This window comes from Arachis hypogaea, chromosome 12 (genome assembly GCF_003086295.3).
Source record: "Arachis hypogaea cultivar Tifrunner chromosome 12, arahy.Tifrunner.gnm2.J5K5, whole genome shotgun sequence".
Lineage (NCBI taxonomy): Eukaryota > Viridiplantae > Streptophyta > Magnoliopsida > Fabales > Fabaceae > Arachis > Arachis hypogaea.
Genome location: NC_092047.1, coordinates 19,706,352 through 19,777,309, shown reverse-complemented (window position 1 = coordinate 19,777,309; position 70,958 = coordinate 19,706,352). Strand labels below are relative to the sequence as shown.

At 36.0% G+C, this 70,958-nt stretch overlaps 6 protein-coding genes across 12 annotated transcripts; 2 read left to right on the top strand and 4 right to left on the bottom strand.

Annotated features, from left to right (window-relative positions):
* Nucleotides 1-14,782: 14,782 nt before the first annotated feature.
* LOC112727075 (uncharacterized) lies at nt 14,783-19,111 on the bottom strand. 2 transcript variants are annotated; one of them, XM_025776686.3, is made up of 7 exons: nt 18,521-19,111; nt 17,043-17,100; nt 16,817-16,897; nt 16,681-16,716; nt 16,300-16,539; nt 16,059-16,200; nt 14,783-15,981 (listed from the first exon to the last, which is right to left on the bottom strand). In XM_025776686.3, exons 1-7 carry the CDS (start codon nt 18,733-18,735, stop codon nt 15,491-15,493), a joined length of 1,263 nt encoding a protein of 420 aa, XP_025632471.1. In that variant the 5' UTR covers nt 18,736-19,111; the 3' UTR covers nt 14,783-15,490. The 2 variants fall into 2 exon arrangements, with proteins under 2 accessions (XP_025632471.1, XP_025632472.1); XM_025776687.3 differs by having other exon boundaries at nt 16,300-16,527.
* A 9,620-nt stretch (nt 19,112-28,731) lies between these two features.
* Nucleotides 28,732-34,989, top strand: LOC112727073 (protein CHROMATIN REMODELING 8). Its single transcript, XM_025776683.2, has 7 exons — nt 28,732-29,093; nt 29,513-30,052; nt 30,477-30,870; nt 31,232-32,102; nt 32,434-33,043; nt 33,351-33,818; nt 33,978-34,989. The coding sequence occupies exons 1-7, from the start codon at nt 29,004-29,006 to the stop codon at nt 34,656-34,658; spliced, it is 3,654 nt and encodes a 1,217-aa protein (XP_025632468.1). The 5' UTR covers nt 28,732-29,003; the 3' UTR covers nt 34,659-34,989.
* A 2,356-nt stretch (nt 34,990-37,345) lies between these two features.
* Nucleotides 37,346-40,968, bottom strand: LOC112727074 (uncharacterized protein At1g03900). Its single transcript, XM_025776684.2, has 3 exons — nt 39,888-40,968; nt 38,306-38,599; nt 37,346-37,817 (listed from the first exon to the last, which is right to left on the bottom strand). The coding sequence occupies exons 1-3, from the start codon at nt 40,374-40,376 to the stop codon at nt 37,755-37,757; spliced, it is 846 nt and encodes a 281-aa protein (XP_025632469.1). The 5' UTR covers nt 40,377-40,968; the 3' UTR covers nt 37,346-37,754.
* A 5,354-nt stretch (nt 40,969-46,322) lies between these two features.
* Nucleotides 46,323-46,997, bottom strand: LOC112729804 (protein MAIN-LIKE 1-like). The gene has a single exon (XM_025779952.1). The coding sequence runs from the start codon at nt 46,995-46,997 to the stop codon at nt 46,323-46,325; it is 675 nt and encodes a 224-aa protein (XP_025635737.1).
* A 3,373-nt stretch (nt 46,998-50,370) lies between these two features.
* Nucleotides 50,371-55,737, top strand: LOC112727072 (uncharacterized). 5 transcript variants are annotated; one of them, XM_029290655.2, is made up of 9 exons: nt 50,371-50,503; nt 51,344-51,492; nt 52,362-52,523; nt 52,759-52,851; nt 53,149-53,293; nt 53,412-53,522; nt 53,601-53,683; nt 54,017-54,074; nt 55,469-55,737. In XM_029290655.2, exons 2-9 carry the CDS (start codon nt 51,346-51,348, stop codon nt 55,546-55,548), a joined length of 879 nt encoding a protein of 292 aa, XP_029146488.1. In that variant the 5' UTR covers nt 50,371-50,503; nt 51,344-51,345; the 3' UTR covers nt 55,549-55,737. The 5 variants fall into 5 exon arrangements, 3 of the variants coding, with proteins under 3 accessions (XP_029146488.1, XP_025632466.1, XP_029146489.1); XM_025776681.3 differs by having other exon boundaries at nt 50,377-50,503; nt 51,369-51,492; XR_011868362.1 differs by lacking the exon at nt 53,601-53,683 and having other exon boundaries at nt 53,722-54,074.
* Nucleotides 55,738-66,511: 10,774 nt separating this feature from the next.
* LOC112729174 (uncharacterized) lies at nt 66,512-68,485 on the bottom strand. 2 transcript variants are annotated; one of them, XR_011869114.1, is made up of 4 exons: nt 68,353-68,485; nt 68,174-68,256; nt 68,034-68,091; nt 66,512-66,811 (listed from the first exon to the last, which is right to left on the bottom strand). XR_011869114.1 is itself a non-coding variant. In XM_072210442.1 (3 exons), the coding sequence occupies exons 1-3, from the start codon at nt 68,267-68,269 to the stop codon at nt 66,732-66,734; spliced, it is 234 nt and encodes a 77-aa protein (XP_072066543.1). In that variant the 5' UTR covers nt 68,270-68,307; the 3' UTR covers nt 66,512-66,731. The 2 variants fall into 2 exon arrangements, 1 of the variants encoding a protein (XP_072066543.1); XM_072210442.1 differs by lacking the exon at nt 68,353-68,485 and having other exon boundaries at nt 68,174-68,307.
* Between the last annotated feature and the right edge of the window lie 2,473 nt (nt 68,486-70,958).

The following is a 70,958-nucleotide window of genomic DNA, read 5'->3' as shown; positions in this document are numbered from 1 at the left end:
AATAATAAATTTATAAAAATAAATTATTGTATTTCCACTCTTTTCAAAAATAACAATTATACTTTTCTTTTGAAGTTTTAAGCATAACTTAAAGATTTTATTTTATTAAAAACATAAAAAATTTAAATTTTTAATATATTTATTTTATATTTATTAAATAAAAATATTGCTAATATGTCTTCTAAAGACATAAATTAAAATATTTTTAAACATAAAAAATTTAAATTTTTAATATATTTATTTTATGTTTATTAAATAAAAATATTTAAAAATGTTTATTAATAATAAATTTATAAAAATAAATTATTGTATTTCCATTCTTTTCAAAAATAACAATTATACTTTTCTACCAATGAATTATAGCTTAAATGGCATAGTCTCCCCATACTCAATTAAAAAATTGCGGGTTCGAGTCTCCTATCTTTTGGTAAAAAAAAAAAAAAAAAAACAATTATACTTTTCCTTTAAAGTTTTAGGCATCGAATAGATTTTATTTTATTAAAAACATAAAAAATTTAAATTTTTAATATATTTATTTTATATTTATTAAATAAAAATATTGCTAATATGTCTTCTAAAGACATAAATTAAATTTCTTTTTAAACATAAAAAATTTAAATTTTTAATATATTTATTTTATGTTTATTAAATAAAAATATTTAAAATTATTTATTAATAATAAATTTATAAAAATAAATTATTGTATTTTTACTCTTTTCAAAAATAATAATTATACTTTTCTTTTAAAGTTTTAGGCATCGAATAAATGAACTTAAAGATCTTATTTTATTAAAAAACATAAAAAATTTAAATTTTTAATATATTTATTTTATATTTATTAAATAAAAATATTTTAAATTTTTTATTAGGGTTAACCACCAAAAACGTCCCCGAATTATTCAAACGCTAACAAAAATGCACTCGAATTTTATTATCGACAAAAATGCCTTCAAATAATTTAAAAACACAACAATACCCAACCGTAAATATATATTTTCAAAAAATATCTTAGAGATTTAATTTTGATGTAATTTTTTGCAAGCATGATTATAAAAATAAGATATTATTATTCATAAAAATTGGTGATTTTTCAGTAAGTATATATTTTTTTTATAATTTTTTTGTTAACAATCAATAATACTTTTAAAAAATCACAAAATAATATATACATAACAAAAAATTACCAAATTTTAAGAATAATAATATCTCATTTTTATAATCATGTTTGTAAAAAATTATATCAAAATTCAATCTCTAATGTATTTTTTGAGAAAACATATTTAATGTTAGTTTTTTTGTAAGATTATCTAACATTAAATATGTATTTCTCAAAAAATACATTAGAAATTAAATTTTGATGCAATTTTTTGCAAGCATGATTAAAAAAATAATATATTATTATCCTTAAAATTTAGTAATTTTTTGTTGAGTATATATTTTTTTTGTAATTTTTTTGTTAACAACTAATAATACTTTTAAAAAATCACAAAAAAATATATACTTAAAAAAAATTACCAAATTTTAAAAATAATAATATCTCATTTTTTTAATTATTCTTGTAAAAAATCACATCAAAATTCAATCTCTAAAATATTTTTTGAAAATATATGTTTACTGTTAAGTATTGTTGTATTTTTAAATTATTTAAAGGTATTTTTGTCGATAATAAAATTCAAGTGCTTTTTTGTTAGTGATTGAATAATTTAAGGGCGTTTTTGGTAGTTCACTTTTTTTATTAATAATAAACTTATCATAAATAGATGTTAGCCAAATTTTTTAAATAATTATTGTATTTTCACGTTTTTCAAAAATAACAATTGTACTTTTCTTTTGAGATTTTAGACATCGAATAGATGAACGTGCGGATATTATCTTTGACGGATAATGATGACTCGGATGAATACGTAGAAGAATTGAAACATGAAAAGACTAACAAGACTACAAGATGAGTGGCACACAATACAAGTCACAACATATTGTAGAATATTAGGTTGTCCATTGGGCCTCACTTCAATGACTATGTCCAAACAAGAATAATTCTTCCTCGTCTGTTTGCAAATTGTGGCTTTTTACTTTTTGTAGTGTAGTGCAAGTAATATTTTTTGATAATATAAAAATTTAATTTATTTTTATTTTACATAAATATTATAAATATGAAGATTAGATTTGTATTTTTTATTTCTTTGAAGATTAAATTTGTAATTTTTATTTTTATTTTTAAAAAAATTACAAATCTTAAGATCAAATTTATATTTTAATACTAAATTTGAACAAACAAATTGGACCCTCCGATTTGGGGTTTCTAAATTTTTTATTTGTCTTTTTACCCAAAAACGACCTTCAATTTTTTACCCTAATCTAAAACTAATACTCAGTTTTTTACCTCCACCCATTTTTTAATCTTCGGTTTTCTACTCCTGCTCAAATCTGAATTTTTGATTTGTAGTTTTTAATTAAAAAAATGAGTAAACTATCATTTCTATCCATAAAGTTGAAACGCTTACATATCTATCCATAAAAATGACTTTTACAAGCAAAATTATCCAAATCCTAAAAAATTAAATAAAATTTTCAAATTATCATTCATTCTACCACTACTACCATTTCTCTCTCTTTCTCTCTTTCTCTCTATCTCTCTCAATGTTCTCAGCTACTCCAGTCCCAAATTCTACCACCACTCTTTTCTCCAACTACCAACTATCATTACTGCCATTACCATCACCACCACCACCATCACCACCTTTCTCCTTCCTTCCACCTCTTCGACTCTGATCTCAACCACAGGCTCCACTTCCCCCTCACCTTCCACCTCTTCCAAAACTTCAACCCTGTCTCCTCCCCTACCAACACGAATGGATGCACTATATAAGTTGTAGGGGCAAGTGCCCCCACTAACATTTTGAAAAACTATACCAAAGTATATGTATAAATATATATATATATATATCCTCATTAAAAAATTATACTTGCCCCCACATTAAAAAAAATTACCTATTAAATTTTGTGTTAAAATATTTTAAGAATTTTGTTAACCTATAGCATAAGAGCCAATTTTAAAAATACCATAAAAAAATATTTGACAAAAAATTATTGATTTTGTTTTATTTTTAATATACTAATTATATTAAAATTTAAAAAATTTTTATTATTATACTCTAAACATGTTCTCTTAGGATACAAGTTAGCTAACTCTTTCTATATATATATATATATATATATATATATATATATATATATATATATATATATATATATATATGTTCATACCCTGACCCAATGATAAGGCCCAGGTACAAACGAAAGGCCCAATCCAAAGGATTAAGCCTCGCTCTATACCGACCTTCACCCCACGAAGTCGGTTCCTACCTCGACTTGCTCTAAAGAAGTCGGGACGAAGATTAGCTGGCAGATAAACACCCATTCAAATGAGTAACTGCCCCTAAAATCTCTCTACCCACTTCCTGGAGCCATATCTCAACCTCCCTAAGATAAAGGGACGGTTATTCCCCATGAATAACGGAACTACACCAACGGTGGTTATGGGTTCACCACTATAAATACACTGACACTTCTCAAGTATCACTAAGCCCAATACTCTCTAGACTTGTTTTGCCCCCTTTGCTGACTTTGGCATCGAAGTGTCTTTGTAGGTACCACCCCCCATTCTCTCATACCGAAGTCGAACGAGGACCTTAGAGCATCAATCCGCTTGGATACTCCCTCATTCTAACGATTGGGCCAGCCAAACGAATCCAACCCAATAATCTCCGGTTACCCATCGTAACATTGGCGCCGTTGCCGGGGACCCGAGAGATCAACCAGTAAAGGCGGACATGTCACAGGAAGACGGTCATGTGGCATCAGATTCCGAACAAGAGAATCTGGATACCAGAAACCACGACGCAGACCTGACCCTTCACCAGGAAACCAACGACCAACACAGGGAAGGAACCTCCGGATTTAAAAATCCGAAGACAAATTCCTCGGAGGGGCGTAAGTCAGAAAAGGATGAACCTTCCCACGCAACTGAACTAATGGGGCTAGTCCATGTCCACCAAAGTCGCTTGGAACAGCTGGAACAGGAATGGGAGCGACAAAGGGAGATAGAAAGCACCTAAGAGAGGAGATGGATCGACGAAAAGAGTTAGAAAAAAAACTCTTAAAATTAGAATCCTCCCTCAGAGGTTGGAACTCCCGTGAAGATCGAGAAGAGTCGCCCCCGGGAGGGGAGGACCCTTTCAGTGAGGACATAATGAGGGCAAAAGTTCCAAAAAACTTTAAAAACCCCAATATGGACCTCTATGACGGAACTACCGATCCGAAGCATCATCTAAGCAACTTTAAAAGTCGGATGTATCTGGCTGATGCTTCTGATGCAACGCGCTACAAAGCTTTTCCGACCACCTTATCGAAAGCAGCGATGAAGTGGTTCGATAGTCTCTCTCCAAGGTCGGTCACCAGCTTCGAGGACCTCTCGAGGAAGTTTCTGATGAGGTTCTCCATTCAGAAAGATAAAGTAAAGCATGCACCGAGCCTCCTGGGAATAAAACAGGAGGTCGGAGAACCTCTACGAGATTATATGGAAAGGTTCAACAAAGCATGCTTAGAGATTCAAGACCTGCCCACCGAGGCAGTCATTATAGGGCTAGTAAATGGACTTAGGGAAGGTTCCTTCTCACAGTCCTATCAAAAAGGCACCCCACCTCCCTGAGTGATGCACAAGAAAGAGCTGAAAAATACATCAACATGGAGGAAAATGCCAGGCTGAGAGAGTCGAACTGGCGACCTGGGCACCTTCCCTCAATAAAAGAGAGAGAAAGGGAGCCCAAGAAGAAAGAAGACCTCGGTCCTGACAGGCCCAGGAAATATCACTCTTATACTCCTCTAAAGGTTTCTATAGTGGACGTATACAGAGAAATTTGCAATACTGAAAGGCTGCCACCTCCCAAGCCCATTAAAAATAAAAAAGGGGTGAGTCGCAGCGACTACTGTGAGTACCATAAAATATATGGTCACTCGACAAATGACTGTTACGACCTTAAAAATGTGATAGAAAAGCTGGCCAGAGAAGGCCGACTTGACAGATATCTCATAAAAAGGTCGAACAATCATGGGAAGAGAAAGCGAGACGATGCGGATAAAAGAGACCCACCACCGCAGACTCCGGAGAGACATATACATATGATCTCAGGCGGATTTACGGGAGGGGGACTCACCAAGTCCGCTCGCAAAAGACACCTCAAGCGAGTCTACCAGGTCGGAAATGAATCATCCGACCTCCCCACTATCTCATTTACAAAAGAGGACGGGCAAGGAGTAATCCCTGGACACGACGATCCAGTGGTAATAACTATGATCCTAGCTAATGCCCATCTCCACAGAACCCTAGTAGATCAAGGAAGCTCGGCGGATATCCTTTTCAAGCCCGCGTTTGACAAACTGGGGCTGGATGAAAAGGAGTTAAGAGCCTATCCCAACACCTTGTACGGGCTAGGCGATACGCCGATAAAACCACTAGGATTTATACCCCTCCACACTACCTTCGGAAAGGGGGAAAAATCCAAAACTTTGAGTATAGACTTTATAGTCATCGACGTAGGGTCAGCATACAATGCCCTAATCGGCAGAACTACCCTAAATCGACTCGGAGCGGTGGTGTCTACCCCCCATCTTTGCATGAAATTTCCGACACCTGCGGGAATAGCAACAGTGCAGGGAGACCAGAAGTTGGCAAGAAAGTGTTACAATGAAAGCCTGAACCTGAGGGGAAAAGGCAAAGAGGTTCACACCATAGAGCTCGGTGGTGTAAGGGCCAAAGAAGAGCTACGACCACAGCCAGGAGGAAAAAATGAAGAAATACAGGTCGGCGAAGAGGAATGGAAGAATACCAGCATAGGAGCCGACCTAGGGGAAACCCTGAAGCAAGGGTTGACTAAGCTCCTAAGAGACAATTCCGACCTCTTCGCCTGGAAGGCTTCCGACATGCCCGGGATAGACCCCGAGCTCATGTCCCACAAGCTCTCGGTACATCCGGGATCCTGACCTGTACAACAGAAAAGGCACAAGCTTGGCCTGGAACGAGCTCTAGTGGTGGAAGAGCAAGTTCAGGCACTCCTAGAAGCCGGCTTCATTAGAGAAGTTAAATATCCAATATGGCTAGCAAATGTAGTTCTAGTCAAGAAGCAAAACGGCAATTGGAGGATGTGTGTTGACTACACCGACTTAAATAAAGCATGTCCCAAAGACCCTTATCCACTCCCGAGTATTGATACCCTAGTAGACTCTAGCTCGAGATATCAATACTTGTCGTTCATGGACGCCTACTCGGGATATAACCAAATCCCGATGTATAAGCCAGACCAGGAGAAAACATCATTCATCACGCCCAGAGCTAATTTTTGCTACGTGGTCATGCCATTTGGATTAAAAAATGCAGGTGCCACATACCAAAGGCTGATGAATAAGGTGTTCGCCCCTCACCTTGGGAGCTTAATGGAAGTCTACGTCGACGACATGCTAGTAAAAACCAAGGAAGAAGTCGACCTCTTATCAGACCTCTCGCAAGTCTTCGACACCATAAGGCTACACGGGATGAGGCTAAATCCCGCAAAGTGTGCCTCCGCGGTGGAGGCTGGAAAATTCCTAGGTTTTATGCTAACACAGAGAGGGATTGAAGCAAATTCCGATAAGTGTAAAGCTATCCTGGAAATGAAGAACCCGACTTGCTTAAGAGAGGTTCAGCAATTGAATGGCCGACTTGCAGCCCTCTCCAGGTTCTTGGCAGGATCAGCACTCAAATCCCTTCCGATATTTTCTTTATTAAGAAAGGGATGCCAGTTCAAATGGACTCCGGAATGCGAAGAAGCATTCCAGGAGTTTAAAAGGTTCTTGAGTCAACCACCAATCCTAACCCGACCTCTAGCCGGGGAAGATCTCGTCCTTTATTTGTCTGTAGCAGACAAAGCTGTCGCATCAGCCCTGATAAAGGAGGACGAGGTCGGACAGCATCCAGTCTACTTCATCAGCAAAGTTCTACAAGGCCCCGAGCTAAGGTACCACAAACTTGAGAAGTTTGCCTACTCCTTAGTAATAGCCTCACGAAGGCTACGGCCTTACTTTCAAGCACACACAATAAGAGTCCGAACGAACCAACCCATGAATCAAATCCTCCAGAAGACGGATGTTGCGGGAAAAATGGTTCAATGGGCAATAGAACTCTCCGAGTTCGATTTAAATTATGAAACTCGGACAGCAATCAAAGCCCAATGCCTTACCGACTTCATAGCTGAGTACACAGGAGACCAAGAGGAAAAGCCAACTACATGGGAACTCTATGTAGATGGATCCTCAAATAAAACAGGAAGCGGTACAGGCATAATACTGGCGGATGAAAGGGGAACTCAAATAGAGGTATCCCTCAAATTCGAATTCCCAGCTTCAAATAATCAGGCAGAATATGAAGCCCTGATTGCAGGATTGAAGCTGGCAGAAGAGGTCAGTGCGACAAAAGTGATGATATACAGTGACTCTCAAGTGGTGACCTCCCAGATAAATGGAGAGTATCAGGCCAAAGACCCAAACATGAAGAGATACCTGGAAAAAACTCTGGAATATCTCGGACGCTTTGCCGAAACCGAAGTTAAGCATATAACTCGGGATCTCAATAGCAGAGCAGACGCCCTCTCCAAGTTAGCGAGTACTAAGCCAGGAGGGAATAATAGAGGCCTGATCCAGGAAACTCTCCAAGAGCCCTCTGTAGTAAAAGCAGAGGGCAAACAAGATGTCCTTGAGGTATCCGGGCTAAATCTCGGATGGATGAATCCTCTGGTCGAATACCTAAAATTCGACATCCTCCCCAAAGAGGAAAAAGAGGCCAAGAAAATCCGGAGGGAAGCACAATATTACACTCTGGTGAAAAATACCCTTTATAAAAGAGGAATATCAACGCCATTGTTGAAGTGCGTACCGACCTCAAGGACCACTGAAGTGCTAGAGCAGGTCCACAATGGGATCTGCGGAAACCATCTCAGAGCCAGGTCGCTAGCCAGAAAAGTAATCCGAGCTGGATTCTACTGGCCGACCTTGCAGAAAGATGCCACAGAATTTGTGAAAAAATGCCAACCTTGCCAAATGCATGCAAATTTCCACGTAGCTCCCCCCGAGGAGCTCATTAGTATAACTTCTCCATGGCCCTTCGCAAAATGGGGAATGGATTTGTTAGGTCCTTTTCCCCAAGCGCCAGGGCAAGTCAAATACTTAATTGTGCGAATAGACTACTTCACAAAGTGGATAGAAGCAGAACCATTGGCCACCATCACCGCCCAGAGAAGTCGGAGGTTCCTCTACAAGAATATCATTATAAGGTATGGGATACCTCACTCCATTACCACAGATAATGGAACCCAGTTCACCGATTCCACCTTCAGAAGCCTAGTGGCCAGTATGAAAATCAAACACCAGTTCACCTCGGTGGAACACCCACAAGCAAATGGACAAGCCGAGGCAGCCAACAAAGTCATATTGGCAGGGCTAAAGAAAAGACTACAAGATGCAAAAGGAGCCTGGACAGAAGAGCTCCCCCAAGTGCTGTGGGATTATCGGACGACACCCTAATCTGCAATTGGAGAAACACCCTTCCGACTTGTCTATGGGGTAGAAGCTATGATACCAGTAGAAATCAGTGAGCAAAGCCCAAGAGTGATTCTCTATGATGAAATCCGAAACATACAGGGGGCACAAAGAGGAGCTAGAGTTGCTCCCCGAAGTCCGAGAACAAGCCCAGATAAGAGAAGCAGCGCTGAAGCAAAGGATGGCTACCAGATACAACAAGAAAGTCATTCGAAGAAATTTTGCACTAAGCGATCTGGTCTTAATCAGAAACGACATAGGAGTCAACAAATCGGGGGAAGGAAAACTCGCTGCCAATTGGAAAGGACCCTACAAAGTTAGCGAGGTCTTAGGAAAAGGTTATTATAAGGTGACCGACCTAAACGGCGCCGAGTTACCAAGATCGTGGCATGCTTGTAATATGAAAAGGTACTATAGTTAAAAGCAAACTCTACTCCCTGATGTACTCTTTTCCCAACTTCACGATTTTTTCCCAAACATTAAAGGGTTTTTTCTGAAGAAGGGTTTTTAATGAGGCATCATAGTAGAGGCTAAGGGGAAAAAGATTATTAAAAACCCTTAGTAGCAGTAAAGTACCTTCCCAAATTAATAAAGATCTTTTACAATATCTCTTATAAATTCTTTCTCGTTTATTTTTCTTCCTACGAAACGCGCCGACTTAAGCTCCACAAAACGTGAAAATCCCATGAACTGACCTAGATGGTCGTCAGGATAAAACGACGAGGTACAAGTCGGTGTAAAGAGGTTATCAAAGTTGATCGTGAGAAACTCAGAGACATTCCGACTCATAAGTCGAAATGAAAAACCAAGTAGAAAAGAAAACGCATCGCAAAAATAACCTAAGTCATAGAACTCAATAAAACAAAGTTGAGTATAAGGAATAACAAAAAAGAGATCGAAAAACCTAGGAAAAAGCTTAAAGGCTGTCCTAAAGTCCTTAAAGCGAAAAGGCTTAGAAAGACAGACAAGCAAAAGGTTTTCAGAAAAGATTAAAGGGACTTCGAAAAATCAAAATCAGAAAAGCATGCACACAAAAAGGTAGCTGAAACCCTTATACCAAAAAGGGTATTTTTTGTTAAATAAAACCCTTATCCAAAAAAGGGCAATTATAAATATTTTTGTTTACGGCCATAAAAGGCCAAGGCAAATGTCAACATACCACCACCACAAATATAAAGAGTTAAAAAAGAGGGGACCCACAGGCCGGGCCCCCATATAGCCAACAAATTTTTAAAGAGCATCACCACCAGGACCGAAGGGAGTAGTCGGATCACCACCAGAGTCGGGAAGAGGAGTCGGAGCGCCATCAGAACCAAGGAGAGAAGTGCCCATAGGAGTCGGAGAAGAGGCGCCGTGAGGTCTTGAGGAGCTCGGAACATCCTTTTGACGAGGAGGGGACTCAATGATTCTCTGCCCGCGAGTCTTCAAATCTGACTCGGTGACGACCTCGGGAGCTGGGGGATAAACTATGGCACCATCAATAACGACCTTGTCAGGATCCAAAGGAGAGAGATCCAGGTCGGGAGCAAGAACTCCGACCTGCTCCTTAAAAATCCTCCAGGCCTCCTCGGCCCCCTCAGCAATAGAGTCCTCCAACTCGGCATAGGTAGTCCGAGAGTTCAACAAGTCCCTCCTTACAGCCACAAGGTCCTCAAATAAACTCTGATAACTCTCCTGCGCCTTCTTTCTCAAGCCCTCCTCCATGTTACATAGGGCTTGTAACTTGCTCTCCTTCTCTCGGAGGCCATCCCTCTCCTCCTTCAATTTGGCAACCTTCTTCTTCAACTCCTTCTCATGTTCCTGATATATGAGAAGCCTTCCCTCCAACTCTTCAACCTTAGAGGTTGAACCTAGAGAGCTAAGAGGAGTCTTCTCAAAAATATCAAGAAACTTGGCACAAATCCCCGCCGCCCTGATGCTCTCCTCAGCCAGAATAGTGAGGTGGTTCCGAATAGAAACATCATCCATACCTATATGGGTATGGGGATAGATGAACTTTCGGATAAATGCAGGAGCATCCACCTTAGCCTCACCTTCAAAAGAAGAGCCAGACTCTAAAGCCTTGCGCTTCTTCCTCTCTAGCTCAGGAGAAGATCGGGGAGGAGGGGACGGCTGAGAAGAAGCCGAAGCAGGAATAACAATGGGTTGAGAAGGAGTCCCCAAATTTCGGGAAGAAGGGGGAGGAAGAGGAAGAGAAGAGCTAGTTACCCTGGCACCACCGGTTCTGGCGTGAGACCTCGCCTTGGCCTCCTGGACTCTCTGGTAAGACTCATTGGAATTCTTCCTCGCCATCTCTGCAAAAGAAAACGATTAGTAAAACAAGTCGGTAAAGTCGGTAGAAACAAGTCGGAAACAAAGTAGATAAAAGCTACCTAGTTGTGTCTGGACAAAAGACGACGACCCCTGGAGAAATTTTTTGGTATCCAGATATGGGGCCCTCCCCCATACTTCTCGGAGGAACCCTACAATGGCTGCCTCCACCTCATCCAGATCCTCCAAACCATATTTCTCACAGGGGGAAGCCTCTAACCAGTACAAGGGAAAGCGAGGGGAAGAATTCTCATCCAAGAAAAAGGGGTGGTGACCCTCTACGCCTTGAACTTTGAAAAAATAATTTTTGAAGTCATGAAAGGATTCATCAAAAAGGGTGAAAACTCTTCGACCTTGTATAGCTCGGAAAGACACCCATTGTTGCTTATTATTTTGCCCACTGAAGGGCTTGGTCATGTGGAAGAGATGAAAGAAAATTCTCAAAGAAGTCGGAAAGTCTAAAGCATGGCTGATAAACTGGTAGATTTTCAAAAAACCCCAGGAATTGGGGTGAAGCTGGGTAGGTGCAACATAGCAGCGACGTAAAATAGCAATCTCGAAATCAGAAAATGGAAGGAAAACACCCAAACGGGTAATCATGCTCTCATACATAAAGAAGAAATGAGGGGCCGTCTCAGTAGCCCTCCCAAAACAAACCCGGTCTTCCGGACCCGGGGCAAGCAGTTCATACTTTGGCTCATCCTTATCAGAGGTGCAGAGCCGGTGACGAGTGCGAAGGTCAGTAATAAAATCAGTGTCAACCAGAGGTTCCTCTCCTAAGACTGTGACATCAACCCACTGAGCAAGAATTTCTACGGAAGACATTTCTTTTCCTAAAAAGGTGAGTGAAACCTACAAAGGAAAAAGAAAAGAAAATAAAAAACATGGTCTCTAAGGGGAATACGGAATCATAGCCTACGAATCAACTTCTCTCTATCTAAAGAATAAAGACATGCAAACAGAAGCATTTCATAAAAGAGAAGAGGAGAAAAGGGCTAACCTTTGCCTGGAAACAAGGTAGAGGAATATACAAGCCTTCAAACAAAGAATGCCCCACGTACAGAAGAAAAGAAAATTTGAAAAATGCAGAAACGAAACAACGAAAGAGAGGGAAGGCATTTATAGGCACGTTAGGGGTACAATGGTAAAAACGGAAAGTGGTCATTAATGGGCGCACCATTACCAAGGTAATTAAAACCTACGCGAACCCCTAACGGACGCGACGTTTGATTAGACGTAACTGTGAAAACCAAAAGTCACGAAAGTCACGTCGGTTCCGAACGATCACGTCGGTTCCCTCCCAAGTCGGCTACGACCCCGAGTAGAATACTCGAACCCAAATCTTAAAAGAAATTGGGCTCGAGTAGGGGCACTGTTCATACTCTGGCCCAATGATAAGGCCCAGGTATAAACGAAAGGCCCAATCCAAAGGATTAAGCCTCGCTCTATACCGACCTTCACCCCACGAAGTCGGTTCCTACCTCGACTTGCTCTAAAGAAGTCGGGACGAAGATTAGCTGGCAGATAAACACCCATTCAAATGAGTAACTACCCCTAAAATCTCTCTACCCACTTCCTGGAGCCATATCTCAACCTCCCTAAGATAAACGGACGGTTATTCCCCATGAATAACGGAACTACACCAACGGTGGTTATGGGTTCACCACTATAAATACACTGACACTTCTCAGGTATCACTAAGCCTAATACTCTCTAGACCTGTTTTGCCCCCTTTGCTGACTTTGGCATCGGAGTGTCTTTGCAGGTACCACCCCCATTCTCTCATATCGAAGTCGAACGAGGGCCTTGGAGCATCAATCCGCTTGGATACTCCCTCATTCTAACGATTGGGCCAGCCAAATGAATCCAACCCAATAATCTCTGGTTACCCATCGTAACAATATATATATAATTTTTAGAATTAAATTTTGATATGTTATTAATATAAAATAAATTTACACGTGTATCCAATTATGTAATGTCATGTCATAAAAAAAAATTATTTTTTACATTAATCGTGTAAATAATTATCTAAAAGAATATACGCAATTAAACAACCATATAAAATATTTTATATCGTCAGTACATCAAAATTAAACTCTAATTTTTATTTAAAATTATAAAATAAAAATATTCATTAAATCAATTTAATAAAAATAAAACATTACTAGCTATAGCATTATAAATTAAGAATTTATTTAATTGAAATTTATATTCTTAAATTTTTTACTTAAATTTTTTATTATTATTGATGTAGTTAATTTATAAAAAATTGAATTAATAACTATGTTATTAGTTATTAATATATCAATATTGATAATTAATAAATAAAAAATTATTTAATATTCTCATGTTATTTATTTTTATATGTTTTGATATGTTTATACGATTTTTTTTGTTATTTTTATGTGCTATATATTTGCCCCCACGACCTAAAATTTCTGGATCCGTCACTGCCTACCAGCGTTTAAAGGAGTTGGGAGAGCTTGAAGGAAACCATTAACCAGCAAAGACCACAAACTTCAAGCAATTGGTGCAAGAAGAAGATCCGTCTCCCTTCTTATCCACCTCATCGCCATTCACATTCACATCCCATTATCACTCACTGAGTTCTGTGAGAAAATACCTCAAAAAAGCCTTCAAGAGAATCTTCATTGACAACCCTCTCTTCTTCGTCACATCACAGATCTAAAATTCGCCACCTTGCTTCACTTGGACAATCAAACAAATACCTTTTGTGCCCTTATTCTTGTGCCCTGACAGGAAGCAGTACTCAAGATCCTTTGCCGCTTTTCGAATACCCACTTCTAAAGGTGACAGCGATCCCTTCACAACTTGAATGGAATTGAAAAAGGACTCAACTGGGTCGTTCTCAGACACCATTTTTCAATCAACTCTTGAAAAAAGTCACAGCCTTTGAGTGTGTGTGCAAAAAAAAAAACCAATCCAGTTCTCTGAAATCCGATCCGAATCGTCAAATGGTAGAAGCAAAGATGCATAATGCAGAAGCCTCTTCACGCGCTCTATGAATTCCGTTGGGGTGTTAAATTCCGAGGCCAGACAGTTAAGCTTGACGGTGATGGAAGATGGCGAGGATGATGAAAACGGATCGCTCACACTGCTCGCTGAGTTTGCGATAGATGATTATGCTAGTGTTGTTGAGTCGCGACCGACATCGATAGGAGAGTGTACGGCAAAAGGATTAGGGTGACGGTTGAGAAGGAAGGTGAGGCGGTGATAGTGAACGGCGATGTGGTCGATATTAGGATTAGATTGCTAAGAACATTGAGAGAGAGAGAGAGAGAGGGGAGAGGAGACGATGATAGTAGTGGAGGAGAGAATAGTAGTTTAAGAATTTTACTTAATTTTTTAAGATTTGAATAATTTTACTTGCAAAAACCATTTTTATGGGTACAAATGATAATTTCCGTCTTCTATAAGTAGATATGTCAGCGTATTTAACTTTCTTGAATAGAAATGATGGTTTACTCACAAAAATTATCTCTATATTCCACCAAAAACACACCAATTTTTTATAACTATGCATAACACACTCCTTGAATCCATTACCAAAAAAATTAGCCGCAAATTGCAACACTTTTTATACATTTTCCTAATGTTCCTTTGGCATTGTATTTATATAATTTTAATATTTAAAAAAATATTACGAAAATATAAAAAAAAAATCAACTTTAATTTTAACACCACCTTAAAATATTGTTAAAATTTTGTAACTATTATAATCATCATAATCATGGACACCATATACTCTATTTTTCTAAATTCATACATTGATCAAGAGATTAGTAAAAATAAATGAGTGACAAATAAAATAGAGTAGCTATTAGGCTGGAAAACCATTAAAATTAAAATGAAAACTTGAATTATCATTACAAGAGAGATTAATATTAAGGGTAGCAATTGAATCAATTCAACAATTAATTGATCTCAATTCAACAATCACTGCCCAACCCACACATATTTAACATATGTAAGATTAGGGGATGCCAAATTAACAAATAGAAACAATACATCAGAAGGGGAATTATATGTATCCCTTTTACTTACCTTCGTTTTTTCCTTGTTAGGCAAGTTAATTTGCAAGTTCCAAGACTCATGCAAGTTACACCATAACTTTATATTCCCTCAAAACTATATATTACATAAATAATAATAATAATAATAATAATAATAATAATAATAATATGTAGTTATGTACAGATATTTTCATCATAGGGAACCAACTTGAACTCAAACTACAAATGCCACATTACAGTTTGAGATTACCCCCATGAAATTACCTTGTGAGTCAAACTATTTGAACCATCAAAACCTCTTCTTTCAAGGTTACACACCCTTCTGTTTCTAAGGGTAACCAGGAATTAATAGTCAAAGCCATTTCAACCATTAAATTTCCATTGTCCCTTAAAATGCATGATCCATTTGTCGTAGCGAAACTCCATAATATCTTCTAATTATGTCTAGGAAAATTGGTTATGGTTCAGTCAAGCTTATATAACAGTATTTCCTCAATCGGACGCAAGAAACAACTTCATAACCTTGAGCGACGGATGCGTTTAATACCACTGAAAGGTGAATGCCTAGGAGCTGAAGAACACAACCTTCCGTTTGGAGTTCCGGAAAATTTAACATCCCAACCTTCGACATTCTTCGGAACGCAAACGTCAAAAAGAAATTGACCAAGGACACTATGAGCACTGATGCTTGGAGAGCTGGGCAGAAAAACAGGTTTTTCTTTCTGTTCGTCTTGCACAGTCCCAGAGTCCCTATCATTGTAATGTCCGGCAGCACTAGGCATAAAGAAATGGTCGCTTGGCCCAACTGCGACTCTTCTAAGGCTCTTATTTGAATTGATAGCCACCTTCTGAAGGTCGCAGATTAACTCGGATATCTCATCTTGTGCACCTTCCATATGAGTTCTTTCTCGTTCGAGGATCAGTTTTTGCGAATATATTGAAGCAGCCTTCTCAAATAAATTGCTCACAGCAGCCCTATATTGGATCGGATGCTGCTTGTAGTGTCCTGAAACAAGTAACAGCATTTGTGTTATACAGGTCCAAATTAGAAATGGCATAGGGGAAATTGGGCCTCAGACAAACCTACGTGAGACGAGCCACTCAAATTTAAAAGGTTGACATCTCCACCAAGATTGCACAGCCGTTGGGCAAAGTCGTAGATGCTTTGGTACCGCACATGGTCATCATTCTCAGAACATACAACGAGAAACGGGGCACCAAATTTCTAAAAACAAAAATGATAATTAAAGCCAATTTATTTTAAAATAGAAATATCTAAAGATACCGGCTGCTCGACTTAGTTAGGGCTTCTAACAACACTTACCACAGAAGAATATAAAGCTTGCCAATGTTCAGAAGCTAGGACTTCCAACCTAGTTATATATAGAGCATCTAAACCAGAAACAACAGATTTCGCTACCCAGGTAGCAAGCTTTGATGGTCCGGGCACTTTTGCAATGGAAGGGTGTAGAGAGAAGCGGAAGCCGAAATCACTCGTAACATCTAGCGGGCCAGAATCGTAGATGTGCCCGGAAACACATCTCTTAAGCAACTGATAGTTATGCTTCACAAAATAAACTAATAATTAGTAAGTTTAAAAAAAATCTGCATTAAAAGATTTCATCAATCAAAGATGAAAGCACGGAGTGAACAAAGGCAAAATTCATAGTTAGCCTAAAATAAAAATAAAATAAAAGGTGATTACCATGTGGATTCGAGCTTCACATCCTCCTTCAATAAGCTGCATTTATATGAAAACTGTTACAATGGGAATCTCTATTTTAATAGGACATACATTAATTCTCTATATGCCAAAGATAGATCAGATGAATAAAACTTACCTGAAATACCTTGTACAGACAGGCTTTTGACCCAGCAGAAAACGCAGCAAATACAACAGGACATGGCCTAATCCGCAGTTCCTGCAAAATGCAAAATTGTTTCTAGCATAATCCAAGAATGTAGAACATAGACAAGATATACAGATAAAGAGGATGGTGCCTAGTGACCACAGCTTCTTAAAAGGATATATATAGATATTTCCATGTTTTCAAATTTCCAACAGACCTCAATAAGCTCCTCAAGAACACTAAATGCCAGTGACATGGCATTTTCATCATGGAATCTGCATGAGAGAAGAAATTTGTAATATAAACATTTCTGTCAGTATCAAACACCAATCCAATAAACCCAAATAAGTATAGATCAAATAAGGCAGTGATCGGAGACAAAATGCGAATACGAGATAGTATGCTTTCAACAGTAATGTAGTTGGCTATCACTTATCATGTCTCAAAGTGCTTTGCCAGAAGTAATTTAGGATCATACAACATCTAACAACTCAAGCCTACTTAATATGTAGTAGAGTACCAGATATTATTAATATTTTATGCTCTAATCTCCTTTCAACATATTCTTTTTACAGTCACAGACTCACAGCAACATTTCCATTCTAAATCACATCTGTATAGCTGGAAGTGAAGCTGGGTTCCATATCTTTTCTGCGTCTGAAGTCAAACTATTTGAACTTCATTGTACAAAAAAACTTCCCAAACCATGTAAGATATAGACACATGTACATGTGGGCAGGTCTCAAATATTTGCATATGCAACAAAGCAGAGCACAAACCTCTGTAAAGAGTTGCAGCTAAAACTATTGCTGTCTTATAATACGTAACTAAAATTATGGAGAAAATTTAATGACTCAAGAATAATTACACCTCTACAACCCACCCATATTCCTGATTTTATGTGTGAACTCTGTAACATGTATCTGATGCAACAATAAGAGTAACTTTTCTAGTTTATCACCGGTAAATTTTCATCTATTTTAATTCTACTTGATAAAACAGGTCCACATCTACTTCCCATCAACTATCTACGAACTTAATGTTTTTCATCAATATCATGGTGAAAACCTAATTCTATGAAAGGCGCTTATACAAGCCAAACTTTTCTGTTCCATTTTGTTTCAACATGGTTTGGCCAACATGATAATGCAAGTTCCAACTCACTAAAGCTGCCATCCCATGATAAAGTTCACTAAACGGGCCAGAAAAAGACCCACAAGTAGGTCGTTGCTTGTTTGCTTGAACACTGGAAATTAGGAAAATAAAGAATCACACAAAAGAAGAGATGCAAAAACCGGAATATTAGCTAGAAGGCTAGAACAAAGTGATGCCAAGATTCTAAAGCCAAAAAACTTTAGCTAGAATTGAGATTGCCACTTTAGCTAGAATTAATAACCAACTGACTTCCTAAAAAGCAAAGATTCTATTTGACAATTGACAATTTTACTCTCCAAGACAAGGATATACCATGCAACAGCCTAATTTTTTAAGTTCAAACTAATTTGGGTATACGACCTATTCCTCTCATCTAACACTAAGCCCACAAATTTCATCATCTTCTTATTCAATTAACTCCATTTGATAATCAAATCAGTTATTAAATAACAAACAACTACATGCTAATGCAGAAAAAATTGACCTAAAAGAAATACAAATTAACCCAAACAAATCTAAAAATTAGAAAGAAAAACTTACGCAGAAAGATAATGAGCATAACAAACAAGGGAATTCCATCCCAAAGAAGAGTACAAATCAACGAATTCCCGAAGCAAGTTGTGTGGAACAGAAACCCAAGCAAAGATCACAACGATTCCTCTAAAATCAGTGCCCCCTTTCCTTCCCCAGTAGATGTTGCCACCTCTGACAGCGACACCACCACCACCGCCGCCGTCGCCGCCAGCTCCGCGCATATCTCGAAGACAACCCAACAAGCGGAGCGAGAAAACCCCAGCTTCAAAGCTCAAAAGTTTGAAACTTTTCCAACGGAGTATGAGGGATCTTGAGAGAAACAGTGGCGGGTTGGAATCAAAATTAGAGAAGCGAAGGATAATAGTGGTAGCGCTGTTGAGTTTCAAGTTTCAATTCATAATTATTATTCATGGGAGGTTTGGGTAATGGGTATGGATCACGATGGGTGATGCTCAATTCATACGAGATATCCCTCTAATTATTCTCATTTTTCATTTTAATTTATAATTTATAATAATATAATACAATATGATATGGTAACGAGCTATAGTTTAAATATATAGTTTTCTCGTTCTTACCTAAAAATCACGAGTTAGAGTCATGAGTAGATTTTGAAGTGCTGTGTAATTGAGTACCTTTTATATTTTATTTAGCACTCGAAATAAGCTGAGCTAAATTAGACCAAACTCAAATTCAGCTCACGAAAATTAAATTTAGTTTACATTTCGATTCATTAATAATTGAATCTATTTCGTAAACTTAAGTTTGACTAAATAAAAACTTACGAGTTGGCTCAAATAATAGAAATATAATCTATAATTTTATATTAATAAATTATAATTTATATATTAAAAATATTTAAAAAAATAAATTTAATATATTATCTATCTATCCATTATAAATTTTTTATTTATATCCTACATCAAAATTATATATAAAAAATGACTATAAAACTTTAAATAATTAAGAACATTAATATATATGTAAAATTATATATTACTATTATATATATATTAAATTATTAATACACATATCCTATATACATTTAATATATACTTTTAATATTATATATATAATCGAGTCAGTTCACGAGTTAATGAGCTGAGCTTATCCAAACTCAAGTTCAGCTCATTTAATTTATGAGCTCAAATCCAAGCTCAAATTTGGCTCACCAACTCACGAGTTCAGTTTATCGAGCTATTAATGAGTCGAACTCAAACTGACTCATGAGCTAGTTTGACTCACTTTCAATCTTATTTTTACTTACATATTTTAGACATATTTGATTATTCAAAATCTACTCTTTTTTAACAATACCCTTAATATTGGAGATGTGATGTATTATGCATTTATGTAATTATGTTGGATTTTATGCATTTTTTGTAAATTTTTTATTTATTTAATCTAAATAAAAAAATTCCCCATATTACATTTATTATTATTAGTATTTAGTAAGTAGCCCATTGATTTTGTAGGCGTGTGGGTAAAATAAAAAAAAAAAAGTTGTTTCCAATTCTGAGTTAAAAAAAAAAGTTGTTTTCAATTCTGAGTTGATGGTCACGTACCCAAGATATGTAGGGGACCATGGTCACACTCCATTTTCATGATAGAACCTAAAACTTTCTTTAATTCGTTCCCATTAATTGAGTTTAAGATTGCATATAATATAAAACTTGCTCAATTTTAAAATCAAAATAATATATCTTTTTGGATTTTGTTCGTTTAGGTTCATAAAATGGATTTGATCCGTTAGCTATAACTCGGCTTAAAACTTACCTATAAATTAAAATTTGAATAAAATAAATAAAATATGCCTATTTCATTTAGAGAGAATCTCAGCTATAACAGAACCATTTGAACACGTGCAGAAGTGATTACTAAAATACTAGAACTACGAAATAATCACCTATAACATAACAAGTCTATAAATACAAAACTCTAAGCATGTAAAAGGTACGTTATTCATTCTCAATAACATGTATCCCATCTTATACTTTTTTTACTTAAGCATTGAAGTCTCTTTACAGATCCTAACCCCATTTGGTGTTTCTCAACGACTGAAATTTAGCTCGGCGTCTGTGCTCTTAGCACAGAAAACTCCATATAAACGGAAGAAGGAGTTATACCTTGGTACTAGAAGGAGTTATATCTCGACTCAAATTACTGTGTAGGAACATTTGGCTTTCACCAAGGGGCAGGAGTTTAAATCTAACTCTACTGTTATCTTCTTTGTTCGATTTTCTGCCCTTTTTTGTAGGTTATAATCAATGGCGAAAGAGTAAAAAAATCCACCTCCTCCTCCTCCTACTAAGGCCGAACTATTGGTTATCAATGAGTCGCTGAGAGCAGAAGTTCAGCGGATGACCGAGTTATTAAACCAGAAACAGAAAAATTTTGGTAATAGCGATGATGATGATGATGATGATGACCATATCTCAGAAGTCAAGGTCGCGATGCTAGTCACTCCAAAGTCGTCAGTAAAAAAAAACCAACCCTTTTTCAAAAGAGATAATGAGATTTCAAACGCCAAAAACTTCACTCTGCTGACAATGCTGAAACCCTATGAGGGAATCGGCGACCCCAACATCCATGTCACAAAATTCTATTCGATGATGTTCATGAACGGTGCATTTGATCCAATACTTTATCGTATTTTTTTCCACTTTTTAGATGGTGTTGCTTTGATCTGATATTTTGGTTTACCTGTACGTTCTATATCAAGTTTCGATGAGCTGGCCAACCTATTTGTTAATAACTTCGCAGCTTCGAAGATCTATGTGCACGACCTGGACTATCTTAGTACCACACGGCAAGGATAACATGAGAGTCTCAAGGACTACATGACGAGATTCACTAAAGTGGCTATGGTGATCCCAAACCTCAATCTAGAGGTCCACCTGCATGCACTGAAAAGTGGACTTCGCCTTGAAAAATTTCAAGAGACTATAGCAGTGACGAAGCCAAAAATGCTGACCGAGTTTCAAGAGAAAGAAGCGGGCTAGATTGAAATAGAAGAACTCCGACAACTTCGAAGGACAGAAAGACCTACTTCTGGCCGAGAAGAAGATAAAGGCAGTAAACATCAGAACAATAGGGAGGACCATTCTGAGTAGCTAAGATCATTGGACGAGGTACAACCCTTGCACCTTCAACTATGAAGGTTTCACGTTAACCACATTTGAACCCAATTTAAATCCGAACAGATTAACACATACGAACTAATAATTTATTTTTTTATACTATATTTTAGAATTCTCTTATCCACTATGATTATCAACGCATACAACAGCTCTCAAACAAAGCATAATAAACTAATATCATACAAATAATTAAATTCAACTCATATATCAATCCCGTTAATATACTTAAAAGTAGCATCCACAAATTAAAAGAATCATTTTGTATGAATGTCAAACCCTATGACATGTACCCAAAACAAACCAGCAACAATCTCTATTTATCAAACCGTGAATTACCACTAACCTGTTATTGCAACGATGGCGATGGAAGAGGGACACCCTGCGCAACGCGTCTCAAAATATGATGAGGTATACCAAATTTGCATATAATGTGCTTCCAAACAAAGAAAATTATTTGTTGTGATATGATTTTAGCCAGTGGTTGCACCTGAAACCACTTGGAAAAATAGTCAATAGCCATAACTAAAAATTTTACCTGTCCTAGGGCAATAGGAAATGGACCAAGGATGTCGATTCTCCACTAATAGAATGGCCAACTTACTTCGGAGTGATGCAATAACTCCGCTGGTACATGTATTATTGGAGCATGTTTTTGACAATTTGTACAGATTTTTACCTTTTGATGACAATTTTTCTGTAAGCTCGGCCAGAAAAATTCATCCCAGAGAATTTTGGATGATAAGCTCCGAGCTCCAATATGCGTGCCACATATTCCTTCATGGACCTTGGCTAAGGCAAGGTTGGCTTCTGACCTATTTAGACACTTTAATAAAGGATGAGTATATCCTCTCCTATACAAGTTATTATTTAATAATGTAAAGAAGAAGCTTGTCTCCTGGATTTTTTCAAATTATTAATTTTAGCAGAAATATTTCCAGTTTTCAGATAATGAATATAAGGCAATCGCCAATCATCTTCATTAGAAATGTTGCAGGTATTAATGAAATGAATGCTTGGTGTAATTAAAGTAGATTGTAAGAGAGTAGCAGCTCAGTGATTATGTTCCCTGGGAATATGATGAATTTCAAATTTTGAGAAGTGAGATATGATTGTTTTGACAACATCTAAATATTTTTTTAAGAGAGGATCTTTTACCTGAAAAGATTGATTTACTTGTTGTATTACCAGTAAAGAGTTACAATGTACCTTTATTGCAGAAATATTTAATTCGATGGCCAATCTTAAGCCGACAATGAGTGCTTCATATTCGGCTTGATTATAGCTGGCCTTAAATGAGAAGCGTAGAGAATGGTCCAAAACAGTTCCATTGGTGTCTTTAAGAGGAATTTCGGCTCTTCACCCTTGGGAGTTAGAAGTGCCATTGACGTATAGTGTCCATTCCGCGGGCATATCGTTGGAGGTGGGAACAGTAAACTTGGCAAAAAAGTCGGCACGGTAATGTGATTTGATTGATCATCGTGATTGATATCTGATATCAAACTTGGATAATTCGATAGACCACTTTATTAATTGCCCAGCTAGTTCTGGTTTGGTGAGCACTTGTCGTAGCAGTTGCTCAGTTCGTACATTGATGGTATGGCTCTAGAAATAAGGTCGGAAACGCCTAGCTGAGAATACTAAGGCGAGAGCGAGCTTTTCTATCTTTGGGTAACGAAGCTCGCATTTTGCAGCGATTTGCTAATGAAGTAAATATGTTGTTGCATCTTGTCCCTTTCTATAACAAGAACAAAACTAATTTCCTAGTCCGTAATGGATAGATAAATATAAATCTCTTCTCCAAGTTCAGGTGTTTGCAAAGTGAGAGGTTTTGAAAGAATAGTTTTTAAATTTGAAAAAGCAGTTTCACATTCATCGTGCCATTTGAAGTTATTTTTCTTTTTGAGTGATTGAAAAAAGTGAAAAGATTTGGAAGCTAGACAAGGTAAGAATCTTGATAAAGCAGCAAGTCTCCCTATTAATTGTTGGACCTCCTTAACTATTTGAGAACTTTGCATTTCTAGAACAGCTCGGCATTTTTTAGGGTTTGCCTCTATACCTCGGCTTGTTAGCATAAAGCCGAGGAATTTACCTCCTTGAACACCAAAGGCACATTTCTCAGGGTTTAGTGTCATGTTGAACTTTCTGATTTGTGCGAAAATCTCCACAAGGTCGTTTACGTGAGATTTGCAGCTTTGGTTTTTGTGACCATGTCATCAACATAGACTTCGATATTCCACCCAATTTGCTTAGCAAATATTTTGTCCATGAGTCGTTGGTAAGTAGCCCCTACATTCTTAAGGCCAAAAGGCATAACTTTATAGCAAAAATTATCGTATTCAGTTATGAAAGTAGTTTTATCTTTGTCTGATGGATACATGAGGATCTGGTTATAACCAGAATATGCGTCCATAAAACTTAAAGTGCCAAAGCCAGATAAATTATCAACTAAAGCATCAATGGATGGTAAAGGGTATGCATCATTAGGACATGCTTTGTTTAGATTGGTGAAGTCGACGCACATGTGCCATTTACCGTTATGTTTTTTACCATGACAACATTAGCTAACCATGTTGTGAATTTGAGTTCTCGAATGAAGTTTGCATCAATGAGCTTTTTGGTCTCTTCCAATGACGCTTGTTTCTTCTCGATTCCAAGATTGCATTTTTTCTATGCTATAGGTCGGATTGACAGGTTTATTGCCAGCTTATGAGATATTGCAGAGAGATCAATGCCTGGTATATCTGCGGGTGTCCAAGTAAATAGATTGCATTTTGTTGGAGAAATCGTACGAGTTTCTCCTTTTCGTCACCATGTATGGTTGAACCTACAAAAGTGAACTTGTTTGGATCATTGGTTAAAGGAACTTTTTGTAATTCCTTGTTTAGGGTAAGTCGGTCTTGAAACTCGGCGCGCGGGATCTAACTCGACTAATGAGGGAAGCTCGAGTGAGTTGTGGACGGTATTTATTTGTGCACCTATAGCTCGGTTAGATATAGGCATTTTGAGACTGATGTCATAACAATGCTGAACTTCACGGTGGTCACTGTGAATTGTTGCAACAAAATTGTCCTGCACATGAAACTTAACATAAAGATGAATTGTAGAGACAGTTGCACCAAACTTATTCAAAAAAGGTCGGCCAAGTATTAAGTTATAAGGACTGAAATAATTAACCACAAGGTATTAAACATCTAGAGTTTTGGTTAGAGGACTCTCACCAAGTGTGATTTGTAACCATACTGATCCCGACACAAGTACTCATTCACATGAAAATCCCGCTAGGTCTCCAAAGGATGGCTGCAGTATGTTATCACTCAACTTCATTTTCTAAAATGTGGAGTAAAATAGAACACTGGCGCTGCTTTCTGGGTCCAACAAGACTTTTCGTGGCGTTCCATGATCTTAGCAGTTTGGTGCTATTAATTTGTTCTAACTTGTAGGCTCCCTTCCTGAATAAGGACTTGACTCGGTAGAGTCCCTTCTAGTTGGGAGTTAGTTTCCCTTTTCTCAGGGTGGGGAGGCTGATGTCGTTGCATTGTAAGACCAAATTTTCTTGCTTAAAATCTTGTTTTACGACGTCTTGGTTGTACCTCAGGCTTACCCTTTGTTTTAGGGCAAGTTCTCATAGGTAGGCTATGCTCCTAACCTCATCTACGAAATTCCATTTTGTTGTTTCGTCATGTCCTCCGAGGGCTGGGTTCTCCGATCTCAACAAGAGTAACGGCTTCTAGGCTGTATGTTAGCCTGAAGGGGATCACCATGGTAGAGCTCTGGGCTGACATTCAGTATGACCAGAGTACGGAACCGAGCTCATCAGCCCAAAGTCTTTTGGCTTCGACTAGCCTTTTCTTGAGCCTTTTCAGGATGACCTTGTTGGCCTCCTCTACTTGGCCATTGGTTTGCGGGTGCTCCACTGAGTTGAACTTCAGTGAGATGTCGAGTCCTTTCAAGAATTTCCTGAAGCGCTTATCAGCAAACTTGGTCCCATTATCAGAGATCACAATCTTTAGGATCCTGAATTGGGTTATGATTTATCTCCAGAAGAATTTTTGACATTGAGTGGTCGTGATTATGGCCAGTGCTTCAGCCTCGATCCACTTGGTACTGTAGTAATCAATAGCCATGATAAGGAATTTGAGTTACCCAGGAGCGGTGGGAAAAAGGGCCTACGACGTTGATTTTCAAGATTTTGAAAGGGCATTCTGTCGTTATCGTGTTGACTTAGTATGGGGCCGCTTGGTGGAGGTCCACGTGCATTTGGCATTGTCTGCAACTTTTGACTAGCTGAAGGGCATATCTGATGATGGTAGGCTAGAAGTATCTAGCTCGAATAACTTTCTGGGCTAGGATTTTGCCTCCGATGTGGTGGCCGCAACATCCTTCATGGATTTCATGATGTATGTAGTCTGTCTCGCCGGGTTCTTTGCACTTGAGGAGGGGTTGGGACAATCCTCTTTTATAGAACTGTCCCGCTATTGTGGTGTATTTTGTAATACCCTAAACTTTAGTACCTCATGATCATACCAAAAGCTCAGGCGTTACTTACCTTTAAACCTTTTTATTCTATACTATCTTTATTTAATATTGAACCTTTGAGAATACAAACCGAAACTTTAATTAAGAAAACGAAATAGTTTTTTACTTTTAATCACTCACAAAGATAGATATATATATATATATATATATATATATATATATTCACATAGTATTGTATACATAGACTTATTTTAAGATTCTCAAATACAAGTCCTATCCCCTCTAAAAACTAAAAACAATAAACGATGAGGGGAAAATAAAATCTAACAACTCAACTTGTAAACATAATCTTCTATACTCCTATAACTCCACACTAAACCTTCATACTTGTAGCTGAAAAAGGGGTGAAAATAGAGGATAAGAACTGGGGAGTTCTTAGTAAGGTCGGGGTTAGAAGTTAAGTTCGTTTCATTATGTTCTTAGTCAATAAAATATAAGCCAACTTAGCAATTACAGAACATAGAATCCAATCACAAGCACATACAATCATAGAAAACACAATCACAAACAAATATGCGCAAACAAGTATGATGCATGTCTAATCCTATACAGGCCATGAGCTCATGTGTTGGTTAGTTGCCCGATTTCCGACACTGGTCCTGAGATAAGCGTTTCGTACCGCCATCCTTATCTCAGCCAACGTCCCCTCCATGAGCGTTACGCATCGCCGTCCTCATGGGGGAACCTTCCTTTCGGTCTCCAGTGAGCGTTACGCAACACCGTCCTCACCGAGCCATCCCTATAGTATCAAGTGAGCGTTACACAATGCCGTCCTCACTGAGCTATCCCTATAGTATCAAGCGAGCGTTACGCATCACCGTCCCCACTAGATACTTGGCACTAAGGCCCAAACAACACTCAATTTCTTTTTATTCTTTGCTCTCTACTTTACTATTGCAGAGATACCTTTAATTAATACCTTCTTTTTCATCTTTTCTACTGTAGCAAGCGTTCATTAGATTTTTTTAATCTTTGTTCTCTGCTCTCCTATGGTAGAGATTCCTTTAATTAATACATTCATTTCTATGTGGTAGAGGTTCTATAGTTTCTTTTATTATTTTAATTCTTTTATTCTCTATTATTCATTGAATTGTATTTCGATTTAACTCAGTAACCTTTGTTTGAGTTTGGCTTCTAGTGCCATAACCTCTGTAAGAAACCTCTGTCTTACAGGTGCGACTCTCTTGAGCCGATGTATGCAGACATAACCTCTGTAAGCAACCTCAGTCTTACAGGTAGGGGTGCACATGGGGCCGGGTGAAGCCGGGTTCGCCGTGACCCGAACCCGACTCTAAATAATGACCGGGTCTATTTATGAGACCCTTACCCGACCCTAGACCCGATGAAATCGTGTTACTTTCGGGCCACACTTAAGCCGGGTCTAAACCGGGTGAAACCCGGGTCTTGATCAACTTTATTACGACATCACCAAAAATTAGATTCTACATCTTTTGAACCTCTAAATTTTGAAAAATAATTATTCCATAACATTGCAACATTCACATAATAATAATTTAGAATCTAATAATAATAATTTAAGTTTCATAATAATAATTATATCAATTACACATTAAACATTCAAAGTTCAAAAGACAATTAAAACAAAGTTAACAACTAACACAAGATTAACATAATAATAATAATTTATAGTATCATACCAACCAATAACAACAAAATATTAAGTAGCAAACAACTACACGGGTCCAACGGGCCGGGCCGGGTGACCCGAAGCTTGACCCGAACCCGATTTAATAAATAACCGGGGCCATCTATTGAAACCTCGGGTCTGACCGGGCCATAACGAAGCCGGGCCAAATTAGCCCCGAAGTCATCGGGTCCGGTCCGGGTCTTCGGGCCGGACCGGGTCTTGTGCACCCCTACTTACAGGTGAGGCTCTCTCTAGCCAATGTATGTATTGATAACCTCTGTAAGCAATTTCTGTCTTACAGGTGCGACCATCCCCTGGATTGACTGATGTATCTCTAGAAAGCAAATCTCGGTAGGCTCACCACCATATCTTTGTTTAACTCATTTTCTTTTCGTTCTTTCTTTCTTTCTTTTTTTTCTTATCATTTCACAATATAAAATGTCTTCACATTATTCCGTCGCCGTCCCTAAGTGTCTTATGAAAAGAGTATCAAATGTTCTTAACTTAGATTTGTCTTTTTAAAACTTTTAGGATAGTTTTCTGTTTACCTTTTTAGTATATCATAAATAAAATAATATATTTTAAATAAAATACTAATATATAATATATTTCAAAAATACATTGATAATAATCTTAATAAATTAATAACAATAATAATAATTTTTTTTATTACCCAAAATTTATTAACTTAAGCTTTGTTCTTAATCCTTTATAAATTATTCTATATCTTTGAGTTTCCTAAAATATTTATATTCTCACCCCAACATATTTTATAATTTATTAAAATATTTTTACATATAATATAATTACCAAAATGACCTTGCTTCTTTTATAAAATATCTATTTTATCCCTAAACTTCTTATTTATTACCCAAAATACCCCAAAAACATATATAATTACGAAACTAACAAAATGCGGGAACCACAAACATAAACCCAGACGACGCTGCTGCTTGCTGGGGGAAAAAAACCGGGAAAACCTTCTTCCATTTCACTTACCCGGTTCCGCAAAATCGCAACCGGTTCTGGTGAAAAGCGGAACAAAAAATTGAATTCGAATTCGAACATTCAAACCTAAAATCGAATGCAGTAATTTCTTTTTCCGTTACTGAAAATGATGAACGTAATCTATTACGGAAGCTAGGTTTTGGCGATTAGCAATTAGATGGAGGAAGAGCAGGATCGAATTCTGCTCAACAGTTTGGGCGTTAAGTCGGCGAATCCCGAAGACATTGAACGCCACGTCTTAGAAAAGGTGTGTGCGTATTAATCTGGTTTTAATTTTAATTTAATTTAATTATCTTTTGAAATTGTATGATCATGTTTTCCGGTTTTGAAATTGGTGTTGAATGCTGTTGAACTCTGCTGAAATTTCTAAGCATTGATGTGATATCATTGTAATATTTGTTTGTGATGCTGTGCACAAATGATTTTAATACTTTCAAAACCATGAAATTTGAATGTGCTGAATTGTGTGTGTTTACTTGTAGTTTTACTTGAGCTTGACGATGAATACTAAAATGTCTAACCATATATTGAAATTTGTAAGCATATCTTTGATATTGGATATCAGTATGTGTTAGACGTGTTCACTAGTATTCCTGTGTAGAATTTTTTATTTTCTATTTTAATTTTGAGACATAAAAGTTGAAGTTGGAGAGTGTGAAATTGTAGGCGACTGCTGTTCCCGAAGCTGAAGGGAGTGTGAAGGAAGAAGATTCTAGTGTATCTGGAAATGTTGATCCATCATCTGCTACTAAAGCAGAGCTTAATCAGAAACTGAGGGCAGTGAGATTTGAAATAGATGCAGTAGCGTCTACCATTCAGCAATTGAGAAGTGATGAGAATGATGGAGAATGTGGTGGTGTTGGCGAGGACAGCCAGGAGAAAGGAGTTGCTGAAGGTGGTTCCTCCAATGATTCAAACCTTCAGTGTGTTCTTGCTGCTGATAGGCTACAGAGCCTGAAGAAAACAAAGGCTCAACTAGAGGAAAAGCTTTCGGAGTTCTGTAAGGATGATGTTTCCAAAAATAGTGACCAGGAAAAATTGATATTTGATTTAGTTAAGCAAGATAGAAGACCAAAGAAGAAATTAAAAAAAGAAGATAAAAGGCCACAGAAAAGCTTGGGGAAGCGGCAAAGGATAGTCTCCTTTAATGATGATGCTGATTTTGATGCTGTTTTGGATGCAGCCTCTGCAGGTTTTGTTGAAACAGTGAGTTGCTTTTTGATAATAACAGTTTCAATATTTCTTATTATGATATTAGTCATATGATAAAGTATTGTTTTGGTCCTAACTTTTGGGTTGAAAATCAAAATGGTCCTTAAGCTTTTTTTGTTGTTCAAAATTATCCCAAAAGTTTACACAATAGTTCGTAAATATTTCATTTCTAATGATGCTATCATCTTTCTCTCATAATTTCATACCTTTTCTTCATCTTCTTTCTTCTCTCTTTCTCTAACCCTAAACACCACCACCTCCACCATCATCAACAAAACCAGCTTTTCTACCCCTAAACCTGCTTTATTCATATCTTAAGTAAATGCATTTGATGTTCTGAAATGCTAAACAAATTTGCTGAGGTATAGTTGGTTGAGATAGATATAGAATATCTGATTTTCTACTGCTGATACCATAGGAGAGGGATGAGTTGGTGAGAAAAGGGGTTCTAACCCCTTTTCATAAGTTGAAGGGCTTTGAGCGCCGATTTCAACAATCTGCAGCATCAAGTAGCCATAATGTATCTGAGCAAGAAAATACTGGTGATCTTGCTTCTGAAAGTGTTGAAAGGGCTGCTAGATCAATATCCGAGGCAGCAAGAGCTCGCCCAACCACCAAGCTGCTTGAATATGATGCCGTTCCAAAGCTTGATGCCCCCACCTTTCCATTTCAAAGGCTCAGGAAACCACTTAAATTACGAGACAAAGAGGAAGAGGAGAATAAAGATTCCAAGAGGAAAAGGAGGCGGCCTTTGCCTGGCAGGAAATGGACAAGGCGTGTTTCTTGTGAGGATATGCAACATGGAGATAGTGGTAAGTTCAAGTTTTAATGTTCTCAATGCAAAAGTTGGTCTAGTTATTATAAATCTTGATGACAAGAAAAATTGATCAATGAATTATTGTTAGGTGAGATTGTATTTGGATATGGTATATACATGATCGTCATTGACTTATATTTCCAATTTCCCTAGATTCTTACTTCATTTATTTAATAATAAAATGGTTACTTCTAAAGACTGGAAAATGCATGTCGGCCCTTTATTGGTGTGGAAGAAAGTCAGCCTGGGATGTACCATAAGCCTTGTTTTCACTAGTTGATATGTTCATATTTGATATGTCGGCTCAGGGATTTATATGTTCATATTTGATATTTAATCTTTTGAACATTGTGCAGAAAATGCAAATGGTTACTTGGATACTTCTAGTTGTGAAAATTTGGAAGCTCAAGATGTTGAACTTGCCGATCATGAATCTTCTTATATAACATTAGAAGGTGGACTAAAAATCCCTGATAACATCTTTGATGCACTGTTTGACTATCAGAAGGTTGGTGTTCAATGGCTGTGGGAATTGCATTGCCAAAGAGCTGGTGGAATTATTGGTGATGAGATGGGCCTCGGTAAAACTGTCCAGGTCTTATCTTTTCTTGGTGCATTGCATTTTAGTGGCATGTACAAGCCCAGCATTATTATCTGTCCTGTTACACTTTTGAGACAGTGGAAAAGGGAAGCTAAAAAGTGGTACCCGAAATTTCATGTAGAGCTTTTACATGATTCTGTTCAGGATTCTTCTCCTAGAAAGAAGCAAGCAAATTCTGATGAATCGGACTATGAGAGTGATATTTCAAACGACAGCGATGATGAAAGAAGTGTACCATCTAGAAACACAAGAAAGTGGAAATCCCTGATAAATCGTGTTTTGAGATCAGAATCTGGTTTACTTATCACCACTTACGAGCAAATCAGAATATTGGGGGACCAGTTGCTTGACATTGAATGGGGTTATGCTGTTCTTGATGAAGGACATAGAATAAGAAATCCTAATGCTGAAGTCACCCTTGTTTGTAAACAGCTACAAACTGTGCACCGCATTATAATGACTGGTGCACCTATTCAGAACAAGCTGTCAGAACTCTGGTCATTGTTTGATTTTGTTTTTCCTGGAAGATTGGGTGTGTTGCCTGTATTTGAAGCAGAATTTGCAGTTCCTATTGCCGTTGGTGGTTATGCAAATGCTTCACCATTACAAGTATCCACAGCATACAGGTCGCTCAATATTCCTTTTCCTATTGTGTTAATGGGGAAATTTATTTGGTAACCCATTTTTCTCTCCTGTTATTAAACTGGAATTGCTTTTCCAGGAATTTGAAAATGTTATTTCCCCAAAATAATTGTTGGTTAACTATCTATTTTTTATTAGTTATATGTCAACAACAGATTCACTAATATTGGCCATATCATGTACTGGAACATGAAGCAGTGAACTTTTGAACTAGATTAACGGCCTTTTCATCTACAGTACCGATGTTTACTTAGTGAGCTATGTAGTATGTTAGCTTCCAGGACAGGAGTTTGAATTTAATTGTTTCATTGACAGGTGTGCTGTGGTGCTGCGTGATTTAATCATGCCTTATCTTCTTCGACGCATGAAGGCTGATGTGAATGCGCAGCTTCCAAATAAAACTGAGCATGTCCTATTCTGCAGCCTCACATCAGAGCAAATATCTGCGTATAGAGCATTTTTGGCAAGTTCGGAAGTGGAGCAAATATTGGATGGACACAAGAATTCTCTTTCTGGAATTGATGTGATGCGCAAGATATGCAATCACCCTGACCTACTTGAAAGAGATCATGCCTCAGGTAATCCAGATTATGGAAATCCAGAACGTAGTGGGAAAATGAAGATTGTAGCTCAAGTGCTCAATGCTTGGAAGGAGCAAGGTCACCGTGTTCTTCTTTTTACTCAAACCCAACAAATGCTCGACATTCTTGAGAATTTTTTATCTACTTCTGGTCATATGTATCGGAGAATGGATGGTCTCACTCCCGTAAAACAGAGAATGGCTTTAATAGACGAATTTAATGCCTCAAATGATATATTTATTTTTATTCTAACAACCAGAGTTGGGGGTTTGGGGACAAATCTTACTGGTGCAAACAGGGTGATAATCTTTGACCCTGATTGGAATCCTTCAAATGATATGCAGGTAACTTCGTATGCACATCCTTTTTGGTTTTGGAATTGTTGAAAAATTACTGATAAGCTTTGCTTAACCACATTCAGTTAGCAAGTTTATTATAAAACATCCGACAAAGATACCTAAGCATGTTTGGGGCAGAGTGGGTGAGGGAAAACATCCAGACAATTTTTTTCTTTTGCTATTTTAGATTTATATTTTATAATATATTCTTGGTTGTGAAATTGTTTTAGTTTCATTGTCATGAGATATAATGCTCTGGTTTCAAAATTAAATCATTTGATGTTATTTAATAGATAACTGTTTCTTTTAAAAGGCCAGAGAGCGTGCTTGGCGTATTGGTCAGAAACGGGATGTAACAGTGTATAGGTTGATCACACGAGGAACTATAGAGGAGAAAGTTTATCACCGTCAGATTTACAAACATTTTCTTACCAATAAAATACTCAAGAACCCACAGCAGAAAAGGTTCTTTAAAGCCCGGGATATGAAAGATCTTTTCACATTGAATGTGGATGGAGAAACTGGGTCTACTGAAACATCAAATATTTTCGGCCAAATATCTGAAGAAGTAAATATGGTTGGGACACACACAAACAACCAGGAGAATAATAAATTTAGCAAGACTACTGAACCGGTTTCTGAAGATGTTGCAGCTGATAATGATGACCAATCACAGAGCGGATCTCCGAATGGAAAGGGCAAAGGGAAAGCGGAACATGGTGACGGGGTTGATGAGGAAACAAATATATTGAAGAGTCTTTTTGGTGCCAATGGGATACATGTAAGTTTTTTTCATTGTGTACAACCAATTTATCATGCATATAAGTGTATTTGATTACATTATTGGAAAACTACATTCTGCTGAATGAGTAAATATTTACTATTTAATAATTAAAGATAACTATGAAACAAACAACTAATCATATATATTGACTTGCAGAGTGCCTTGAACCATGATATGATCATGAATGCCAATGATGAGGAGAAACTGAGGCTTCAGGAGGAAGCATCCAAGGTTGCACAAAGAGCTGCAGAAGCTTTACGTCAATCACGAATGCTCCGAAGCCACGACAGCGTCTCTGTTCCTACATGGACAGGAAGGTCTGGAGCTGCTGGTGCACCAGCATCTGTTAAGCGGAAATTTGGTTCAACTGTGAATACCCAGTTGATAAATAATAACAAAGCATCTGATGGATCACCCAGCAATGGAACTAAAAAATTGAATGGATTTGCTGCTGGAGCGACGTCCGGGAAGGCATTATCTTCTGCTGAACTTTTGGCAAGAATTCGAGTTAACCAAGATAATGCTGTTGGTGCTGGCCTCGAACATCAATTTGGTACAAGCTCAAGTTCAATTAATCAAGCAAGATCTACAGATGTCAGATCTTCTAGAGCTTCTGAAAATATATCTGGCTCGCAACCTGAAGTATTAATTCGTCAGATATGTACATTTCTACAACAGCATGGCGGCAGTTCCAGTTCAGCCAGCATAGTTCAGTATTTCAAGGACAGAATACCCTCCAAAGATCTTGCTTTATTCAAGAATCTGTTAAAGGAAATAGCTACTCTGCATAAAGGGCCTAGTGGATCGAATTGGGTTCTGAAGCCAGACTACCAATAATTAGCTACTATGCCAATACTTGAATGCCAAAAGTGTACAAAACTGGTCATTTTGGTAGAAAGCATTCAATGTGGTCTTGCTACGGCTTACTTTAGTACCTCATTGTCAAGTTTTTTTGGGATGGTGAATGGTGAATAGCTGTTTCTCCCTTTGGCTGGTTCTCAGCCTAATTTTGTAAACTAATCAGGGACAAAATAGGTAATCTTTTTTTCTTTTTGGTGCTAAGAAGAAGGCATCCTTTTATTGTAGAGAAAGTGATTTTGTAAAGCCCCTTGCTTACTCTTCAACAAAAAATATGTGATTAGACTAATGCTCTTTGTTGCCAACAAAAGAATTCTCTGATTACTGTTATTTTCTTTTCGGTCTTTTTTTTCTCTACAGAATTTCATTGATTAAAGGTTCAGTCTGTACATATCAATTTATCAGCTAAATCTAAGTAGGCAAGTCTTGAAGGGAAAAACTTGTGTGTCATGTGACTAAAACTTTTGAGTAAAATTTCAACTCGCCTCCTAACAATTTTACAAATTTTCATTATGTTCTTCATCAATTGAAAAATGACTGCGGTTTTTCACGATAACTCTGTTAAATATTATGTCCTCTCTATTAATGTTTTTGTCTAGAGCTAATGTATCTTGCTTACGTGTACTATTAACTCAACACGTGTCAAGCAACTATTTAAGTCCAATTTGGGTAAACAACTTAATTAAGTTTCTTTTGAAAAAAGAGCTTAAACAATAACAAACAACAACAACAAAGTCTTGTTTAACTAGGTGGGGTCGGCTACATGAATCAAATGATACCATTGACCTCTATCATGTATCATGTCTACAAAGAGACTGTTTCTATGTAAATCTGGTTTGACTACCTCATGGATTGTCTTTCTAGTTCTTCCTCTGCCTTTCACCCCTTGTCCATCTTTCATCTCATCCACCCTCCTGACTGGGTGATCTGCCGATCTTCTTCTCACATGTCCAAATCACCTGAGACGCAATTCTACCATCTTTTCTACAATAGGTGCTACTTCAACTCTCTCTCTTATATTTTCGTTCCTTATTCTCCTACCCTCATCCTGCCCCATTAATATTCCTACTTACAGTTGAGAATGTCATACTAATACTTTAATATTTTATACTTTTATGTTAGTATTGCGTTAACAACTGTTGAATTAGGAATGAAGGAGATTCACGATTTATAAATTCATGAACCAATTTGGTTATTCTTAAAAGTTAGAGACTATTTGATGAATACTAAAAATTTCAAGGACTAAACTAGACATACCTCGTACCTCAAATTTTTATATTTTCACCCTGATTGAGTATTACTAGTTTCAAAGTTGAGTCTCAGATTGTTTTATGTTAAATTATAATTGCTTATGATGCAAAATGTGATACTATTTTATTTTAATTTTATTTTATTTTTAAAATTTTAAAGGTTATACTTTGACTAATTTTTATTTAAATTAAATAAATATAATATTTATCAAAATGTGTAATATATAAATAATTTACCATTTTAAATATACGTACATATCTCGATTACTGTGGCAAAAAAAATCTTTAAAAACACAATCGGATACTGCATACCTGAAATATGGTAGAAATAAAAAAAAAATATATTTCAAAAACACCCGAGATATGACACACCTGGAAGTAGTGCATAAACCGAGTATTAAGTATCCAAGATTTAGACATAAAAAATTTACCCGAAATACATGTATTATTGTAACAACTTAACTATAATATTATGTACTTGTATTATTGTATTCATATGATTAATTAAATATTCGATTTAAAAAAAATCAACAATTTAAATTTTTAAATTAAAATTAATAATTTTATTCTAATTTTACCCCATGGTTGATTGTACTCGTATTATTGATATAGTTAAATTAGTTATCTAATTTAGGGTGATAAAATATTGATTTAATTATCAACCAAACACAATCAATTCATATTAGAGAATTATCAAGAAAAAGGAAGCAAAGAATAATCAAAAGAGAAAATTCTTTTTAACATTAAACTTAGGAAGACTATAAGCGTACTTTTAAGTTTTGCAAATGGTAAGGGGTTCACTTGTAGATAAAAAGAAAATGAAGAATGAATTTGTTTAGCATTTAGACTATTTTGTCCCTCAAATAGTAATATATTATGATTAGAAATGTTGAATGTGATAAAATATAATGAAAGGATGAAGTTGTCCAACACTAAATTGTGATGGACGTCTATTTAAAACACGTACAGACCTACTCTAATAAAGAGTTCAAAAACATCTTTTCATAAAAATATTTGTTTAGTTACACTTAAAAGCGTAACTTCTAGAGAAAAAAATAATTTAAAGAGAATAGTAACAATTTTAAATAAAGATAAAACTTTGATAACATGCAAAAATAAAACCCAATAAACTATCATTTAATTGTCTAAATGAAATATTCATATGAAGACAATTATAGAATCTCCATTAAATTATCCACCTTACTCTAAAATTGAAAGCTTATAGTTTTTGGTCAGTTGGGGGCGAATCACGGAGACTCGCGGCCCATATTTGGGCTGAACTTAAGATGGAGCAAACAAGGTCATATCTGCATCTCCAGATTTGGATGAGTCTCATTGGCACGACATCAATACTCTCTGTTGATGTCGTTATAGGTTTGAGATCGTTGGAAGGGAGAAAACAAAAAGAGTAAAGAGTTCCTTTAAATTTGGAGAGCATACACTCGCATATATATAAACATATGTTAACAAATTGATGAAGAGTTGATAATATACGGCATAAAAAATGATATAAGCCAGAAGAAGGAACACTCCCCTGAACACAATCAAAGGTACAACATGGTCAAAAGAAAAGAGTGAGGGGTGGGACTGTAAATTCTTTTATATAGACATCGAAACCTGTTAAAATACAAGCAAAGGATGAACATAAATATATCCAGAGTTTTCATTCTTCGAGGACATTGAATTACTTGGTATTGATGTGATTACTTTTTCAACAGGACACGCTTTTTCTTCAGTTTCTTCCAGATTCTTTTTCTCAAAATAAAGAACCAAAAAAATCTGAGAACAGTGAAAGCCTTGGTTAAAATGCTCATATATATAATCATCAGAATGCTGCCCATCCTGAAGCTGTGGTTGATCCTGAAGTGGTGGTTGAGGGAAGGTTTTTCTGTGATTCAAAATGAGGCACAAATGGTTTATTTTTAGACCACATCAGGGACTAACATTTGCCGCAACATCAAACTGAGATGACCAAGAAATTTGCTTGTTTTATGGTTGATAATAAAAAGGATATAAAATTTCAAGTAAAAAAGTCATGATTCACCAAAGTTGTTATAAACACAGAACTAAAGAACTGCAGTTAGTGTTCTTGTTGTTATAACAACTTGACTGCAAAACTATTATGCCTTAAAACAAAGGAACAAGAATTTTACATGTGGGAATAGAACATCTAGAATAAAACAATGGCAAGGTGATGGAAATTAATCCTAACCTATGTATTACAACTAGCTAGATGAAAATCCTGTAATGCCCAAAATTAGAGTTCAGCTAGATAATTTAATCAATCTAAAATAAATGATGTTGCAGTCGGTCAATGTAAATTCCTTAATTGTTCATGTAAATATCATATAGATAGGAAACAGAGCATTAGCATACCTTCAGTTGAGAAAGATCTGATAGAGAGTCAGTGGAATGTCCCACACTTTCATTGGTTGATTTAGGATCAGAGCTGCGAGTGGTAGAAGCAATCCGAGCAGCAACAGGATCATTAGGAGGAGGTGGAAGAGGAGACCTGATTTTTCCTGCTCCGGTCGGAGGGGGAGCAAGACTCAAGGCTTTTGGCTTTGGCTTTGGTGTTGCAGCATGCCCTCCTGTTAGTCCCGCAGCTGAGAGCATGCCAGTTCCACTAGATGCTTTATGCTTCACATTAATTCTGATGGTTTCCCCTTCCTATAGACCAAAAAAGAAAAAAAAAAATCCATTCAATCAAATCAGCAAAGATGCAGAGATCTAAAATCCCATATATATGTAGGAGAATATGAGATTCAAACAGCACTGTTTAGACTTTAAAGAATTTACAGTAAATTCATCCAAATCTTTCAAAACTTTACAGGCCATCCATCTCAATAACACACTTGATGATAAAATCAGATTATGCTTAATTAACTCGAGCTCAACAAGCATATAAAGCAGACAAGTACACAAATATAAATATTATAACAGCTGAATTTGTCCATACATATATAAATATCAATTCATGATGACATTCTTGACAACAGCTTGAACCACTCAACCAAAACACCTAACTCCCCATATTAAGCTTCAATTGCTCAGAAACTTCAATTTAGAATTCCCAAATTACACGGCTCAACAGTTAGATCAATCCAATAATGCTAACTTCCATTCAATGAACCACAAAAATTACTGAATTATACTTCAATTATTCTTCAGTTATAATTCAAGAATAAGACTTTAGAGATCTAGAGGAAAAGAAGATCAAGAAAACCATACAAGATATTGTTTACATCCTATCGGTTTAAATATGAACATTCATGTAGAACAATATGAGATTATCTGATCAATCTGACCTATGTAGTTGACACCATGAAGTGGACAAGTTTTAGCTATTCTAGAGATCGATCAAAGCACACAACTTTTCAGTTCATTCCACATCATGGACTTCACTGAATTACGCATTGCAAAACTACATCAATTGCATCCATCAAGGCACATAAAACTTCAGTTGACTTAACCACTTCAACAAATTCACTAAACTACCATACAAAACCACAACAATTGGATCAATCAAATAACACACAAGCTTCTATTCAAATAACGCTAACTCCACCAGCCCTCAATACTTGGACCAACCAATGCACACAAACTCCGATTCACTCAACGACAACACTGAACTATGCTCCACACTCATCAAGCTGACCGATATTCTTAAACAAAGTTCAAACTCGAAAGAAATCTTAATTTCACAACCTCAACAATTAGATCAATCATAGCACACAAACTTCGAATGAACTAACACTAAATTTACCAGCTTCAAACAACTAGATCAACCACTGCAAACTCCGATAAGCATCTACCAGTCCAGTTTTTCTATAACAATTTTTTAAAAAAATAAAAATATTTTTTTTTTCTATTACTTGTTCACAAAAAATTGCAACTGAAACTCTCATTACAAACTTTCCCAAACCCTAAAATAAGCATAATTCAAGCAAACACTCACCTTGAGCCGGTGGTTAACTGCTGGATGAATATCAATTTGCGACTCATCGTCGCCGCCGGCGACTTCCTTTTCCTGTTCTCTGCTAACATACTTATCGTGATCGGAGAGCGCGACGTTGAAATCAAATGCCTCGTTTCGCTCATTGAACCCCAATCCTATGAACGCGTGCTTCCCCCTTCCGTCCTCGATCTTAAGGACGAAGTAGCGTGAGGAATCGAGGCAAGGTTCGACGGAGGTCTCGCGCTGCCCCGGGTAGATGAAGCAGGCGGCGAATAGGTCGCCGGAGTTCGGATCTTCGAGGCGGATCTCGCAGCGGTCGCGGCGGGATACGACGCGGATCCGACCTGACCAGATCTTGTCGGACTGGAGCCACTCGCCGCACTTGTAGCCGCCGGCGGAGGCGCGCGGCGGGATCTTGTAGACGGAGACCTCGCGCACCACCAATAGAGTGTGCTCGTAGGCCTCCTCTTCCTCCACCTCAAACGACATCGTTTTGGTGGGAGAGAAAGAGAGAGTAGTGAATTTGAGTTTGAGTTTGAGGTGAATTTAATGTGGATTTGGATTAGATGATGTTATTGGGGTTTGGTGAAGAGGTGTGGGGTTAAAGAAGAGAAGAGTGTATTGCGTTTCTGTTTTTTTTTTTTTTTTTTAATTTTTGTTAGCTGTGTGAGATTGAGAGGTAAACTGTTTTTGGGAGTAAGAGAGTGAGATGACGATGATGCATAAAACAACAAACAAGACTGCTTTGGAAGCTAACTATCACATTCCTTTTGCCATTTCCGATAACATCTTTTCCTTTTTCATTCTCTTGCTCTTGGCTCAACGCGCTTGTTTCTTTTTACGGTTTTTTTCACTTTTTTTGGGTGAACATTGTTAGAGTCTCCAACAAATATTCCCCACTTAAAGTAAACATCCAAACCCGAGCTCTAATAATTATCTCAAAGAATAACGTCCTGATAAAAAAAAGGGGCTCAATCAGGGACTGTCCTTTAATGTAATCAAACAATACGAATTCTCTGTTATCTCTATCAGTCGCTCCTAACAAAAATGGTTTACGAGACACGTTTAGGTGATAAGTTATGACAAAGTAAATGTTATGTTGTTATTCTTAAATTAGTGAAAAATTTATTAATTCAGCTGTACATACAAAATTTTTTTGTTAAACAAATTTAATTAAGTTGGTCTAAATTCAATAAAAACCAATCTCAAATTAAAGTACGTGTAAACATGTGCTTTCTTCGACTATTGAATAGTGCAAACGTCATTATGAAAAACAGTTCGCTCAAAATTTAAATTATGTTCAAAATTTTTCAAAAATCTCTCAAAATCTTCGCAAAAAGTCGAAAAAATTTCAAAGTTAAATTTGAAATCATCACCAAGAAACCCCGAAAGAAAACACGAAAGATTATTGAAGGTACTGTTCACTAATCATCTAGTTTTCTCACTTTTCTTGTTCTCATTTTGATCGCAAAACACTATATAGTCATAATTCTGTTTATTTAATACAATCATTTCGTGTTCTTTTCTTGAAGTATATATTACTTTTTCTCATTATACGCTTTATTTTGTGATAACTATGTTAGGTCGGTATAAAAATATTACGTAGTGTTTGTCGTATAATTTAACCTATATTTACATGTGTTTGAGGGATTTGAATTTGTTTTTGCATGTTTCTTTGAGTTGCATGTGTTTTTGAACTCACATTGTATGATGTAATAAAAAAATAATAGCGGTATATTTTGGTTTGTGTTTTGGTATATTTAGTTTGTCTTTCAGTGTATTTTATGTGAGTTGAGGTGTACTTATTGCTGTTGTCCTCTTTATGCTGTAACTAGACGATAAAATATTGTTATTGTGCTTCTAATATTATTTTGTACATATTTGAGTAATTTACAACTGTTTTTGTCCATTTATTTGAAATTTTGTTCATCAATTTGTTGTAACAAACTATAGAATTTTATTCTAGTACTTCAAGTATCATTTTATACATGTTTCATTGAGTTATATGTCTTTTTGAACTCACATTGTATGATGTAATAAGAAAATAAAAGCGGTGTATTTTGGTTTATCTTTCGATGTATTTTGTTTGTCTTTCGGTGTATTTTGATTTGTCTTTCGATATATTGAGGTGCACCTAATGCCCTTGTTACATGTTAACCTTTTTTTATTGTTTACAAAAAGAATGGCAAAAAAGAAAGCACCAAAATATGATGTAATCATATATATGTTTGAACAACTTAATTTATTTTGTATAAATATAGTTTATTTATATAATTCTCATTTATTTACAAATAAATTATTATTTGAAATGCTCCACAAAATTCATTCATGATCATTTCTACAACATGAGCAATAATAAGAAAGTCATTATTCAATAACTGGGATTTGATGGTTTGATACATATCCTTGCTATAAATATGTCATGTAAGTTTTTGCTGCCTATGGATTGAGTGCATCTGGTAAAAATTAATTTTGTAATATATTATGTAAATCAAATTTTGATGTATTATCAAATTATTTATGTGTTATTGAAATTTTTTTGCTGCTTTTACAGGGTCATGCTATCCAGGCAAAATTAACTTTCAAGAACTTAGTGAGGAGAATAAAGAAGTTGTTAGAAGCTTCTAAGGCAAAACTTTATCGCAATTATCAACCTCTATGATGGAGATGAGTGTTGATAGGGAAGAAAATCGGTTGACATTCAATAGAATATTCATCCTCTACATTCAGATGTCCTTCTTGTTGCCGACAACGGTAAACAAATTTTTTTCGGTTCACATGCCGCCCATTCTACACGTGAACACAATGCGTGAACGGAATTGGGGTGGTCATATGCTCAACTTCCTCATAAAGGGCATTAGAGAGCACACATTGAAAAAGAAATATGTTATTAATGGTTACCTTTTTGCTCTAATGATTGTTTATTTTCACGAATCGACACACAAAAATAGGCCAATAGATACAATTTCTGGACCACACTGAGTCCAACATTGGACTAGGGAGTTGCTGGTTGAAAGAATAAAAGCTGAGATCAAGGGTGACATAGTAACTCAACAGAATTCTTTTTTTATTTTTAATATATCTATTATAAATATATTGTGTAAACAAATATTTTTCTATTTTAGAGAATCATAAAAAGAGCACAATTGAGAAAACAACTAAAAGAAAAAAAAAAGAAGGAAAAAATGAGGAAAAGAAGAAGAAGACTATTTCTTCGAAAAATGAAAATGTTGCTGAATCCGAATCTGATTCTGAAGATGACTTGGAGGAGATGACAAAAAGAAGAAAATAACCTAAAAGAATGGCAAAGAAGTAAGTATTCTTTTTCGTGTATTTTTTACCATTTAATTGTGTTTATTTACCTGATGATTGTTTGCTTTTTCAAGAAGAATCCAAGAAAAGAAAGCACGTTACTAAATATTCATCTTCCCAAAAAGAAAGTGAATATGATGATGCTTTTTTTGTCAAAATTTTATTTATAAACATAATTTTTTGAATGTATTGTCAGAAGTCAAGAAAGTGAAGAAATAAAAAAAAATGATTGAAAAAAATTCACAAGCCTGCAAAGAAGTAAGTATTATTTTTCGGTGTATTTTATTAATTTTATTGTGTTTATATGCCTAATGATTATTTGATTTTTTAGGATGGAATCCAAAAAAAGGAAGCATGTTATTATGGATTCATCTTCCGAAAAAGAAAGTGAATCTGATGATGAGTAAGATTCAAAAACTATCATTGTACTGCTATGTTTTTTATTTTTGTAAAAATTTTATTTATTAACAAAATTTTTTGCATATATTATCAGAAGTGAAGAAAGCGAAGAAATAAGAAAACAAAGATTGAAGAAAAAAAATCAAAAGCCTGCAAAAAAGTAAGTGTTGCTTTTCGGAGTATTTTGTCAATTTTATTATGTTCATTTGCCTAAGAATTATTTGCTTTTCTAGGATTGAATCCAAAAAAGAAAACATGTTATTGAGGACTCATCCTCCCAAAAAGAAAGTGAATCACTAATGAGTAAGATTCAAAAACTATCACTATAATGCTATGTTTTTTCCATCAAAATTTTATTTAGGGCAAAAAAAACCATAATAAGCCAATGCTAGTTGGAATTTACGTATATCAGCCAAAATCAAAATCGTTTCAGTAATGAGCCAAACCATATTTTAATATAATTCGAATCAACCTGGTTCGAACTGCATTTAGTAATAAATCGAACCAGGGCAGTTCGAATTACCAAGAAAGAGATGAACGTAAATCGAACCAGGATGGTTCGAACTAGCAATGCACGTAATTCGAACCAAGCTAGTTCGAATTATAGAGAGAGAAGTTTGCCAAAGTAATTCGAACCAGGCTGGCTCGAATTACACAAACCATAATTCGATGCAGGCTGGTTCGAATTAGTGAGAGACAGGGCTGTATATATATGGTTGTAAACGTGAGTTGCTCTCATTAGAGCGTGTAAGATGGCTAGTGAGGAGAGTTTTGTTGTTTTGGTTCACCACAGAGGATCCATTAAGAGGAAAACTCGTTCCGGTGTGAAGTTCATAGATAAGGATCCTCTCTGTATTGTCGTGAGTCCTACGACGAGCTATGATGACCTTGTTAGATCTGTACTGATGAAACTTGGTCTGGAAGGTGCGAAGCGGGTGAAGAAGTTTTTCTATCGCATTCCAATCACGGTCCTTAAGGATACGGTGAAGTATGATTGTTTCACGATTAGTAGTGATGAGGACTTGCAAGTCATGTTTCTTTGTCGGCGGCAGTTTCCGGAGGTGAGGACACCAGAGTTGTTGGCAAAGCTGGTTGATGTGGTATCCAGCTCAGGGGGTTCGAACCGGAATATCACCACTTTAGCCACGGAAGCCGGTTCTAGTTCCAGGCCTGCCATTGCTTCTTCCTCCGTCCCTGTGTACGAGCCAGCAGTCCAACCTGTCGCCTCCCCGTCATTTGCTGTTGATCTCAATGGCAGCGTAGGCGACGAGGTAGGATCAAGAGAATTGCTGCCGAACGCTTTACAGGGTGTTGCACCGCTTGGCGTTGGAGACGGATTGTTGGGTGATGCAGAGGAGGATGACGTCGAGCCGGATATGATTGATGATGACAGCGGCGATGATATTGGAGCGAGTGAGCCTTCATTGGCGGTAGGTGGTTCTAGCTCTGGCACACAGCAGTATCCACCACATTTTTCCTCTTTGGACTTAGATGCCATGAGGCAAGGGGGTTTCTGGGCACTCAGTTAGATTCGGAGCTAGAGATGCAGAAGGGACTGCTGGTCTGACAGAGTTCCAGGTTGGTCAGCAATTTCAGGATAAAGATGAGGCCCTGTTAAGTGTGAAGACTTACAGCATCCGGTGAGGGATACAGTACAAGGTAGTGGAGTCTGATTATCGCCGGTATGTGGGCAAGTGTTCTGAGTTTGGGAATGGGTGCACATGGTTGATTCGACTGAGTCTCCGGCAGCACAAGGGCATTTAGGAGGTCAAACGGTACAATGGACCTCACACTTGTCTTGCCACCTCCATCTCGAGTGACCACAGGAGTTTGGATTATCATGTGATATCGGCGTTCATTATGCCAATGGTTAGGGCTGATGCATCCGTCAGCATCAAGGTGCTCCTAAATGCCACGACAGCACACTTTGGGTTTAGGCCGACGTACAGGAGGGTCTGGTTGGCGAAGCAGAAGGCTATTGCCCTCATCTACGGTGACTGGGATGAGTCATACAACGAGCTCCCCAGGTGGGTGTTGGGAGTCCAGTTGACGATGGCTGGTACTATTGCAGTCCTACGGACGAGCCCCGTTCGAGTTGGTGGGCAAGTAGACGAGTCTCAAGCTTATTTTCACAGACTTTTCTGGACGTTTCCACCGTGCATCGAGGCATTCCGTCATTGCAAGCCGCTAGTTAGCATTGACGGCACCCATCTGTATGGCAAGTACGGGGGAACGTTGCTCATCGCGATTGCACAGGACGAGAACTCCAACATTCTACCTATTGCATTCACACAGGACGAGAACGCCATATGCCGAGGCTCCAAAGCCTCTAGATGCACAACCTGAAGTACGTCAGGGCTGCTATACGGCATCCAGATAAACTGCACAGAGAACTCAACATTGTCAGGGCAACTCATGGACGCAATTTATAAAGTGTGGTTAATTAAAGCAACTTAGTAAGTTGCGTACTCACCTCCCTGTCTTGTAACCTGTCTATCCTCAGCCTCCACATCTGCACTCTAGGACCCTTCTCGCTACCGGAAGGGTTGCAACCTGACCACCTGCATCTCACATGCGTCATATGGCTAATTAAATGTGTGAGAGATTTGTAATACATTATTAATGATGATGGAGTTATGTATATTAAATTGAAGTAGAGAAGGCTAAATAGAGTACCTCGAGGCCAATGGCCAGCTGAACGTCTCATACCCTGTAGGCCTAAACCTAGAAAATCGCCAGAAGATCCAAGACTGAAGTAGCTGTAGTGGGCCCGCTAACTTGACCACATGTCTGTTCGCCACTCGGCACATGCATCGGTACAACCATGCCAGTGCTGCAGACCCCCCAACTGTAGGTACCCATCTCCTCAAGCCTAGCTACGTAGGGAATCCATCTGATGTGAATGCGGTTGCCAGACTTGTCGGCAAACAGCTGCGTACCCAACAACATCATGATGTACGCACGAGCATATCGCCGCACAGTCTCGTCATCAGCTCCCTCGGGGCACTCTCCAAAAGTCTCCTGGAACCAGCTGCAGTTTACTGCGTACTTCTGAACCTGGCTGGGAGGAGGAATCACTCCAAGCAACTCCTGAAACCACACCCAAGCTGGACGGCCACCCTGGATGTATATCTGGAATTCTAATAGGCAGCCGCTCACGTAACGCCCATCCACTGGCAAACCCAACTGGTACGCCACATCCTGAAGTGTGATCGTGCACTCTCCGAACGACATATGAAATGTGTGCGTCTCCGGACGCCATCGCTCGACAAAGGCACTGACAAGGGCCTCATCTAACCGAAACCATCTGTCGTTCAGCCTGGCAAGATTGTATAATCCGGCCATTTGTAAGTACAGAACGTATCTGTCATCGAGTCGCATGCCCTGCTGCCGCCGCATGCTCCTGATGCATCGCTGTGGCTGCGCATTACATGCACCGCATTATTAGAACCAGCTTCATAACCAATGACAAAAATAACCAACACAATAAATCATCAACAAAACATCATACAAAATAAAACCGCATAAAAATCCATTAACGAGAACCACATGCAAAACAACTACCATAAACCACACAACTAAACCACTAACATAAAAAAGCTAAACTTAAACCATTAATATAAAACAGCTAACATAAAACAACTAACACAACCCACTAACATAAAACCCCTAACATAAACCACCAACATAAAACAACCAACATAAACCACTAACATAAAACAACTAATGTAAACCACTAACATAAAACAGCTAACATAAAACAACTAACACAAACCACTAACATAAAACAACTAACATAAACCACCAACTAAACCACCAGCATAAAACAACCAACACCTACCACTAACGCAAAACAGGTAACATAAAACAACTAACATAAACCACTCACAAAAACCACTTACATAAACCACCAACTAATCTACCATCTAACCCGCATGCAAAACCTCTCAACTATACCACTAGCAATACCACTTCGATTAACCGCTAACATAAACCGCCACTAAAACCGCATGCAAAACCACTAACTCACATATACCGCTAGCACGAAGTTTTTTATGTACTAACCTCGTCGTTGATGACCCCGGCTATATGAGCAACTCCGTCCAACCGATATAACCTTGCCGGATCGTCCCCCATCGGCAGAGTATTTCGATCAGGTCTTTGTCGGATCGAATCTGGGTCGTTTTCTCTGGGATTTGGTGGGGTAGGGGAAAGGAACAATGGTTCAAATGAGGCTGATTCGAACTCCTTATATAGCCAAATAATGAGTAATTCGAACCAAGTAGGTTCGAATTACTATTGGAGCCAAAAAGTGAGTAATTCGAACCAGGTTGGTTCGAATTACTTGGTAAGCTTTAATAAGTATAATTCGAACTAGGCTGGTTCGAATTATGAGCATATGGAGTTCGAACCACCTTGGTTCGAATTATGTTCAACGATTTTCCACCCTAATTCGAAATGCCCTGGTTCGAATTATATTAAAATATAGTTTGGCTCATTGCTAAAACGATTTTCATTTTGGCTGATATACGTAAATATGAAGTGATGTTGGCTTATTAGCGTTTTTTGCCCTTTTATTTATTAACAAAATCTTTTGCATATGCTGTCAGAAGTGAACAAATGCAAGAAATAAGAAAAATGAGATTGAAGAAAACAAATGATAAGCCTGCACAAAAGTATGTGATGCTTTTCGGTGTATTTTTTCAATTTTATTGTGGTTTTTTTTTTTTTGCTCTTTATTGCATGCTAATGTGCTATATCTGTTAAACAATAAAATAGTCAACGAATAAAATACAGAGATAGTAAATGCTTTTACATTCAAATTTTATTATTCTTTAGTTCAAAATGTAGGTGAAACCTACAATGTGTATTTTCTAAAAAAAGAATCAGAAACACCAAACACCGATGGCGTTTAGAGATTTTGTACTGCTCTAATGCAACAGTAACTAGAGTAACTTCAAACTTGATTAAACAAGTGTCAACACCACTCTTATCATGTAAATATTAAGTCTTTATCAGTAGACTAAAAGAATGATGGAGTTACGGAAAGAAAATATGACTGAAACTGAGATCATTCAAGATTCAACATGGTTACTCTAAACTACAATATTCAGACTGAAGCTCACAGTATCAAAGCATGCACAAAATACTAAGCAGGTAGAAAACTTCGCATCCTAAAAAATTTAAATGAAGTCCATATTAATATTCATTAAAGCATAGCAAAAAATCAAAATCTTTGTTTGCATAATTATCAAGAGATCAACAATGACCAAGTCTGAAATCTTCCTCCACTTGAGTTATCCATCAAATATATCAAAAAATTATTATAGAAAAGAAAAAGTAAGAAATTGAAGCAAGCAGATAAGGCTATACCGGAACACTACCTTTTCCTACTGAATCCAAATTGAAAGCACTCAAACAAGGACAAAGAGTTCAAATTTAACCTTTCAAACAAGAACTAGCATCTAAAACATCATCACATGTAATTTACAATGCAAGCATACAAAACCTCACTGGGATTATCCAAAACCAACCAATGCCCCGATATATAGAAACAAAGCGCAGTAAAAATAAAAAATAAAGAAGGCAGAAGAGAGACAAAGAAGTAAAAGACGAAATGTAGCATTGAAAATCAAAGGCATGAAGCATGAGAGGAGAAGAGAACAAAGTGAAAAATAGAAAAATTGATTTTGAAAAATAAAATAAAATAAAAGGAGAAAGAAGACAGAAAGCGATAATTGAATAATAGATGGAGATGAAAGTAGAGACGAAGAAAGAGTATCGTACCGCGAGCTCCGGAAGTTGCGAAGATGGGTGGTGTTGGAACTTATGTGGAGTGACTTCTGGGTGCTATGGGGATTACTAAGCTTCAAATATGGTGGGGGATGCGTTTGGCATCGTTTTTGGGTGTTATGGCCATTAAGGATCAAATTGTCCTCCAACAATTTGCTCTCAATCCACTTAGCAACAGTAACGGACACATCACTCTCCACTCCTCCACCTCAGCAATCTTTGTTACTATTTTGTGCACCAATTCTACGGAAGGACATAATTGTTACAAAATTTACATGGTGAGGGATCGAAACGTATTTTCCAATTTTAAGGAACGAAAATGTCCACGTTTTAAAATGTTAGTGACTTATTTGTCTTTTACTAATTTTTTATTAAATAAAAGAGTGATTATTACTACAAAATTAATAATTATATAATTTTTAAACACTTTTTTTTCATTTTTTGTTTTTATTCTTCTTTTAGTTATTAACTTTATTTATTTTATTTTACAATTTCGTATATATGTTTAAATTATGTGACTTATTTTTTAAAATAAAGATGGTTCTATTGACAAATATTATTTTAAATATTTTATTAAAGTTAAAAATAAAAAAAAATAGTAAAAAAATTTATATTATAATTTGACTTTTTTTATTTGCATTTAATTTTTTAATTATTTTTTAGTTAATTTTAATAAATTTTAGTTTTTTTTTTTAAAAAGAGTTAAGCGGACTAATCCGCCGTCAATCTACCTTAAAGCGGGATGAGTTAGCATTTTGAATTCACCTTAATTGGCGGGGCAGCTAGGTCCACTTTATTTTATAGTGCAGGCCTAGGCAGGGCGTGACAGAATGAGACGGTCTGGTTTGCCACCCCTAATTCTAGACAATATTAACTAAGATAAATTTTAAATTAATAAAAATCATAATTTATAATTTAAAATATAAAATAAACAAAATAATCCTAAAAAAGTAATTTATATTAATTCTCTAGCATTACTTTTACCGAAATACTTTATAAATTAGCGAACGTCACACACATGACACATCCTTAGTTTTTCTTCTCTGATGCTTCCGTGTTTCTCTCTCGCTGGCCACTGCTTCCCCGTAGCCGACTTTATTTGTAACTATCTGGTGAGTCTAAATATTGTGAAATAGAGTTGCTTTTAATAGCCTGTGCCTGGATTGCGAATACGAAACTTTTCTATTGAAGGATTCAGATTCAGCTGGATATATGGTTAAATGCTGGTGTCCTGGGTTTTCATGTTCAGTAGACATGTTTGTGTACAATTGGGAATAAGTGGATGATGTTGAAGAATCTGGACTGGCTCCAGGATGACATGCTTTCTGGATAGCCTTTTTTTCTATGTTTTCTTTTAAAATATTTTTGACATCTTGCTGTGCGTTGATGTTGAAGTGTGCCGTTGAATCAAAATTGGTTCTAAATTTGGGTCTTCTAATTTTGAGGGCACGATTGATAGGAAGGAAAAAGGTCATTTAGACATTTTGAAAATATTTATAGGAGGGTTTTGGTAAGTAGGTTAAACATTAGAGGTAATTAAGTGTAATACCAGTAAACCTCAAGGGAGGTAAGCATAATTTGGCTTTTTTCTATGTTATGTCTCTTTCTTGAGACCTTTTATTTTAGGTACGGTTGCATGTTGGTGCCTTTCCTGCTGCCATCTTGTCTCATGACTTGTTGCTCAGTGTCTAGGTTCTATCCAAATTGGATGTTTAGCATGCAAAATATTTTTCATCCAAGAAAATACATGTATTGTCATGTTGATACTTGGATATAACCTTGATTATATTTTGGGCAAATTGTAGAAGTCAATGTGTTTTCTCTTTAATTTATTGATTTAAATCTTGAGCTATCGTAACAAGCTCTTCTCCTTTCAATGAAAAATAAGCATGTGCATTGTGTGATGTTGGAGAGATGATTCTTAATTGGTGGATGTTATTGATTCATTGTAGCGATGTTCACTCCTTGTGCAAACAGTAAGCTGAAGCATAAGAGGGATAAAAAACAAACTGAAACCCAATGTTGGGAGGAGGAAGAGCAAGAGAATCATGGTAACAAGATCCTTGAAGACCCTTCTCTCAAGGGGGGTCTTATTAAAAAGGTTATTTTCTCCCTCACAATTCCAACCTTTGTGCTCTGGACATTTACATTTGTATTTGATATCTAATTCAATTTGTGTTTAAGTTAATATATTTTGATGTATAATGTGTTATTGTAACATTGTATCATTGTTGCTTGGACTCAATTTGAATATTGGATGCTAACTTGTACCAATATAAATCATATTCAAAAGGAAGAATTTTAAACATTTAGGATATATAGGCCTGTGGCTGTCCTAAAACAGCTGGCCCAGTGTTCTACTCTATCAACACTGACTAGAGTTGGCTGCCACCCATCTCAAATACCTGACTCATCGACTGGGTGGGTCAGGCTGGCCTATCGTAGGTGAAGGCTGAAGTTATTTTCTATTCGGGGAATGTGTCTTTTCTTTCCTTGAAAAGTTTCATTAAATATAGGATAAACTACCATTTTAGCACTCGGGAGATTCTGGTTCTGGCAAACTAGCTCTCGAGAGAAAGAAAGACATTCATGGCTCCTAAAAGATCATAAAAGTTTCACAAACTTTACCAAATATGATTTAGGGTTTTAATAATTGATTTAGAGATAATGTGCATAGTGCCATGTCAATACATAACATGCCTGCTGATGTCAATGGTGAAGAGGTCATAATTTGTGAAGTTTGTCAAACTTTTATGATCTTTCAGGGGTCACAAGTGCTTTTCTTTCTTTCTTTCGGGTGCCAAAATGGTGGTTTTCCCTTAAATGGGGTATTTTAAATTTGTGAGAATTTTACAAGTTACATTTGCATCTGCTATTTTCTGTCTTGCTATAGTATGTCCTATGCCTTAATTTATGCTTTTACATCCTAAGGTATAATAAGTAGTTTAAGTATGATTTTCTTTTTTATAGACAAAGCTTCAGGAGTGTGATGAATCAATGGGGCCCGAAGAAGATGGTACTACAATGATGGGGCTTGCAGGAATTCCTGTAGCACCTTGCTACCGGGGATCAAAAGGTGGAATCTATTTTGTTCTTCAAAATGCCTCGCTGGTTGCTGCTTATGTTGGGAAGGTATTCTTTTTATATATTTTTATAATATGTAAAAAGTTGAAAGTTGATTTGGGCTTGTAATGAAAAGATTTCTGTGCCTCTCTTCTGTTCTTAGTTTAATTTACTTCCATTTTTCTTATCAAGTTCAATTCCAGTTCTGTTTTCCTTTTCAGATTAGTAGTGTTATGAACGAAACTAATACTTTGTAATTTGCATGCTATATTTAAGTTCATTTTTATTTTGTGAACTCTTCCAGAGGTATCAGATTTTGAATCCAGACGAGCATGCCAATTTCCTGCGAAGGAAAAACAAGAACCCCTATGATTATAGGCCTGATATTGTGCATGAGGTTAGTAGAACCACCCCCATTCTCCCTCTTTTGTCTCTCTGTTGGGTGATTGACTAACTCTAGAACCTTGCTTTGGTTGTTGATCTGTTCATATTCCTCTGTCCTGGCTGGGTATAAATATTGTTCCTTTGTTCTATGAATATTTACCTTTTTTACTGCATTCATTTTGATTTGAATTGAATCTAATCTAATAGGGTGTTTTATTGTCTTTTTTCTTCCCTTTTATCAAGAAGCCATTGTTTTATTTTTTTTCATTTCTTTCTGTTTTTAACTTTCTTTTATAAACATTATGTTTAGGCCCTTCTTCAAATTATGGGTAGTAGGCTTTGCATGGCCGGTAGGGTACATGGTGTATTCATTAAAACTGATGAAGGAATACTTATCCGAGTGGAACCAAACACCCAGATACCAAAGACTCTGGGAAGCTTTTGCAACATGATGGGTGAGCTTCTTATATCCAATAAGTCTGTTATTCTGTTCCTCATTTGTTATCATGGTTCATCATCAAATTCATGTACCTAATCTGTTCTTATTTTTTTAATCTTTAATTGTAATTATAGCTGAGCTACTGCAAAAGTTCAGCATCAAATCAAAGGGTAATCGTGGAAAACTTTTGCGCCTAATTGAAAATCCTGTAACTCAACACTTACCCGTTAACTCTCGTAAGATTGGTGAGTTTCTTTATCTAAACCGCTGATATTTTCATCAATATTATAAAAATTCTTATATGTAGCTTTTCTATTATTTAGGGCTTTCCGTCAGTTCACCTAAGGCTGTTCAAATTAATGACTATGTCGCCGCTGCCAATCATGATGAGAACCTTGTGTTTGTGGTATGCTTAATGCTTTCATATACATTTTCCTATGGCAGTGTTAGGTAACAAAATGAAAGCGACAGACAGAGACAGGGACATGGACACAAACTTTAGTGCTAACTAGTTTTGCGATAGTGGAGGACAAGGAAAAATATTTTAAGTGGACATGATTGCTCCTAGCTGGGCCACTGCCGGAAAAGTGTTCAGCCATTGGATCTTGCCAAAATACAACTTTGTGTCTCTCTCTATGTCTCAGTCACAGGCTCATCTCAGTGTCCTGTCCACCAAAATAAAGACAATTATGTGATTCTGTTGGGGGCATTAACTAACTTGTGGGCTTCTGTTATGCAGGTTGGTGCAATGGCTCATGGAAAGATAGATGCTGAATATGTTGATGATCTTATATCAGGTTTGTGTTGCAAGGGATTCATGTGCTGGTTTACATTCTTAGTTCTTGAGTGAAAAAGTGACTACAATCTATTTTGCTCATTATGCTTCTTTGAGCTTGTTGCGTAGACTTGATATCGTTCTAGATATTGAATGCATTATGGATCTATGGTTGTATGTTGGCTAGATAACCATAATTGCATTGAATAGTTTGTTTGGTGTCCTAAAATCTGGTATGCTGATTTTGTTTACGAGGTTAGGACTTTTTTGGGTGAGTTCTTAAGAAAAGATATTTTTTCGAGTGATCTTTTTTAAAAAATCTTTTACATAAGTAAAAATAATTTTATGTTTAGATATCTCATGTAAAAAGATCTTTTTATCTATCAATTATGGGCTTGTTTGGGTGAGCTTCTAAGAAAAAATCTTTTTTGGAGTTATCTTTTTATAAAAGATCTTATGGAAAAGTAAAAGTAATTTTATGTTTGGATATCTCATGCAAAAAGATCTTTTTATCTATTAATTATGTTTGAGTATAACAATATAAAAGTATTTTTTTATTTATTACATGAAAAACATCTTATTTTAAAGGAAAAAAGATCTTTTAAAAAAAGATGTAAATTACAGCTTCTCAAAAAAGGCTTTTTTTTTTTAATTTTTCTAGTGCTTTTACTTTTACTACTAGAAATTTGCCAAACACGCTAAAAAATAAAAAAAATGTATTTTTCATTGAAAAAAGATTTTTTTTTTAACAAAATAATGGCGCCAAAACAAGCATTATATTTAGGGCTTGTTTAGGTGACTTTATAAGAAAAGATATTTTTTTGAGTTATCTTTTTTTAAAAGATCTTTTAGAAAAGTAAAAGTAATTTTATATTTGAATATTTGATGCAAAAAGATCTTTTTATCTATCAATTATGTTTGAGTATAACAATATAAAAATATTTTTTATTTATTTATTATGTGAAAATATTATTTTTTCGGAAAAAATGATTTTTTAAAAAAAATGTAAATGGTAACTTTTCAAAAAAGACTTTTTTTTTTAGTATTTTTACTTTTATGAGAAATTTGCTAAACACGTTAAAAAATAAAAAAAAAGATATTTTTTATTGAAAATTTTTTTCTATCAACTTAATGGCACCCAAATAAGTATTTATATTTTTAACTTGAGTAAAAAAGTTTTTTTTTTTTAAATGTAATTGTAGCTTTTAAAAAAAATCTCTTTTTTTCTAATATTTTTATTTTTACTATTAAAAATTTATCAAATACGTTAAAAAATGAAAAAAAATTTTTGTCATTAAAAAAAATATATATATCTTTTTCAACAACTTAATGATACTCAAACAAGCACTTAGTTGGTAGAGAGCTACAAGAATCAAGTTTCTTACTTTCTGATTTCTGTTATATGAATATTTGCAGTTTCTGCATTGCCCTTGAGTGCTGGGACATGTCTGAGACGTATCTGTGTTGCGTTGGAGAGGAATCAGAAGATTCACTGATTAACATATCTACTTTATTTTTTGTACATATTGGTAACATCTCCAATTCTGCTAACTATAGGCCCAAGGGGTTAGCTCGGTAAAATTGTTCTTAGTTTATTATTTGTTTGTATCGTATTCTGGGAACAATTCTTTTTCAGTTGTTTTTGGGCTGTTTATCTCCCGAGAATGCAAATGACACTTGATGCACTCGCTCTCTTTTAGCCACTTGTAACCAGTAATTGCTTTGAGGCTGTTTATCTCCCAAGAATCTTAACAATTGTCATGTTCATGTTGCGTCGGGGCTGGCTTTGATTTTCAATTAAAGTCGCTTGTTCAAAAAAAAAAAAAAAAGAAGAGTAATGTTATAAAATAAATAAAGAAGATATAATAAATATAAAATAAAGAAATATAAATAAAAGACTATTATCAATATTCTCCAATATTAATAAAAGATATGAGTTTATTTATTGTATATAAAAGAGAAAGAATAGTATTAGTAATATGAAAAGAGAGAGAAGATTGTTATTATTGATATGTGTAGGCTTTAGCTTTTTATTTATACTTATAACATGTTTATATTTTTAAATTTTTTTAATGTTTTTTTAATGTATTTTATTTTTGAGAATATGAGCTGTCCATAGTAAAATAGGCATCCACATCTCATTTTTATCACAATACTTTTTCTTAGATGTTTCATTCAAATTTTACTAAAGAAAAATTTAATGGGAAAAAACTTTAGTAAAGAAAAAAGAGTACAAAATCCTTTGTAATGGGAACTGCTTCGTTAAAAACTTTGTCAAGAAAAATTCAATGGAAAAAAAACTGACCAAGAGAAAAAGAGTACAGTCTTTTCCTTTTGTTGACATCATTTAAAATCTCGAAATCGGTGCATCCCAATCTGATGTATCAATTTTTTAAAGGGAGATTTTGGAAGTGACTTTGTAAATAAATCTTTCAGATTATCGATTGAGCGGATCTGTTGGACATTAATTGTTCATTGATTTTGAAGGTCATGAGTGAAGAAGAATTTAGGAGAAATATGTTTTGTTCTATCATCTTTGATATATCCGCCTTTAAGATGAGCAATACATGCTGTATTATCTTCAAACAGGACAATTGGAGTTATCTTATGATCAATTAGTCCACATGATAACAGAATATATTGGATCAAACTTCTGAGCCAAAAACACTCGCGACTTGCTTCATGTATCACTAGTATTTCAGCATGATTAGAAGATGTTGCTGCTATTGTCTGTTTCGTGGACCTCCATGATATACCTGTACCACCATATGTGAACAGGTGTCCTATTTGAGATCTCCCTTTGTGTGAGTCTATCCTGCATCTACATAGCCAACTAGTTGTGACTTGGATCCATATGGATAAAAAATCTCATATCAACCATTCCATGAAGATATCGAACGATTTGTTTGCTTCCATTCCAATGTCTTCTGGTTGGAGAGGAGCTATACCTTGCTAGTAAATTTATAGCAAATGATATGTCAGATCATGTATTATTAACAAGGTACATTAGCGCTCCAATGACACTAAGATATGGTACTTCAAGACCCAGGCTATCTTCATTTTCTTTTTTAGGACGGAATTGATTCTTTTCCACTTCCAAAGACCTTACGATCATTGGGGTACTTAATGGATGTGACTTATCCATATAAAATCTCTTCAAGATCTTTTCTGTGTATATTGTTTGATGAATAAAAATCCCTTTTTTGTATGCTCGATCTGCAAGCCGAGATAAAATTTAGTCTTTTCAAGATCTTTCATCTCAAACTATTCTTTTATAGTTTTATAATTGTTGGAATCTCTTCTGGAGTTCCAATGATATTTAAATTATCAACGTATACAACAATTATAATGAATCTAGCTGCATATTTCTTTTTGAAAATACATGGACAGATATTATCATTCTTGAATATGTTTTTGGCCACATACTCAGTAAGACGATTATACCACATTCGTCCAGATTGCTTTAGACCATATAAAGATCTTTGCAATTTAATTGAGTATAACACCTGCGAATATTCATTGGATGGTTTAGATATCTTTAGTCCTTCAGGGACATTCATATAAATATCACGATCTAATGATCCGTACAAGTAGGTTGTTACCACATCCATTAAATGCATATGTAGTTTATGATATGCGGATAAACTGACCAAATAACGCAATGTTATTGCATCTACTACAGGAGAATATGTTTCTTCATAATCTATACCGGGCCTTTGTGAAAAATCTTGTGCCACAAGTCGATCCTTGTAGTGTACAACTTCATTTTTCTTATTTCGTTTTCTCACAAATACCCACCTGCATCCAACAGGTTTTACATCTTCTGGTGTATGGACTATAGGTCCAAAGACTTCACGTTTTGCAAGTGAGTCTAATTCAGCTTTCATAACTTCTTCCCATTTCGGCCAATAATTTCTTTGTCAACATTCTTCGACTGTTTTTTGCTCAAGATCCTTACTTTCATACATGATATCTAATGCCACATTATATGCAAATATTTCATTGACAATTGTCTTATTTCGGTCCAATTTCTCTCTTATAAAGACATAATTTATCGAGATCTCATCATTTTCAGAATTTTTAAGTACCTGAACGTCTTTTGGCGTTAAAACTATATCATCATTTTGGACAACTGCAAGTGTCTTTACTATGTCTTTTTCAACAGGAATAGTCTTTACCTCTTTTCTTTTTCGAATATTTTTGTCTTTGGAACCAACCAATCTACCACGCTTCTGGCATGAATTTGTTTCAGTGGCCACTTGTCCGACTGGGACATCAATTCGAATTGGGACATTTTTCGCTGGTATATAAGATTTGGTTATCCTCATTGTATCAGAAAATGCATCAGGCAATTCATTTGCTATTCTTTGCAAATGTATAATCTTTTGAACTTCTAGTTCACATTACCCTTATCGAGGATCTAAATGCATTAAGGATGATGCATTTCAATTAAGTTCCTTTTTAGAAAGTTTATTCTCCCCCCCTAATATTGGAAATTTTGATTCATTAAAATGACAATATGCAAATCGGGCTTTAAATACATCTCCAGTTTGTATCTCAAGATACCTCACTATAGAGGGAGAATCATATCTAACATATATCCCTAATTTTCTTTGGGTTCCCATATTGGTGCAAGAAAATGGTGCAATGGGAACATATATCGCACACCCGAAGATTCTTAAATGAGAAACATTTGGCTGCAGGCCAAAAGCTAATTACATAGGACAGAGCTGATGGTAACTTGTTGGCCTCAAACGAATAAGTGCTGCGGCATGTAAAATAGCATGCCCCCAAGTCGAGGTTGGGAGATTTGTTCTCATAAGTAAGGGTCTAGCAATTAATTGGAGGCGTTTAATAACTGATTCTGCTAACCCTTTTTGTGTGTAAACATGAGCTCCTAGATGTTCAACGCTTATTCCATTAGCCATACAATAAGCATCAAAGGCATAGGAAGTAAATTCGCCAGCATTATGAAGACGAATTGCTTTTATTGGATTTTCTGGAAACTGTGCTTTTAATCGAATAATTTGAGCAAGTAATCTCGCAAACGCCAAGTTGCGAGAAGACAATAAGCACACATGTGACCGTCTTGAAGATGCGTCTATTAGGATCGTAAAATATTTAAAAGATCCACATGGTGGATAAATAGGTTCACATATATTGCCTTGAATCCTTTCTAGGAATTTAAGGGACTCAAATCCAATCTTTACTGGTGATGGCCTTAAAATTAGCTTCCTTGAGAACATGCAGCACAACAAAATTTACTAGATTTAAGAATCTTCTGGTTCTTTAGTGAATGTCCATGAGAGTTTTCAATAATTCTCCACATTATGGTTGTTCCCGGATGATCCAATCGATCATGCCAAGTTATGAATTCATTTGGGCTAGTAAACTTCGGGTTTACAATAGCATGTGATTCAATTGCACTAATTTTAGTATAATATAACCCAGATGAAAGTGAGGGTAACTTTTCTAATATAACCTTTTTATTTGACTCATGAGTTGTGATATACAAGTACTCATGATTTCCCTCATTCATTGTTTCAATATGATATCTATTTCGGTGAATATCTTTAAAACTCAATAAGTTCCTTAGAGATTTAGTAGACAATAGTGCATTATTTATTATGAATTTTGTTCCTCTTGGAAACAAAATTATAGCTCTTCCGGAGCCTTCTATCACATTGCCTGAGCCAATAATAGTATTAACATATTCTTCTTTTGGCACAAAATGAGTAAAATATATATTACTTTTGAGAATAGTATGCAAACTTGCACTATCCACAAGGCAAACATCTTCACTATATGTCCTTGCCATTTTCTCCAAAGACAAATAATAATAGAATGAGTAGAAATATTTGCGCAGTAAAATTATTTTCTTGATTGAAAATATTTTTTTAAGTATAATATATACTAAAAATTTTATTATTATTATTATTATTATTATTATTATTATTATTATTATTATTATTATTATTATTATTATCTTAGCACATTTGGTCATTTTGAAATTCATAAATATTTTATTAAACATTATTTATATATATCATACTTGAAATTCAAATGTATAGAAAATAAAACTTAACAAGAAGTTTCTTACATTATTTATTTACTTAACAATCACACATATTAAACTATTCCATCATTGATCAAATGACCAATATTTCCTTCAAGATCCTCAAAGAAATCAAATACTTCATAATGAGTGGTGGAATTTTCAACATCATTTAAAACGAAATTTGTCTCTTTTTCTTTGTCGTCCTTTTTCAAAGATGCTTGATAAAGATCGACTAGGTACCTCGGGATACGACAGGTATGCGGCCAATGGCCCTTTCTATCACAATGAAAATATTTATCCTCTGTTGATTTATTTTTCCTAGTGTTTCTTTCTTTATCCCACTTTTGGTGAGATCGTTTCTTGTGAACATAATTCCTTTTCCTTCCATAATTTTTTTTTCTTACTAAAATCTTGTCATTTACCTCTTTTGGGGTAATGATTTGTGTAACACCCTAAGTTCTTATACTATCGTGGGGGTTTTTAGAATAAGGTGCCACACTTGAGCCAAGAAAAAAGAATGATTTAATCGTTACGCGTGGCAGGAGTAGATACGTGTAGAGCGGAGAACGAGTAGTGCTAAAACGTTGGAATTTGAATTAAAGGGAAATAAACATCCTAACCGTGAGTACGTTTTAAAATAAAATTACTTATAGGAACCTGAAACAGGAAAAGAAGCTAACTACGTCCTAAACTAATCTCGTTGAAGAGGCTCCCCTACTTGCATCCTATCCTATCCTTGATCAGGAGTCTTTATTCACGAATCGAGGTACCAGGGGTCTCCCTCCAACACCCTTTCGCGCAGTGAAGACCAGGTTCCATTGCGTGGGATGGACCAAAACTCGACGGGGTGCCGAAGTGGGGGAATAGGGTACGTATTCCACCTTTGGACTTCCGTAAGGGTTCAACTCCTCCTCTGGATCCTCCTCCATGGTGTCTTCCTTCCGGCCAGGGTCATCGGGTCCCTCTTCCTCGGCTTCGGAGTCGGACTCGAGGTGTACCACCTTAGGTGACTGCTTTCGAGATGTTGAAGCATTCCTGTCTAGGAAAGTTATGACGGGCAGCTGGGGTTCTTCTTCCACGGGATCTCGACCTAAGTAGATAGTCTGAAGCACGGTAGTAGTGGTCGCAACTACCCACGCGTGCTTTGAGGGGTCATACTCAGAAGCTACCCTCGGGGGGCACTGCGTCGTCTCTATCCGCTGTGCCATGTTCCTCTGGAGACAGTATGGGAAAAGAAAAGGAGTGAGAACCTAGTGTCTCAGTAGGAGTGCTATGCAACACCTCCATATCCATCTCCAGCCCACGTGCGGGATTTTAAAAACAAGCGTATAACATGGCATGTAATATGCATCTTCTTTTTTTGTAAAACATGTGTGTAGAAGAAAGGAAAAACATATAGGAAAATAGAAGGATAATCATCAACATAATCATAATTAAATCTAAGGAAAACATGGAACTTAAGCTTTCATTCGTGCCTTCTTTCTTTCTTAATTTATAACTTATATGGAAGGTATTGAGCTCAAACCGGTGTAAGTGGGAGTCCCCTTCCCTTACCGAAGGTTCTTATCCCAAACGTTTTGGCGATCACCTTCCCTTACCGAAGGATCATATCGATATCTTGTCTTTGGGGGTCACCTTCCCTTATCGAAGGATCATTCCCTCAGTTTAATTTACAATCAAGGTTATTTAGACATACACAAGAAGAGAGTCATATAAAAAGATATTTTATTATATAAGATTGATGGGATAGTCCCCTTCCCTTACCGAAGGTTCTTATCCCAAACGTTTTTCGATCACCTTCCCTTACCGAAGGATCATCTCGATTATCTTGTCTTTGGGGGTCACCTTCCCTTACCGAAGGATCATTCCCTCAGTTCTTTAACAAGTACGGTTATTTAGGCATATACAAGAATGAACCATGCGAGAGAGGAGAGGCATATATCATGATAAAATAAGCATGTTTGAATAAGATTTTATACGAAAGTAGGTACTCTCGTCCCTAGAGGGGTATAAAATAGATGTACATTATTATAAAAAAAATAGGATATTAATTAACTGAATAAAACAATTATAAGAAAACATATACTTTTGACCCTCAGAGGATATTAATGATATAATGTAAAAAGTATAATCTAAGTGCATATAGTAAGAAAGTGAATGTTTGAAATACTTGGATTAGATATTATAAAAGTATGTACCCTCGATCTTTAAAATAAAGGAGCAATAATGATATAAGGGGTCATTTAGTTGCATATAATAAAATAGGGTTCCTTGAACAAGATATAAAAAGGAGCATGTACTCTCGATATTAAAGGAATAATAATAATGTAACGGTAGCAAAGGTCATGTTAAATAATTTAATAAAAGGGCACATAGTAAAATTAGGGAATGTTAAATAATTTAATAAAATGTTATAAAGGGGATGTAATCTCAACATAAAAGGAATAATAATAAGGTAACGGTATCAAAGGTCATATAAGGGCACATAGTAAAATTAGGAAATGTTAAATAATTTAATAGAATGTTATAAAGGGGCATGTACTCTCAACATAAAAGGAATAATAATAAGGTAATGGTATCAAAGGTCACGTAAGGGCACATAGTAAAATTAGGGAATGTTAAATAATTTAATAAAATGTTATAAAGGGGGATGTAATCTCAACATAAAAGGAATAATAATAAGGTAACGGTATCAAAGGTCATATAAGGGCACATAGTAAAATTAGGAAAGGTTAAATAATTTAATAGAATGTTATAAAGGGGCATGTACTCTCAACATAAAAGGAATAATAATAAGGTAATGGTATCAAAGGTCACGTAAGGGCACATAGTAAAATTAGGGAATGTTAAATAATTTAATAAAATGTTATAAAGGGGCATGTACTCTTAACATAAAAGGAATAGTGATTAAAGGGTCATGTAAATGCACATAGAAAAGATATGGGATACATATTAATGGATTTCAAGAGGGTATAATTGACAAAATAAATAATCATGCTCAATGTAGATGAGAGATAAGCAAAGAATAATTCATGCCATAAAATACATGAAAGGTGACAGCCATGCATGGATGGAAGAAAACAAAGTAAAACATACTACATGCCAACATAAGTAAGAAAGGTATAATTCCCTACTCTTTTTCCTAACGCTTCTTCGAGCCTGCCTCTTGTGTGTGCACACAGAATATTATTTCTTTGTAGAGAGAGAAGGGAGAGGATTGATATTGAGAGGAGTGATTTTCTACCTATGGGTGCTCCCCTATTTATATACGTCTGGGGATGGGGTGGTTGGGATATTTTAAATTTCAAACTGAGGGCGGTTACTAGGTTCCTATCCAAAATTTCAAAATTCTAATCTTATCTCCTAACCGATTTTCAAACTTTGAAATTTAAATTTTGTTTCTAGAAGGGCGGTTGTTACAATTTGCTGCATTTGCTTCAGGAAATGGGGCAGCGCCAGCTAGGCGCGCTTCATGATTTTTTAAAAGTAACTCATTGTTGCGTTCAGCAACAAGAAGGTAAGAAATTAACTCATAATATTTTTTAAATCATTTTTCTCGATACTGCTGCTGCAGGAGCACATTCGAGGCATGGAAGGTCGAGAAAGTTTTCTCTAACATGTCATTATTAGTTATCTTTTTCCCACATAATTTCATTCGTGAGGTGATTCGAAACATTGCTGAATTATATTCGTTTATGGATTTAAAATTTTGTAGATACAAGTGCGTCCATTCATATCGGGCTTGAGGAAGTATCACTGTCTTTTGATGATTATACCTTTCTTCAAGGTCTTTCTATAGATTTGCAGGATCTTTTAATGTGAGATATTCATTTTTCAATCTTTCGTCAAGATGACGAAGAAGGAATATCATGACTTTGACTTTATCTTTCTGGGATGCACTATTTTCAGCCTTAATGGTATCTCCAAGATCCATTGAATCAAGATGGATTTCAGCATCTAATATCCATGATAAATAGTTGTTTCCAGATATATCAAGAGCATCAAATTCAAGATGAGAGAGTTTCGACATAATGAAAATTTATTACCTGAGTCTTCCTAAAATTTGATCAGAGTTTCGTGCTGATAACGTGTTGTAAAATAAATAAGAAAGATATAATAAATATAAAATAAAGAAGTATAAATAGAAGACTCTACTGTCAGTATTCACCAATATTATTCATATATATATAAAAGATACGAATTTATTTGTTGTATATAAAAGAGAAAGAATAATGTTAATAATATGAAAAGAGAGAGAGAAGATTGTTGTTGTTGATATGTATATCCTCTGAGGTTTTAGCCTCCTATTTATATAGGTATAACATGTTTATATTTTCAAATTTCTTTAATGCTTCTTTAATGTACTTCATTTTTGAGAATATGAGCCGCCCATAATAAATGGGCATCCACATCCCATTCTTATCGCAACAAATAATCAATTATGCGCTATTTGATAACAACATTAGAACGTATAACTGTTTCGTTGCCGAATATCCATCGTATATTCACCTTGATAATATGAAAATGAATAATCATGCATTGCTTATAAAAGTAAACATAATTGAACCTTTTACATATAAAATTCCTAATCGAAAAAGAAAGCCAGGAAGCTAGACCAAGGAAGCAAACCTTCGCGTGTTATGGGAGTTTTGTCTATGGAAATTTTAAAGATGTTTATAGGAATAAAAGAACGTGATTTTTATTCCTATAGAGACTAGCAAACTTGTCTTGGCAGTTAAAGCGAGGCCAAAAATCTACTGCAACTAGCTCTAAGCTAGATACCAAAAAGACACTTAATTGGAAGGGAAAATGTCCTGTTAGCAGGACAAATAAAGACTTTTTGCGAGGAATCAATGGTTTTTGCACATAGGTAACCACTAGCCAGCAAAGCCCTCCAAGATGCAAGAATGGGAAGGGAGTCAAAGACGGATTGCTCTAAGGGATTTATTGGTGTTAGCACTTTCCCTCTTACCTTTGACACCTTGCCTTGGGTCCTTACTCGCTGTTGGGATAGAAGCCAGCTTAGTCTCAGTATGTTCAACTAAGCCACTTTGTCCCTTACAAGAAGATCACTAGTATAAGAACCACACCCGTAGCCAAAGAAAAAAAATAGGGTTTGCATAATTCCATTTCTAATAGAATGCCATCTTTAGGAAAAGCAAAGGAGGATTGATCTACGAATGCCGGGTTATCGAATCTCCTGTTAGGCGTGCCAGCCTTGTTTTCAAGAATTATTGAATCAGAAGCATCTCAGAAGTCCTAGACTGGTTGTAGATAGCTAGGCCCCTTATTAAAAATTTCTATAGGAAGATTCATATGAAAGGCTAGGCACCTTCCCTGCAGTCGCACCACCTTTCATAAAGTTTGATAGAACTAATGCTACATCTGATCTGCTAATAAAATGAGATATTCTATCTCTTCCTCAGAACAAGTGAATAATAAATTTTATTCATCTAGAAGGACGCTTGAAAACATGATTAGGATAGACCTTTTCCATGCAGTACCACACAATGAAGTTGATGGCAAAGCGCGAAGAGCAGCCAATAAGACAGAAATTCCAGCAGTTGGCCGGTTGCAAACCAAATGCAAAAATTCAAGGATAGATTTATTAGGATTACTTGATAGCCGCCTTAGCTTAATATAGAGGATAGAGTGTTGACAATAACAAGTCTCTTTTCTTTCCCTAAGGCTTTAGTTGCTTTGTCCTTGCTAACCCTGTAAGTGCCTAAGTGATTGTGAAGTCTGATTTGTTTGAGGGAATTCTAATAGACTTTCTAGACTCCTCCTTTTTAGCGAGTGTAGGATTTATGTTGCAAGTAAGCGATAAGTTTAGAGAATATTTGATAATTTTGATGATAACATTTAATTGAGATACAATTAATTGAGTGCACTAATTTTATATTCCAAGTATTACAAGAAAGCTTTGATAGGCTCCAATTTTCAATAAACAAACATCAAGCAAATAAACATTCATTTAATATATTTTTACCAAAATAAGGCAACAAAAAAGGGAAGATTTAATCAGATCAGATTTGATATTGAAGAAAAAAACTTCACTCTTGAATATCTACATTATATAGTTGACAATGAATTCAAGAACAATAAGATTCACATTATATTTATTCGGCAAAACAGCACATAACTATCATTCAATTAAATAGAAAGGTGCAAGGTTACCTTCTAATTTACCTAGAAATCAATCATAGTCTAATCCTAATTCCTCATACTAAATATGAATTAAAAAACTACATTCAGGTATTTGAAATCTCGAATTAGTAGAAAAATATTACTTAAACCTAAAGAAGGAAATAAGGAAAGAAAAGTCATTTGTTTTTTATTTTAGTGTTCAAAGATTATATTTTTTAGAAAAAAAAACCCGAATTCTTTTTCCTTTAGGCTTTAACGCTTAAAGATACTATTTACAACGAAAATACAAGAAAGATCAGCCGAGAGTACTAATGTATTTGACAAGTGTGTAAGCAGTACTAAAAAACTAAGCATAACTTAAATAGTTTAAGAGACTCGACAACGCTCTTAACATGAAAAGGTAAAATTAGCATTTTGACTACTTACTTAAAACCCTTTTCTTTTAATATATACATTTGATTGATTGACCAATTTTCAGAATAACTTCCACTTCTGCTCCAATGCATCACAGATAAGGCCTACGCAGCATTTAGCACCAAGTGGATAATCAGAAACTGCAAAATAAACAAAAACATAGCATTATTTTTAACTATTATATCCTCAAAAACATGGTTTGAACAGGTTTCTCGAAATTAGAGAAGATTCAAAGATCTATCAACAGGATAATATGAGTTGTTAGGAGCCTAGGCGTTGGGAGTATGGGAAACATTAGACTGCCCATTATCCACGCTATCCTTGTTTAGTGCTACAACTCTATATGCCCTAAAGGGCTATTCCCTCAAGGGTCTAAATTATCACTTAAATTATAGTGGATCATAAAAGTGTTGGAAATGATTATTCACCATCTATATTGTGGCCATCAGTTTACAACACAATCAGCAAGATTTGCACACTGCTAGAGAAACTAGAACTTCCTATTATCAATGGAAACACACACGATAAGAAAGATCAAGTCTCTACTCTCCTACAAAAGAAGTGCAACCTTAGCTTAAGAATAAGTTTATATTAGGTAATAGAGGGATGAAAAAGAAAATGTGGCAAAAGAGAATCAATTTTCTTGTTTTGGAGTTCAAATATATAAAGGAACAAAGATGATTTCAAAGGGAAGTATTTTCCCTTCCCCCACCGAAGTCCCTCTTCTGTTCCCTCTCCAACTTGATAATGAGAGCCACCTACATTTATAACTTCTAAAAGATATCAAAGTCCAATATAATTCCCTTGCACATTAATAAATCTAATGAACTTCCATTTGATTCCATTGTTATTCTCCCAAACAAGAGGATAAATTTTATTCAATTTTTTTCCTTTCCTCTTCGGTCCATTCTAATTAGTTCTATCCTCTTCCATTAATGAAAAATATCTACAAATAATGTTAGTGGGACTAATTCAATCTCCCTATCATTTAGTATGAAATTCTTTGTAATCTTAATACCTAGATAAAATTATAGACGGAACAATGTGCTCAAAGTTTCAGCAATATTAAGCAAGTCAAGACCATATAGATCATAATAAATGAAATATCCAAAATAAAGATATCCACTCTAAAGAGCTTTCACATCTTCCTAGATATTTACTACAAGTTTCTCTTCAATTATTAAATTCTATAAACTGAAAACACTTAAAGATACATAATAATTTATTACTCCAATTATTTAGAGTTGAAGTATGTGTAAATAAAAGAAGTAAACTAGATCTAAGAAATTCAAATGTATTACAAAAGTAAACTAGATCTAATAGATCTAAGAAATTCAAACGTATTACAATTTAATTTAATACCAGAAATGTAATCATGTGTATTGTCCCTTTTTACTTTTCCATTTACCATCGCACCCACCTGAAAATAGATAAGAATCTACCATGATGAATAAAACTCAAAGATCAAAGGTATTCTATTTCACTAATAAAATAAAGTGTACCACAAAAATAGGAGTCACGGCATCACTTAGGGCCCCGACATAGTCATCTATGTCGACCAACATTTCTGAGCTATAAGATAGGCCTGCATGTTCCATAATAAGTTAATAACATTGTTTACTAATGTGTGTCTAAAGATTAACAAAACCTAAAATTAGATCTGAACAACTATAGAACCAACCTATTATAATATGAGAATTGACTGGTAAATGACGCGTCACAGGCTCTTCAACTACACAAATAAGTACCTCATTTGTATCTTTAGCACGAACACAAGACTTTCGAAGCAAATCCACTAGATATTTTAGAAACAATTTTAATTAGTCAAAATTAAAAAAAAAAGTGTTCTTTATATCTAATAAAAGAGTGAAACTAATTAAAAACAAATGACTTACCTATTAAACCACAGAATCGTTTGCAAGTTCGAGGAATGCAAACATGTGGCTTGATTTCAAATAGGGATCCTCCGTCAATTTTGACGAATATAGAACCCACCAAACCATATTTATTAAGTGGACTATCCATAATACTCCGGAGTGCCTGAAAAGGTATAACAAGTAAGAATCACTTATTCTTGGAACTTTCTTCTTTTGCTTCGACAGAAAGTTGGCATCATCATGCGAATTTAGGGTTTAGAATTTAGGGTTTAGGATTTTCCACTTCTAAAACAAAACCCCCTCATTGAATTAAGAAGAAATCAATTTAATTTCCTACATATAGGATTAATATATACATCATCATTTTATCTATTAATCCCCTTTGAAATTAAGGTCTACATGGTAGGGCTGCATAACTAAAGTCACCGCCCTACTTATTCTCTAGGCCAAGGGCAAAACCACATGCATAGACAAGCAATGTATCCCAGTCTGAACATAAACACAACTGAGCCATGGAATGCTTTAGTTCTCAAAGGGGTGTTGGACAAAGAAAGTGATATGTATTTATCTATCATAACATTATGAGATATATGTCCAATCAATGTGGAAAAAGAAAAGTAACCTTTCTAACGAGTCCTTTCTTGAGTGAAGCGTTTTCCAGTATAAATATGGCCCGAGATCTAACATTATGATCCTGTGGGGAACCAAACACCTTGTCCACTGCTCCAATTTTACTATCACGTTCTCTTGACTCTTCTTCCTCTTCACTGCATTGAGTTTGTTTCACAGACATCTTACACTTCAGTCTACTACTATTTGCACATGGAGTGAGCATATTGTGTAACACCCTAGGTAAAATCCTATCCTTGAAGGCCTTTAAACAGGGCGTCACACTTGATAGGAAACCAATGAGCTCAATCGTTATGCAAGAAGGGTAGAAAATTATGCGCGAAAATTTGGGTAGAAATCGAATAGAAGACGAAATTGAATACACTCAAAGAGGTTCAAACAAACATAACAAAATTCCTATGAGTATGGTCCTAAAGAAGAAAGTGCTTAAAGGTAATTATGATGAAAAAGAGAACTAATGCATCCTAACAAATTCCATCGAAGAAACTCCCATCCTTGTGTCATGTCCTATCCTTGGCCCAGACCCTTCAATTTTTCACAAATCGAGATACTAGCAAATCTTCCTCCAACACTTTTTCGCCCAGTGAAGATCCAATTCCGTTGTGTGGGATGAATCAAGACCCGACGAGGTGCCGAAGTGGGGAATAGGGTACGTACTCCACTTTTAGACTTTCGTAAGAAGTCATCTCCTCCTCGGGATCCTCCTCCATTGTGTCCTCCTCCTGGTTAGGACTGTCGGATTTTTCTTCATCTGTTCGAAATATACTACCTCGGGTGACCGTTTCCTGGGTGCTGAAGTGTTCGTATCTAGGAAGGTTATGACGGGCATCTGGGGGTCTCTTTCTACGAAATCACGACCTAAGTAGATAGTTTGGAGCACGACAGTAGTGGTCGTAACTACCCACGCGTGCTTTGTAGGGTCGTATTCAGAAGTTACCCTTGGGGGGCGCTGCGTCATCTCTATCCGCTGTGCTATGTCCCTCTGGAGATAGTATGGGAAAAACGAGAAGGGATGAGAACTTAAAGTCTTAGTAGGAGTGCTATGTAACACCTCCATATCTATCCCCAGCCCACGTGCGGGATTTTAAATAAAAATCATATGGCATGACATGTAATATGAACTTATTGTAAAGTGTAAAACATATAGGCAATAGGAAAGAACATAGGCAAAAATAGAAAGGATAATAACTTATGAAACATCGACATAAATTTTTAAAAAAGATAAATAAATCTCAACCTTTCTTTTATACTTTCTCCTTTCTTACTTGTAGCTTTTATGGGAGGTATTGAGCTCAAACCGGTAATAAAAGTAGGAGTCCCCTTCCCTTACCGAAGGTTCTTATCCTAAACGTTTTGGCGATCTCCTTCCCTTGCCGAAGGGTCATCTCGATCGATCACCCTCCCAGAATCATCTTGATATCTTGTCTTTGGGGGTTTCTTTCCCTTACCGAATGATCATTCCCTCAGTTTAATTTACAATTAGGGTTGTTTAAGCATACACAAGAAGAAAATCATACAAGAAGGGATCATGCAAGAAGAGGGACATATATGATGATAAAAGGAGCATGTTAAATAATTGAATAAGATGTTATAAGAAAGTAGGTACTCTCGATCCTAAAAGGATATAAATAATATAATATATAAAATATCATATAAATGTACATCATAAAAATAGAGTATTTTAAATAGTTGAATAAAACATTATAAGAAGGCATGTACTCTCGACCCTAAAGAAATATTAATAATACAATAGTATAAAAGTTTCTTAAAATTTTACATA

Bases quoted from the DNA above. Each gene is read 5' to 3' on its own strand.
- LOC112727074 (XM_025776684.2), bottom strand. From the start codon at position 40,376: ATGTCGTTTGAGGTGGAGGAAGAGGAGGCCTACGAGCACACTCTATTG. The intron at 38,600-39,887 runs GTGAGTGTTTGC...TTTGGTCTATAG, and splicing joins CAGTTAACCACCGGCTCAAG to GAAGGGGAAACCATCAGAAT. The intron at 37,818-38,305 runs GTATGCTAATGC...TTTGAATCACAG, and splicing joins CAGATCTTTCTCAACTGAAG to AAAAACCTTCCCTCAACCAC.
- LOC112727072 (XM_029290655.2), top strand. From the start codon at position 51,346: ATGTTCACTCCTTGTGCAAACAGTAAGCTGAAGCATAAGAGGGATAAA. The intron at 52,852-53,148 runs GTTAGTAGAACC...CATTATGTTTAG, and splicing joins GGCCTGATATTGTGCATGAG to GCCCTTCTTCAAATTATGGG. The intron at 53,294-53,411 runs GTGAGCTTCTTA...TTGTAATTATAG, and splicing joins AAGCTTTTGCAACATGATGG to CTGAGCTACTGCAAAAGTTC.
- LOC112729174 (XM_072210442.1), bottom strand. From the start codon at position 68,269: ATGGAACATGCAGGCCTATCTTATAGCTCAGAAATGTTGGTCGACATA. The intron at 68,092-68,173 runs GTACACTTTATT...ATCTATTTTCAG, and splicing joins CCGTGACTCCTATTTTTGTG to GTGGGTGCGATGGTAAATGG. The intron at 66,812-68,033 runs GTATTAAATTAA...TTTATTTTGCAG, and splicing joins TACACATGATTACATTTCTG to TTTCTGATTATCCACTTGGT.
- LOC112729804 (XM_025779952.1), bottom strand. From the start codon at position 46,997: ATGCGGCGGCAGCAGGGCATGCGACTCGATGACAGATACGTTCTGTAC.
- LOC112727073 (XM_025776683.2), top strand. From the start codon at position 29,004: ATGGAGGAAGAGCAGGATCGAATTCTGCTCAACAGTTTGGGCGTTAAG. The intron at 32,103-32,433 runs GTCGCTCAATAT...TTTCATTGACAG, and splicing joins CAAGTATCCACAGCATACAG to GTGTGCTGTGGTGCTGCGTG. The intron at 33,044-33,350 runs GTAACTTCGTAT...TTCTTTTAAAAG, and splicing joins ATCCTTCAAATGATATGCAG to GCCAGAGAGCGTGCTTGGCG.
- LOC112727075 (XM_025776686.3), bottom strand. From the start codon at position 18,735: ATGCGCGGAGCTGGCGGCGACGGCGGCGGTGGTGGTGGTGTCGCTGTC. The intron at 17,101-18,520 runs GTAAGTTTTTCT...TCTCTCATGCAG, and splicing joins TATGCTCATTATCTTTCTGC to ATTCCATGATGAAAATGCCA. The intron at 15,982-16,058 runs GTTTGTCTGAGG...TACTTGTTTCAG, and splicing joins GAGTGGCTCGTCTCACGTAG to GACACTACAAGCAGCATCCG.